This window comes from Macrosteles quadrilineatus, unplaced genomic scaffold, assembly GCF_028750875.1.
Source record: "Macrosteles quadrilineatus isolate MER2022 unplaced genomic scaffold, UCM_ALF_1.0 Scaffold_32__1_contigs__length_1466915, whole genome shotgun sequence".
NCBI lineage: Eukaryota > Metazoa > Arthropoda > Insecta > Hemiptera > Cicadellidae > Macrosteles > Macrosteles quadrilineatus.
In genome coordinates, this window is record NW_026542625.1 from 671217 (window position 1) to 743305 (window position 72089).

The 72089-nt window shown below is 35.3% G+C and overlaps 4 protein-coding genes across 4 annotated transcripts in view; 3 read left to right on the forward strand and 1 right to left on the reverse strand.

The window, feature by feature from the left end:
* Positions 1–8098: 8098 nt before the first annotated feature.
* On the forward strand, positions 8099–16254 carry LOC129005772 (uncharacterized). Its single transcript, XM_054434781.1, has 3 exons — positions 8099–8536; positions 10303–10629; positions 16067–16254. Exons 1-3 carry the CDS (start codon positions 8179–8181, stop codon positions 16252–16254), a joined length of 873 nt encoding a protein of 290 aa, XP_054290756.1. The 5' UTR covers positions 8099–8178.
* Positions 13698–27024, forward strand: LOC129005761 (uncharacterized). Its single transcript, XM_054434761.1, has 6 exons — positions 13698–13791; positions 16427–16641; positions 18342–18445; positions 21692–21855; positions 24925–25060; positions 26803–27024. Exons 2-6 carry the CDS (start codon positions 16452–16454, stop codon positions 27013–27015), a joined length of 807 nt encoding a protein of 268 aa, XP_054290736.1. The 5' UTR covers positions 13698–13791; positions 16427–16451; the 3' UTR covers positions 27016–27024.
* A 4219-nt stretch (positions 27025–31243) lies between these two features.
* Positions 31244–59905, reverse strand: LOC129005756 (GILT-like protein 1). Its single transcript, XM_054434752.1, has 5 exons — positions 59772–59905; positions 34839–34979; positions 33844–34029; positions 32656–32802; positions 31244–31567 (listed from the first exon to the last, which is right to left on the reverse strand). Exons 1-5 carry the CDS (start codon positions 59832–59834, stop codon positions 31400–31402), a joined length of 705 nt encoding a protein of 234 aa, XP_054290727.1. The 5' UTR covers positions 59835–59905; the 3' UTR covers positions 31244–31399.
* A 7787-nt stretch (positions 59906–67692) lies between these two features.
* Positions 67693–72089, forward strand: part of LOC129005755 (uncharacterized) — an 8172-nt gene continuing 3775 nt past the window's right edge. The window contains exons 1-5 of the mRNA XM_054434751.1: positions 67693–67810; positions 68722–68836; positions 69715–69882; positions 70630–70704; positions 71663–71885. Coding sequence (XP_054290726.1) covers positions 67772–67810; positions 68722–68836; positions 69715–69882; positions 70630–70704; positions 71663–71885 — 620 coding nt within the window. The 5' untranslated portion in view covers positions 67693–67771. The remainder of the gene's footprint in view (positions 67811–68721; positions 68837–69714; positions 69883–70629; positions 70705–71662; positions 71886–72089) is intronic.

The window sequence follows — 72089 nt, forward strand, 5'->3', positions numbered from 1 at the left end:
TTACATTATAGCAAGCAATACAAGCTTATGTAGGAATACATATTGATTTCGTTAAATGCTAAAATTCAGACTTGCAAATAATTTCATTGCAACATAATCATATAATACACCTTTGTAACGTTATTTATATATTACGTCTGTAGCAGCAAACATAACTACTCGTTAAACTAAGTTTTTATTAAATAAGGAATACATATGACAATTTGATGAGATACTTCAGTGAAAATCCAACCAGACAAATGGAAATTCGCTTGGTCTGCAGGTTTGCTGCGGTGGAGGTATTATTTATCTTAACCTTGCAGGCAACTCAATATTACAAAGTTCATACGAAAACAATATAAAAACAATAAATTAAACTCATATGAAACATCTGAACAGTAAAGCATTTTCTTACAATAACTTATCAGCTAAAATTTTTATGAAAGGTGTCACTAACACGTTGATACTTAAAACAAACTCAGTGATGATTTCAATGTTAATGTTCTAATACATTATACAATTCAGAATTCCAAAAAGTATTGTAGATATTAGGGGACTATTTTTACACAAGTTTTATTATAGATATTTCGTTATAATGTATCGACTAAGACAAAAATGTGGGTATTTACGTTTATTACGTTTTTTTACTTCTGTAGTAGGCTTAATATTGTGACAATCAAATTTTAACTGCTCCACATTCATTATTTACGTATTTAAATACAAATTAAATATAAAACGGATCTTTTAATAACTTTTAATTGATAATTGAGACTCTACGTTTATAGGATAGGAATAAATTAAATCGTCATATATTGATTTAATATTACCATCGACGTTCAAAGTCGAAATATATACATTAGACTATATACATCGATAAACAGTTAGAGAGAAACGACGTTTTTCCGGTTATGAAAAAAAATTGGAAAGTAGCAAATAGAAAGGCAAAAACTCCATGACGAAAGCAGTTCCATATCCGATATAAATTATGTATTTCTATCGGAATACTGTATTTAGAGTGGGTAGGGATGAATATCAAAACGTCTGACAGTTTGTAAATATTATTTACAGGTCCTATCTATATAAACTAGGTCTAGCCAGTTATTTTAAATTCGAAAAATAACATAGATAGTTTCTTATAACGTGTATTACTACTGAACTTATGTTTTCTTAATTATTATGAAAACTATCTTCTTGTTTAACGGACACATGTAAATAGTATAGCGCTTACTACAAAAGGTTCAAAAATTGCATAAAGTTAATTTACAATAGCATACACTGTCGGTACCAATTTAACTATGCATTTATTTTAACTGGCTTCAACTTAAACATGGAAATTTACTGTTTACTTCAGTGTACATAGAATATACATTTTCATTTCAAATAATTATCAGTTAGTTAAGATGGGGACGACACCTAGGTGCGTATTTTAACCCAAATATGAGTGAAGAATGAGTGCAAAAATGGTGTGAGATGATCTGTGTAGTATTGTTACTGACTAAACCAGCTGTTTCATTAGCTAGAATCGTATATTTAAAGCCCAATAATCAACGACAGCTGGGTCCAGTTTCAAACTACCAAAAACAAAAAGTTACGAAATTTACTCAGGATCGAGCTGGCGACCTTTGATAGGTGAGCACTGTAACCACTCAGCTACCTAACCAGTTTAAAGTGTTTAGTCACTTAACCTAACCTATGGTGTGATCGGTAAAACAGAATACCACCAACAAATCAGAATGTATCCGGTAATGTCCGCTGATCTGACAATTTCGCTCCTTTTGTGCTATAATTTCGCTTACTAACTGTCCTGCCAAGCTGCAAAGGTTAGCTCAAATTTCACACGTCGCAGAAATGCTGTCTCGGTATTTCTTTCTCTTTGCGTGTGACATTTCTATGACTTCGCAGCGTAAATGATTCTCTTACTGCTGACATTACTTTCCTTGATAACGGCGCAGTTGATATTTTCATGTAAGCAAAAATTCCTTTTGTATGTATACACAGTCGTGAATAAATACAGAGAGAAATGAGATATATATCTCTGTAAGTAAGTGTTTAGTCTCGACAGTAGACTAAACAACAAATCAAAGAGTAGGCATACTCTTTAATCTATATGTCTACTTGTATAGATGTAGGCCTATCATCCTTATGGAAAAGCCGAATACAATTAATTGTAAGGTTAAATCTGCACCGGTTATGCAAAGGAAACATTCATACACAACTTTTAAAAATATGTTCATAAAATAACAATTTATTCGTAAACAATTTCTTGTTTTCTGGTATTATAACCTAATAGTAAAACACAATTTTTAAATCAACCTGCAAATAAGAAAAACATAGTCGAAATCAGTGCACTCAAACGTTACCAACACAAATCAAAACAGGCTTCAGACTTTTTAATGGGATGAGAAGTGTAGCCTACTTCCACCATTGAAAACTCAATGACTCTAACCACAATTCCGATGTTTTCTATGACACTCTAAAATACGTTGTTTTGACGGATGTCATTAGTATGACTGCTGTATAATGAATCTCTAGGGCATTCGCAATGTTATCAAACTATAGAAATATGGTTCTATGCATAGTTCTGACATGTTCTATGTGACACTAATAATGTTCCTTGTTTCACCTAATTGTAATTGATTTTTTCCTTGCATTCTGCTACGTTTGTATAACTAACTTAGGAAAATAAAAACTATAAGAAAATCGGAAATATACAGGGCCGGATTTAGCATTTTGGCGCCCCTAGGCCCAAATAATTTTCCGCCCCCTAGTCTGGTCACAGTCACTTTCCTTCAAACCTTTAAACTATATCATCATGCCCATAGGCCTAAGTTAATTGCTTGAATACCACTCGTTGGAATCATTTTTTTATTTTAAGAATTAATTACCTACTTGTTTAGGCTTAACAAAATGCCGTATTAAACACTTGAGCAATTTTATGCTTTCAGTAAATGCTCACGTTTTTGGAAACAAAACAACTCAACCCACTGTCACTGTCACTGAGCATTTCTGAAAAAAAAAAAACATGGCCATTGATTCCGATTTCAGGCCAAAAAACATGAACTCCATACAGTTCGTGATAACATTGATTACTTAAACATAGGTACTCCTTTAGTAGATTTGTCATCATTATGGAAGCTGAAAACAATTATCGTTATTTAAACCTAGTTTATCCAAAATAAAACGATCTAATCATAAACAATAGGTCCTAACTCCTGGTTATATTACAAGATATTAAAACACACATCATAGAACTAACGCTAAAATAATAGAAACAAAATTACGTCAAAACTAACGCCCAGTGTCACAAACATGTACTAGACAACATGAAAAAGAAATTTAATTATAACTGTGTGATAAGAAGTTGACTTGAGTTATATTTAATCTGTGGTGATACTGCATCTAGGTTATATTTCCAAAGCAAAACAGAGCAATATTCCGGCCAACCATACCGATCCTAATGGTATGAGAATAAAATGACAGCATTAATGGTGCTTTGGAGGGTATTGAATTTTTCCAAAACCTATTGCAAACTGAAATTAATATTTTTTCGTTAATTTTTAAAGATAAATTCATCTTTTTTTTATATTCAACACAACGTATTATATATTTTAACTTATTCCTGCAGATTGTTAAACTAATCAAAATATTAGTTGATTACTTTTGTGAGGTGAGGTGAGGCTGGTGACAGTGTCTATAATATAATCTATAATTATAGCACGTATGCGCCCCTAATTACTCCGATCAGTAGGCCTAGCGCCGGCCACCGAGCCAGCTAGTGGCAGTGCAGTGGCAATACGATGCGTACCGCTCGGGCGCTCGTCAACATCCCTACAGCCTACTCCCGTATAACCAATGTTCGTTAACAATAAAACGAAATTGATGCGTTACTGAAAAATATTAAAAACATTTCTTCCTATGAACTTCAGAATCAGAATACTTTATTAGCCAATTTTTTTTTCAACTATGACTATTGGTTTTTATTTTTAGATAAGCTATTAAAAAATTTCCTCTCGGCCGTGCCGCCCTCTGGGAGCTCGCGCCCATAGGCCCGGGCCTACCGGGCCTATTGGGAAATCCGGCCCTGGAAATATACTCTGGAAATTTGAGTAAAATTTCAAATTATCAGTAGAATTATCCGTAGATTTATTTGTATGTTGTACTTAAGATTGTGGAATTTACTCTGCAAAATCATGTACAAATAGTACTTGATGAAATGTTGCAATATTTTTTAGAATGTTTCTATTTTTTTAATAAATACCGTTTGGGTTTATCGTAGTACATTATATATTTATGCATAAACGGGGTCTGGGTACCTGTATAACTGTGCGATATGCCTCACGAGTAAAAGAGTTGTATAGCAAAATGATAAAATTGAAAGAAAGGTTTCGTTTTGTAAAAGATCCGATCTGAAAACAGAACGAGACATTGATAAAGGAAATGTATTATATAAGTTCATGTATGATGTAGAACGACAACCAACATAACTAACCAATTAAAAATTGAGTACATCAGATACAACATTATAAATATGTAAAACTAGGAACTATGACACAACATCTACACAAAACTTTTTAACTTTCTATTGGGACTAAATAATTAATCGAAGGTAAGATTCTCACATATTCAAACTACGGTTTAGAATCTGAATACAACTTTTTAGTCCGATTAGACTTAGATTGCCATTTCCAGTTCGGGTTTTGCATGTATTGCACAATACGCACGTGGACCCACTCCCCTATTTTGAGGGGGTGGCCTTCACTGATTCATTATATTGAAGGGAGATTCCCCTCACCCCATAGTGCAAGGGGTTGTTTAGCAATTGCACGAAAGTGCGCGGCTACTGCCCACTGCGTGTATTAATTGATGCTTTATTGATCTCTATTCATTTGTGGTACCGGTAGCCTAAATTTACAGGTATGTATCATCCAAGGAGGTTCATATTTTTTAAGCAATAGCCTATAAATACCATGTGGAATCCAAGCAACGAAAGGGATTATAAGTCAATTTTGAAAAAAAATATTCTTTTGTACAGAACATTTTAAATGTAAAACAAAGAACAGAGGATAAATAGTCTTAAGATTGAACTTTCGATTTTTTGTTAACTTGGGTTATGCATTCAAGCACTAATGGGGAAATATGTCTCATTCGTTTTGTTTTAGTCTAGTGTAGTGTGGTGTAGTCTTCATTTAGTTTCCATTTGTCTGTGTTTCAAGAGATGAGGGAGCCTTAAAATGGAGAGTATGTGAAAAATACGTTTAAAAAAAATATAATATTCAGAGTATCACCAATAAATCGGGATTAAATTAGGGAATCGTATACAATAACAGAACACGAAAATAATATTACAGTATTATACTCTCACTTTATTCTTAGACAAAGAAGGTAAACGAGTTCGGATTTTACTTGGGAACATTCATCATTGATTTTTTTCAACAATACCATACTTAATACTATGCAGATTTAAACCGAGTAATATTTATTTACTCTTTAATTTAAGGTAAAGGTTTAGTCAATGGTAATACAAAAATTACAACTATCACTACAACAACCATTTTCTTGGGTCTTGGTGGCCAAACAGCGAAAAGCAAAACCTATCTTCAACCCCTATGTAGTTATTCAGAATATAACAGAGTTTTTTTGAAATTCGAACTAGGTTTATTATAAAACTTCAAAGTCATCTGTGAATCAGCTGTTTGGCGGGAGACGAGAGGTCGCTAACAGCTGACGGTTTCCGCTTCCTGTCGGACACGTGCGAGCTGCAAATTGTAAACGAAACAATGGTAATTGTATAAATTTATCTCATGGAATGATTATTTTCAGTTGGTGTTACAAAGTAATAACATTGCTAAAAGTAGTTTTTATGTAAATAAAACTATTATTGAGCTTGTGCTTTGCAACTGATGAAAATTTTACAAGTGTTAAAGTGTAGTAAAACCAATAATAGTGCAACAATTGCTTATTATCAATGAAATTCCCAGCAATAGGAACATAGTATGATTGTATTTTATTCTACCTACACCAAAAGTTTGCGATCTTGGCTTCAAATTATGCGGGCACACAAAATTTACGATTTCTTACTTACAACTTGTTCACTAGAATCTGTGCTCGGCATCTAATGAAGAATCTACAATTCAATATGTGGCAATATCGAAATAAACAATCTGTGGGAAGAATCTATAACCTATTGTTGTGAATTTGCACAATCTAAGGTAAATGACGATGTAAGGCGGTCCAGGGCCCAGGAAGTCTCTAAGTGGCTGCGGTGGAGTTTAGTTATGTTTTTTGTTGGGCGGTTTTTGAAAAGCGGGGATAATGACTAGGGGCGGATATGGCGGGACGAGAATTGTGGATCCATTGAGGGTTGTTAGAAGCCCCCATGTGGTTTTGGAGGAACAACTCAAGTTACAATTGGAAGACGTATTGTGTTAAACAATACAAGATGTTTATAATCTTGGATTTTGTAGTTTAAAAACTCGGCGTCTTTCAACAATTTGCAATTTGCTACAAAGAATATGCATTTTGCACATTATTAGAAACGTAATAAACGACGTATAAATCGCAAAAAATAACATCTGTCGGCGCATTTACGGTTGAGTGGTTAGATGAGGTTTGTACGACTTAATTGGTTTCCCCAAAATAGCAAGTAACTATGACAAGTGGTCATAACGTTATAAAGTTATCTGTAAGGATCGGTGATTGGTGTAAAAAATACTATCGAATCAAGAATCAAGAATCAAGAAGTTTATTCACCATTAAGTAACACATGATTACAATAGGCTTCATCAGTTATTCATTGAAAGACAGTACCAAGATAATAATAATAACAATAAAATAAAATCAATATACGTTACAGTAAAATGTACGTGTGCAGTAAATATGTGTGTATGTATGTTATTATTTTTATATAAAAATAGTAACAAAAAAATAAATAAACAAGACAATAAAACGTTTACAACAACAACAACAACGAGACATTCGAATACTCATAGTAAATAAAGGACCCAACACTTAGTTTACACTGTACTTATATCACATTCTAAAAATTCCTTTATAGAAAAAAAATCTTGACTAATAAGCCAATCATGAATCTTATTTTTAAATAATTTTAAATCTAACAACTTAAATGATTCTGGAATTTTGTTAAACAAATTTATTTGTTGATATTTGTGACTCTTTGCATACTTTTCTAGTCTTGGGATTGGTAAAACTAATTTGTTTAAATTTCTTGTTTGATGAATGTCACTAAAACAATAAAAGTCTGTAATATTTTTCTTGACATAAATTAAATTCTGAAAAATAAAAATGCATGGTACAGTCATAATATTATGTGCAGAGAAATAACTCCTACCGCTATCCTTAAACTCTAAACCAAACATGATTCTTATTGCTCTCTTTTGCCACAAAACAAACTCTATCTGCTCCAGCACTACCTCCCCACAACGTATTAGCAAATAACAAATGTGAATGGAAGAAACTGAAATACGAAGTTTTCATTAGCTCCTGACTTACACAAGTCTTAAGTTTTCTCAATAAAAAACAAACCCTAGTTAATCGATTAGCTAAGTTGTTGGTATGTTCCTCCCAAAACTCACAACACAACATATGCACGGATAGAGCAATATCCCATATTAGTTTCTGGTCAAGAGTAATACCAAGAAGCTTTACAGACGGCAGATGGAACGACGTTAGAACTCTCTGTATGTCCTCAACACCGATGAGATACCTATGTCTAATTTATACCTTACTTCAGTTGGCAACAATGGCACTGAGTACTCAGTTGATCACACTGAAGAGGGAGTTCTTCCATAGCCACCTCTAATGTATTAGAGGTAGCTGTGGTTCTTCTCTCCCTTTTACTTCAGTTGGCCAAAATGGTTCGGAGCTCTTAATTCCTCTAATAAGATGGCAACACTGTCGAGCACTCTTTCTCTACTAGTTAACAATGCAAAGGAAGGGAGCTCTCTGTCTCTCTCTGTTAGGTTGGCAACACGACGGGTGGGCGAGGAGGGAGCTCTCCCTCTCTCTCACTCCAGTTATTGACTCCGAGAGTGAACACTCCGCTCCGCCTCCTAGCAACATGTTGACGTGTCATACTAGTATTTCTGTGAAGTAAATTTATTTCTCATTCGAAGATTCGATTAGATTCTTGTGTTGTGGAACTCAGTTAGATTTTGTCTATTCGGTAGTAAATATAAAAATATGACAGATTGTGCAAGTCTAGAAGCGGATGAAGCTCAGAGAAGATTCGTGTCTATTTTAAAAGAATACCCTATTATGTTGAACGTATCTATGCTCCCGGAAATACGAAAAAAGAGGACCGCCGCGTTGACGGAAATCACAAAACGTGTTGAACTTGAAATGAACGTTCCGATCACCGAGTGTCAAATAGCGAAGAAGATTCAGAACCTGAAGAGTAGGATCAAGAAGAGAAATGAACTCATGAAGGCTGGGAAGAAAACGTTTTATCTTAAAGACTGGCAAAAAGACTTCTCAGATTTTATGGAAGAGGAATCTAAGTTGGCAGCGCTGAGGGGAAACAACTTCTGGGTTGAGCAAGGTATGTATCTTGCTTTGCTTTACACAAGCATAACTTTGACTGGCGAAAGGAATAATTGTTATAGCCTAATATTTTTTATTGGGATATAGAAATGAAATGGAATCGTTTGATAACACAAACTATTTATTTATACAGGGTGGGGCAATGAGAACGCCACAATTTGTTTTAGCTGTCACATGTTAATTGTTGCAACAACGAATGATCAGCTGTGCTTAAAACATCAATTAAACTATGCCATTTTAGTAAATATTATGCCCGAGGCTATTAACACTGAGATTTTGATGTGAAAACCTATTTTTAAAATAGTGGTTCTTGTGCAAAAACCCAGAGATTGTGTGGACCACATTCCATCCTTGGTCAACATGGCACTGTTCCAGATTGGAAAACAATGGTGAACTGGGTAAAATTATTTAGGATAAACGCTTAAACCTTAAAAATAATCGGTGGGTGCCGCAAAACTCTTTGTACACCAGCAAATGTTGAAAGAGTCGCAGTATGTTGACCAAGGATGGAATGTGGTCCACACAATCTCTGGGTTTTTGCACAAGAACCACTGTTTTAAAAATAGGTTTGCACATCAATATCTCAGAGTTAATAGCCTCGGGCATAATATTTACTAAAATGGCATAGTTTAATTGATGTTTTAAGCAGAGCTGATCATTCGTTGTTGCAACAATTAACACGTGACAGCCAAAACAAATTGTGGCGTTCTCATTTCCCCACCCTGTATTTAGACCTTCATTTATATTTTTTTATCCTTTTAATGAAGGCAACTACAACACTTTTAAAATATCCAAATCCTTAACTTATATTTAGAACAAAAAAAATTAAACTAACTGTAAAGTTATCTGGGAATATTAATGGACTGGTTGTAAATGAAAAATATTACATTCCAGAAATTTATCATAAGAGTAAAAAATTGTATTAGGGCCTATTTAATTTTTACCTAGATTTTGCGAGGCGCTGCTAAATCTAGTCTATGATATGTTTGCCTTTCTCCTCATATTATAATTTTGTGAATGTCTGCCAGTACTAATACAAGACAAATATTTAAATTTATATAATATTATCATTTGATAAATATGTTGATTCAGTAGAGTCAATATATTTAACGGTAAAAAGCGGGGAGACGTTCTTCACCTATTATTTACACAGATTTTTTTCCCAATAGCTCTTTTTTGAATCTTGAAAACCTGTGATTTTGATTTTAGTGACTCAGATGCAGAGCCCCAAAGTACGATGCTATATGAAAGCCAAATTTCAGAAATCAAATCAAGAAATTAAAAAACTCATTATTTGAGGGAAAAAATGTTCAATAAAATCTATTATTGACGTAAAAAAACATACTTACATACTTTGCCTCAGGTAAAAAAGTTACATATTTAACAAAAGTGATTTTCATCATATTGCTCAGTAAATTACAGTAAAATACAGTCAGTAAATCTAATCCACTATGTTTATTTTTGTTCTAAAACTGACTTTAACTTTTAACTGTACCATGGGAATTTAATGGAGTTGTAATTCTGGTCAAAGAGGGAACAAATAACAAGGAATGAGCCAGTATGTTAAATTAATGATAAGTGCAATGGCCATCTAAAGTTCACTGATAATGATTGGTGGCAGTATGTTTATCCCGTGCTACCATTGTTTTACAGTTTGTTTCCAATATCGATTGATCCGAAGGACCTAGCTGGAAACTATCGATTGAACCATCATTTAACTAACTTTATTGACAGAAGGAGAAGGCTATAACACTATGTTTCCAGGTGCTGTATCAGCAGAACTTCTGCGAAATGATTCTGAAGGTGGAGAATTTCTTACTTTAAATGCAGAAAACTCTGAGGTGGATGTAAACAGCTATTCAGATGAAGATGAAATGTGCAAACCTCTTCCCCAAGAAATATTGATGAATCATTCTGCTGGAGAATCAACATCTCACACAGAAAAGAGACACAGACTTCCTGAAACCGAAGAAACAAAAAGGTTGTCAACTGCGGAATTGAAAAGGCTTGTCTTACTAGAACAATTAAACTTCTACAGAGATGCAAATAAATTAGTTCAGTTTAAACTAGATGAGCAGTGTAAAAAGAGCAGTAATGTCTTATAAATATGTATTATATCTATATTTAAAAGTGTCCTTTCTTTACAAAATCCTTTTTAGGACAAGGAAACAAACTTATACCCCCCCAGATTTGGTAATTAAGTTGTAAAAACCGCTCTCAAAAAGTAAGTCAGCAGCATCTCAAAAAGGTGAGACATGGAAAATTAGATGAAGATGGTACAAAGTGAGGTAAAAGATTAATACAATGGAAATTTTACAAAAAAGAGTACAGTACAATCAGAATTCAGCAATTATACTTCATAACAAAAATTGGAATCCCAGTTCCATTTTCAACTTTTCTAGCTGACCGAAATGTCTTTCTTGTTCGTCTCAGACACATACTTGTTGCCCTCATAACTGCACAAAGTGTTCTTGATCTGATCCAATTAATTACCAAACTGTATAGGTTTTTTTTCAATTTTTCTGATAGTTTTTCAGCCATAACCCTTAAAAACATTTGGAATTCATTCCCAAAAATTCCATCAACACTTTGTTACCAGAGGAGTAAAAGATGCATGTAATATTAATTTTGTATCTTTAAAAACTTGATTGGCTTGGAGTCATAGGTCTAAATAAAATTTCCATAGGGGGTTCAGTAACAAGAGTAGGCCTAACATAATGTACTGACTTTCAAGAAGGAATAGGTGAAGAATATTGAGAAAAACATTGATAGATCCAAGTACAGCACCAACAAGTTTCTCCCACAGAAACCTTAACAAAATGTTGGAACTCCTTTTATAATAGAAATTTTGGGAGTTCAATCAATCAATTCATTGAATAGTTCATAAATTGTATTATTTTCCCAGGGAAGCTATATAATTTGTATTTACAAACTGTATTCAAGTTATGTATTGCCTGAAATGGGTAAACTTCTGAAATCACACAGACCTTTATCATCTGTATAGAACCGATATTACTTTTTCTACAGTTATAAATTTAATTAGCTTTATCACCTTTGCTTAAAAACCCGCTATTATACTGTACTGATTCAGCCCATCATGGTCACGGGGGGGGGGGGGGGTACATCTCATTGTCTTATCTCCTTTCGTTATCATTGATATTACCTTATATTTTGTCAGCTGGTTTTAAATGTAGAATTGTTTTGAAAGGCAAATGAGGACGGGATTGTGATTTTTTGTTGATGACGTAGTCTTCTGAAAGATTCTCCATGCATATGAAACCCATAATAAGAAACATATACAACTCCAAGGATGACAAAATTGCACATACAAAATGCCACATTCAAAATGCTATACTTCTACGATTATAAGCTAAGCGATTATGAGTTTTATGGAACGAATTCGCAATTATAAGCTGTATCATTATAAGGTATGACACCCTACCCCTTGGAGTTTAGCACCTCACCTCAGAGACTTCAGTAAGAGAGGGACGGACTCGATCCCAGGCGTATCCAGGCATCCACTAATCGATGAGTTTGGACTGATTTCTCTTTACACTGTTTTCTTTACCTTCTACATTAGTGCCACTAGGGCCACTAGGGTGAGTGAGTTAGTAGCATTGAGATAAATAGATTATAACTTGAGTCACTACTCTTCTCTGGTTAAACATTAGAGAAAAGCGTGCCACTGTTTTTGCTAGTTTGTTTTCGGTGTTTCGTGTTGTTAGGTTGGCCGTGTCCGGTTGGTGGGATCATGCTGTCAAATTCCAATTCATTCTAACATAACCACGGGCCTACTATTTATTTGGGGTTATCCGTTATTTCAAGGATTTGTATCAAAAAGTTATTTAAGTTGTTGCACGTTAAAAACTTTGTATTTCAAGTTATTTTGAAACATTAAGTTATAAATTGTTTACTTTGTATGGTTGCCATTTCATCGAAAAGTATTAAAAGTATTTAAGTTTTTGGTTATAGTAAATAAATACTAACTTACCTCTTTTGAAGCTATGATTAATGGTGAAAATAGTCAAGTTTCCTGGTTTGGGGTTGGAGATTTTGGTTTAGTCTTAGGTTTAGCCCACGATTACTAGAAAAATACCGGTGTGGATCATAAACATAAACAAATGATGTTGTTGGCCCGAATCCTATACTAATAAGGGACTATGTTTTATCTATGCTAATAGCATGGAACATACGTTTTGGCAGTTCCATTTATTTAATCAATGTTAAATAATGTTTATTTTCGGGCCAAAAACGTCATTTTGTTGATGTTTATGATCCATACCGGTATTTTTATAGTAATCTTGGTTAGCCCTATGGCATTTTAATTAAAGAACGGCCATCGGTTTGTTATGATCTTGTTACTGTTAAAATGGGTTGCTCGTAAAATAAATAAATAAATTTATATTGCAATCATAATGTTTACATATCTTTTTTTACTATCAACAAAACAACAGGATGACGCCATCTTCATCTAGCCTCTAATTTGACAAGTCCCACCAACCGATCACATGGCCAACCTAACAACACGAAACTCTGAAACGAAACCAGCAAAAACAGTGGCTACGTTTTTTAAACACAGTAACACTGTTTTTTCCTTCCACCATGGTAACACAGTGGTTACTCCAGCTATTAATATAGTTTACTTAAGCTCAGTGGTTAGTAGTATCATAGATAAAACATACTTGAGGAGTATGTTTATCTATGTTAGTATGTTTAAATCTATGATTAGGTGGATAAAAAATAGTTGTAAAAATCACTAAAATCAGTGCTCTCTGAACGTTATCAACATTATACGCATGGAAAAAGTCTTCACGTTTGATAGTAGGATGATAAATTCAATTTACAAAAGCAAAATACAAGTCAATTATTGATTTTGTTTTCAGCAATTATTTGCTAGGTTGCTATTATATGCACTCAATATCCCTTTTTAAATGCGAGAGTATAGTATCATTGACTATTGGATGTCAAAGATAGTATACTCTGTGCATAATCTTAGCTACTGTAACTGTACTCCGTGTTTATTGTTTCCCACCATCTTTTCTAACCTTTAAAATCTTGAATCTTCCGTTCGAAGTTAGGCAATTTATTTATTTATCCTAATGAAAGGTATAGTTCCTATTTCTCAGTAGCTTGTGTATTTGTGAAGTTATAATTTTAAATAGCCCTAATTTACTGTAACTTAATCTAATCTGAAGCTGCACTTCGAAATTAGAGAAACAAAATAATTAGCCACCTAGGTGTAGGCTAGTTCTGGTGAGTAAATACATTGTAAATATTATGTTCTTTAAAAATACTGATTTTAAACATACAACCAGGCCAATGAATTTTACTGTAAGCCAGCCGATAGGTTTAAATTATGACTGTAGGCCTATCTAAGACTAAGTTTTAAAGCGATTGCTTTTGGTTTTCCTAATCCACCACTGTAAGTTGCACTAAGGTCACCTCTAGTATCAAATCAACATTTTAAAATTCCATTCTATAGGTGTACTTACTTACTTGATACTTGTGTGCTACGTCGTTGACCGACAATGTCGGATAGACTGCAAAAAAACACTAGGTACCGTACTATTAAGTATTTTACATACATACAAAACTTAACGAGGCTGTGGCGGTAAATAAGACGAGTTACACATTTTTAGGGAAGGGCTTCTAAGTACTATTAGGGGCTCTTCACTCAGCTCCTTCAGCGAGTATACTGGCCTATTTACTAAGCTGTTTCTGATTGCTGCTTTGAAAGAGGTGATGTTCATATCCCGCACCTTATCCGGCAAGGTGTTAAAAAGCCTTATGACATAGCGGGGATAGCTCTTGAAGGTGCGGGTGAGACGACATCGCGGCATGTCAAGGTGTAGTGCTTGCCGGGTGTCATAGCGGTGATGAACTTCTCTTTGGTCGAACAGATGGACATTCTCTTTCGGAAGTATTAGGATGTTCAATACGTATTGATTAGATACTGTAAGAATGCCCAGGTCTTTAAAAAGGGGTCTTGTCTACAATGCCCGTTGTAGTCGGCTGACATTATGATTCTTACAGCTTTTTTCTGAAGCAATAATATGTCCTGTGGTGCTGGTGAATGGCCCCAAGTACCAAGCCGTACATAAGATGGCTATGAAACAGAGCATGGTACACAGTTATCAAGAATTGCTTCGGGATGACGTTCCAAAGTTTCCTTAGGAGGCAAATTACCCTAGATAGCCGTGCGCATACCCTATCAATGTGTGAGCTCCAGCTGAGTTTGGGATCCAACCAGAACCCTAGAAGTTTAACCGCCTCAACCCCTTTCGGTTAGTGGGTTCAGTGTGCAGAGCAAGGACTCAGTTTTGGCTGCATTTAATTTTAGGCGGTTTGCTGTAAACCAGTTCTTGGCCAGCTCCAAAAGATGGTCAGCTTCAATATGCAGTTGCTCAATATCGCTTCCTCTAGATATCAGGGTGGTGTCGTCAGCGAAGAGGAGGGTGGAGCCATTTAGCCTCAAGTCATTCACCGCCACACTAAAAAGGAGAGGGCCGAGCACCGAGCCCTGTGGCACTCCATGTGAGATACTCCTGATGCAGAAGAAGGCCCCATTTATTGAGACTACTTGTCTGCGATTAGCCAGATAACAGTACCAGGGACTTCAGCACAATTCCGCCCACACCATCCTTTGCTAGTTTGCCTATCAGTAGCTTATGGGACACCACATCAAAAGCCTTGCTCAGATTGCAGAGTCTGAGGAGGATTGACTCGTTATGTTCGAAGGTGTCAATCCACTATATGTTATTTTTGCCTAAACAAGATCAGTTGTCAGTTTGTAATTTAAATACGTTTGAAGATATTAAAACAGAAGGAATATGGATCGTAAACGAAAACAAAAATATCGATATATCGAAAAAGTCATCCATAATAATGAATGTTCCCTTAAACAGGAAAGTAGGCTACCTTCAATTGTTCTGAAAGACTTGGCCCAAAACTTGGATGGATGAATTAGGCCTATGTTTTAGTCTAATACTCTAATAGGCCCCTATTAGCCATGAGCAACATGTGGGGCAGCTAGTGGAGCCGCCGGTGTCGGACGTGTAGAGGGGCATGAAGTCAAATGGCGCCTATTAGCCGCGAGGAGACCGGTGGCGACGCCGAAAAAGCTGCCCGAGATGTTACCGGGAGTGATTTTGCCCGGCAACATGTGTCGCGGCCATTTTAGTGTCTAGGCAGTCGGGGGGCATTGCAGTCTCCACTGACTGCGCGCGCATGCTGTAATAACTTGAAAACGAAGCCTGTCACACAGTCTACATCGTGGTTTGAGTTGATTGAGACGTGCCTTGCCATATTGCTGTTCTATTCATTAGTGACTCTCTGTTCACTTTGTTTACCAGTGCCTTTTTAACAGTGTATTCTTTCCTTCCAGTGATGGGCAGAAGTAGTTGAAAAACTTACTGGGGTGAGCACAAAGATCGTCGAACAGAGTGTAATAAATGCCTTCGCTGAGCCTAGGAACTAGAATGGGATGTCTCCTAAACTGCCTGACTCTTCGCCTCCTTTTTTTTAACAGGAGAAGAAGAAGAAGGAGCTCCGAACTGCTCAATGTCATGTTTGACACTAGAGTGTTGTGGTGAATTCCGCTGTTTGAGCGAGCTACGAATGTGTCGCGTGACTAGTGTCCAGGTTCCAAAACGCTGTGGATCACCGGTATCACCACCGGCGGCTCCACTAGCTGTGCCACATGTTGCTCACGGCTAATAGGGGTCCGAAACTGTAGTAACTTAGGCCTATTGATACAGTACCACTAACCAAGAATCATTTGACAGAGAAAGATAACATTAACCTGTAAGCATATCATATATAATTGTTTCTTGTTATTTGTATTCTCTAGGGCTATAGCCCTACTTAATGATGATTGATTTTCTTTTAGGTGGATGAATGCAGTATAGTTTAATATGTCATCTCCTTTTACATTTGATGAAGACAATAGCTCTCTTAAAGCTAGTGAAGATGACTTAAATAAATTCTCCACGTCGGTATCATATGAGTTTAACAGTTCTTTTGCGGACAAAGAGAAAAATGAAGTAGCCATTGATCAAGCGATTGCTGGACTGAAAACATGTTTGCAGCAATACGAGGATAAAGGTGAGTTTACCATTTGTAAATTTAAAAACAATACTCCTCTCTTAACCGACTCTTATGGAACCCAGATCAGGTTGTATGAAAAAAAAGAGTTAAAACAGGAAACTACATATAAACTTGTAAAATACTGTAGAAAAAAATTTATTTTTCATACAGTCACCCGACAAAGTTGGCTTCCTTGTACTGTTTATAGTACAGGAAGCTGCTAATTGCTGCATATTTATACTTTGTCGTACGGTTTATACTTTGGCGCACATCAGGATTCCATCGAAACAACACAAAACAGCGTGGTTCTATTATGCACGTAATCCGTGTACCCTTGGAAATAGGTTGGCAACACTTAAAGATAGTAATACTATGAGCAGCTGATTGACTATTATAACTACGATTTAACCTGTCATTTTGTGTTTATAGTTTTGGTATTTCTGAACATTCTGGACTTTTTTTAAAAACGTTTTAAAAACATTCCTATGATTTTAATAAACAAGAAAATACTTTTAAAGCATTTTTTTAGGGGCGGAAATACGGAACTATTTTCTCAAGTCGCAAGGAGCACATTGCTTGCCGAGGAAAAAATAGCGTAGTGACTACTTTCTCTAGGGCACCTATTTGTGTTGCCAGCTGAACCTGAAAACGTGTTGTATAGTGTTTGAAAGACTAATTATATTTATATGCTTTATAGTGACTGTAGGAAAAATATCATGTGTAACTCGAGTGCAAAAGGCCTTTGCTGCACTCGAGATCATTCCCCACTGCTCTCGTGTGCAGCAAAGTGCCACTTTGCTCACTAGTTACACAAATAACTATTTGACATTGTATGAATGAAAAACTCAAAAAATGAAGCTTAAAGTGTAGTTTTGTGATGTTTTCTTACAAAATGAACTGTTTCTTTCTTTAAAAAGTTAATCCATCACTATTTTTAATTAGGTCAAAATAGGATATGCACATGCATTGTAACATCTTCATAACAATTAGTTATTTTTGGCACAGATCTTAGTTATACCGGTACCGTAAGTATAAACGTGTTTATATGTGCCTATTCCCAGATCGAAGTAACAAATATTCAAACTTTACTCATATTATATATAGGATTGTTAATCAATAATTTATTGAAGTTCATTTCACTTGTAAAATGTTCCATGAACATTTGGTAGGAGCATCCTGGAGATTTGGAGATTTGGCATCTTGCTAGGAGGATGTTAGAAGTTGTCAGTTTACTATATACAGCTAGTGTAATAATTTGAATCAGCTGTTAAATATTTTATACTCTTTAGTCTTTGCAGTTGTTGTTTCATTGCTAAGATTCAGCTATGATAAAAAATGTTCATTGTTGTGTTGTTGTGAATTCAAATTGGAAATAAAAAAAGTGCGTTGAAAGTAACAGCTCTCTGATTTAAAGTTTTTTAAAGCTTTTACTATCTTATAGAATTTAAATCTAAAATGTTGATGTGATTCCAACACTGCTCGTCACAAGTATTTCTGGAACAACATACCAGAGTAGTAGAGCTGAAAGCGCACGACTGTCCCATAAGCGAGTTTCCTCTGTACCTCTCAGTTTCTTTTTTCTCTGTGGTTTTTAATGGTTTATTTAAGACCCTCATATCTTACAGTGCTTCAATATTGTTGACCATAAATTTTTTTGTCTGTAGGCCTAATTATGCTGATGATATCAGCTGTTGTTTAATGAGATTCTTGAATTTCAGCAAAATATTGTGAGAATCAACTAGACAAGTTGGGATTCAACATCAGTGATTTACCAGAGAAATTAAGACAAGATTTAAAAGAGGTCTTTAAAGATGATGATGGGGTGAGTTTTGGTCTCTTTAAAGAAACTCAAATCATTAAATTGAATTTATTTACAGGTATATTGGATGGAATGCTTTAAGGTGTTACACAATAAAACATCCACTTATCTACCTATAAGTCTTTGACTCAACATGGAATTAGACTTTTCACAACTGCCCAATACAAGCAGCAACTACATTTAATGATAATGAAAATGTACTTCACATTAGGATTTTCTTATTTGTGGTAGATCCTCTCATATCCGACCTTGTTGTAACCGACTCCTAGGGATATCTGACCTACAGGGTCGCCACAATGGAACAGCGCGCACTGGTCGACTGGTCGGACCCTGGTCGCACGACCAAAGTCCTTGCAGTTTGGTCGGGTCCGACTCGCTGGCTGTTGCAGCCAAAAATAGCACACAATGTAATGGGACAACGCGCACTACCCCCCGACTTGTGTCCAACCTGACCAGTACACCACTCAACCTCCAGTATTCCTAGATCAATCAAAACATTGAGCATTTGTTTTTGTGTGGTTTGTGAAGTGAATTATTGAAGTATATTGAAGTGACTTATTTGTGAAGTCAGACATATTTTCATTCAGTTCCTTTTTAGTTACACATTCAAAAACTCTAACACAATCCTTGCAGCAGTCACACATCACCACTACACAAGATATTCACACAATGTTGGAATATCTGTCCCTCAGCTACATAAGTCAGTTCTAACTACCAACTGTTTTTATGTTTCTCAGATTCTATATCGAAATCTAATTTAATAATATAATATCCAACACCTTTTTAGTTTACCCTCAATACAGAAATTAAAAAAAACAGATGCATGTTACTCCACACAATTACCAATGAAGAGGCCTAAACTTAGATCAGAGACCTAACCATACTTGACCCTGACTAAACAATCCTTGACCCTTCGACCCCCTCGCCCTCAGAATGTCTTCTGTCTTAGATCGCACTAGCTTTGGTTGTCATCGCCGACATTCTCTCATCCACTAAACAATTTGGTATAAAAGGCTTAAAAATCTTCCCAAAATCAGTTTGTACCCTTTATTTTTTAGACTGATAACAGCCAGGCATACGCACAGACATCTGTCCATGAAGGCCTATCTCATAAGTAAGGCAAATTTTAACTTACAAATGTTGTATTGTATTGTTGTATAACTACTCTCTGTTTTAGTTTAAATTTCTTGAGATGAGTAAATGTTTTTCATTTCATTTCAAAGACTTATTTTTGTAAAGTGTCGCAGGATTTTTACACTGAGAGTTTTATTTTAGCTATTAAAGAAAGGTCCTGTTTATGGGATCTATCAGCAGTAGGCCTAGATTATAGCAACAGAGGGATGAAGATGGAAGCTAGGGAGGAGATCACGCTGATGTTTGGTGGACGTGATGACGTTACTCAGGAGGAAAAGTCTCAGTTACCATTGGATGTACCCAGTATCGTTTCTTCTTCCGCTTAAACTAGGCCTACCTACGATACAAATGCACAATAGCAGATACTTCTTCAACATTCATCTTGACACTGAAGTTGGTAAAACATTCGTTGCCTTGGTTGGGTCTTGGTCGGGTCGTGCTCTGGTCGCATGGTGAATGACAACTACCGGTCGGGCGTTTGGTCGTGGTCGGGAGAGTGTGCGCTGGCCCTTATGGGTAAATCTGCTGGAGAATAAAGGGAATTGTGTGGGGAAAGATTACAGCAAATACGTTAACATCTTCTCCCGTCACAGCAACATCATCGTCTCCCATGATCTTGATGAGATTGTCTACTTGGAATGCACACTTTGGCAAACACTTTCCACGGTCGCGGAAATATGCATTCAATTCAACCCTATTGTTGATATGTTTTTCTTTTTGTGAAATAAATTAAAAAATCAGATCGGTGGCTGCTATCACTAGTCAAGCCTAATAGCTGACATAATATATTCTCCGAATGAATGAATAGAGCTGTTTTGCAATTTACTCTGAAAGTTACAGTCGGTCATAGAAGGAATCATGATTGAGCAGAAATCGGAGCTTCCTGCCTTAGCTACACAAATTCAACACTTTTGTTTGACCTTGAATTGTTTGGAAGCTCAGAACAAATCCCTCTTCAACTTGTTCAATTGAACTACTTTTAAGTACCTTTTGAGATATTTAATTCAGATCAGCTGTTTCATTTGTCAGGATCCCAATGATAAAGGACAACTGAGCCCGGTTTTGAACGATCAAAAACCTACTGACTTGTCTCAAGGTCAAACTGGTGTTCTGGTAACTTAGCGGGCACTCTAAATACTCGGCTGCTATATCCATACTATGTAACTTTTCACAAATAGGCAACGTTAACAAATACCAGAGAACTTAATAATCTGGGTTCCACTTATGTTTCTTAAACACCATTACTCCTACTCTATCCGAATAAGGATGTAAATATGTATTTCATGGTATCAACTTGTAATTAGCTTGGTTTCCTTGGAATCATACAAGCAAACGATACGCCAGTAAACTCCCGCTGATGACTAGGACTATGATTAACTAGCAGTATTAAACTTGTTCAATGTCACTAGCAAACAAGCATTTACAAGCAGTGCTAATTTTACTTCCAGCTAATGTTTGGTTTACGCTGCACTAATTTACTAATAGCTTGAGAATTAGCACTAACACTAGCGATAGCTGATTGAAGCATGATATTTTTTCCCTTCTAGAAATAATCTGGTATTTTGGAAGTTACTGTTAGTATCCTTTGCTTGCACTTTTCACAAATAGGCAACGTTAACAAATACCAGAGAACTTAATAATCTGGGTTCCACTTATGTTTCTTAAACACCATTATTCCTACTCTATCCGAATAAGGATGTAAATATGTATTTCATGGTATCAACTTGTAATTAGCTTGGTTTCCTTGGAATCATACAAGCAAACGATACGCCAGTAAACTCCCGCTGATGACTAGGACTATGATTAACTAGCAGTATTAAACTTGTTCAATGTCACTAGCAAACAAGCATTTACAAGCAGTGCTAATTTTACTTCCAGCTAATGTTTGGTTTACGCTGCACTAATTTACTAATAGCTTGAGAATTAGCACTAACACTAGCGATAGCTGATTGAAGCATGATATTTTTTCCCTTCTAGAAATAATCTGGTATTTTGGAAGTTACTGTTAGTATCCTTTGCAAATCTGTTGTTTGATAACAAAAGACTATAACTAAAAATGCTGTGACTAAGTTTTTATACAATTTTCTCTTTGTAAAATATTTACTCCCATTACAGGTGTTCAACTTTTCACAAACAAGTAACGAGTTGGTGACGATCAACGCAGATCATGTGTTGGACAGCCTCCGAGAAAACTATGAGTTGGCACAACTGCGTATGCTTCAGAGTCAGATGGAGACGTTAGTGGAGGAACACAGTCGGCTGAACAACAATCTTCAACGGTCAGTGTTTAAAGGCCTATCTTGACAGAAGAAGTAAATATACCATTTCTGTGTCAACCCATTGGCTCCGAGTTACGAGCGTTACTCGTACGGCAGCTGCAGGCCCGGCGGCTGACTTACGAGTGCCGCTCGTGATACCGCTATGCAACGCCACTAGTTGTTATTAATTTTTTTTTATTTTATACTTTGATTATCCAATTACCACTTTTTTTAGATAATTTTACTGTGAACAAACTGGTGAAACAATTAATAATTTATTACCCATTGGGTTAAAGTTGTAGGCAGTTTTAAAATGAAAATGAATGTAGTTGAATAGAACCAACAATAGCTGATAACGCAATGAACATTTTTTCAAACTACAAATTTTCCTATGGTGATTCCTATATATTGTTTTGCAGCACTTATTCCCAGGCCTGTCATCTATATATTTAATACACAGTTGTAACACTGTTTTCTCAGTAATTACTGGACCGATCTACAAGATTTATGTCTCAAATTAAAGGGGATAGTGTGTAGATTTGCCGAACTTCCTTAGAATTTACGTTTTGTCTAAGGGCTACGACCTACAGCCCTTTAAAGGTCGAGTCAATACAATTCTTATTGAAGAATATAATACACAGTTTATAAATTATTCGTCAGCTGTTTAATGTTTGTCAGACATTTGTTATTATTTTTATAACCTCACTTTCAGTATGCAATTTCTGTTTATAAACACACGATTTTGATCAAGGAAAGTGTATTTGCTAACTTATTTTTGAACTGTTTTAGTTTTCCTGCAAAGTGATCTGAAGGAAAGTAATAATTGAGTTTAAGTTTGAGTACGGAATGTGAAATAATGTCCATAGTAGGGAACGGAAACTTATTGTTTTGATCAATATAATTTATTCTCTACGGCCACCAGAATAATCATGGGGAAATCCGCTTGCAAGTTGTACATATAATTGCTAATGAGGTGGGAAACATACAAACATTTTATAGTAGGTGACGAATCTTACTCAAGATCAGTGTTAGACGTTTAGTGGTACCAAACTTTACCTTCCTGAGATGGCGAGTACGCTGGGATACGTGGAACTACAATATATCAGTGTTTTTTTTTTCAAGTACACAGGGAAGTTGCTTGAGAAACTGTGACTTACCATTCGGTTCTGGCGAAGAAGTATGTGACTTGATGTTTAATGGCAATGTTGACTCGGGTCATTACAGCGTTATAAAACTTTATCATTAACCCCAGGGTGTGAAAAGTACAAAAAGAAAAAGAAAAGGTAATCATTAACCGGGCGTAAAGAGACATACCGAACGAAAAAAATGTAGAGAACCGTTGAACTAAAAAGGTAAAGAGCAGTGTTGGTGTTAAATGTGCTCTGGAAGTCAAAAAATACCAACTCTTTTGAATTGGGGTCGTTAGATTGGATTTGTCACTACTTCAAATCTATGAATTTCGAGTTAGAACAGACTAACTGGGACACAAAAATGTTTTAGTTTTCCTGCAAAGTGATCTGAAGGAAAGTGGTAGTTGAGTTTAAGTGAGTATGGAATGTGAAATAATACCCATAGTAGGGGACGGAAACTTATTGTTTTGATCAATATAATTTATTCTCTATAGCCACCAGAACAATCATAGGGTAATCCGCTTGCAAGTTGTACAGATAATTGCTAATGATTGGTAAACATACAAACATTTTATCGTAAGTGATTAATCTTACTCAAGATCAGTGTTCGACGTCCAAATTTTACCTTCTCGAGATGGCGAGTACGCTGGGATATTTGGAACTACAATTTATCAGTGAACTATACCCTAACTATATTTTTTCGAGTAGGCCTACACAGGGAAGTTGCTTGAGAAACTGACTTACGATTTCGGTTCTGGCGAAGAAGTATCTGACTTGATGTTTAATGGCAATGTTGACTCGGGTCATTACAGCGTTATAAAACTTTATCATTAACCCCAGGGTGTGAAAAGTACAAAAAGAAAAAGAAAAGGTAATCATTAACCGGGCGTAAAGAGACATACAGAGTGAAAAAAAAAAACATGTAGAGAACCATTGAACTAAAAAGGTAAAGAGCAGTGATGGTGTTAAATGTGAGTTTATGGAAAATCTTATCAACAGCGACTATAAAAAAAGTATTAGGGGTCAAAAGAGACAAAAAACTATTTGAGTAAAATATAATACAAATCTGCATTTGAAATGGCCAGTTCTAAGTTTCACTTGAATCAACATCTTTCTGGTAATGGTAGCCTACATAGTTTTAAAATCCACGACTCCTTTTCCATCAAATTGGACCGTTAATACACTCTAACATTGAACAAAGTATGCCCAACTTTATATATACGACGTAAACACAGCTTTTACTCACAGTATGGGTCAAAGATTCGTGAAATGCGACCAACTGCTGATGCGTGATTTACATGTAGGCTAAGTGAAAAGTGACTATCTTTATTCCATACAACAAATGTAATGAAAAAAAAACGACGAATATAGGAATTTACTTGAGCAAAGTATCTAAATAGCATAAATAGCTGCTTATTAGGTTATCAGCATTATTATTTATTTTTCAAATTAAACTCGAATTAATATAAAACATTTATCTGGTTAAAATAATATATCGGTTTGATTAACATAAAATAGTTTATACAGGCAAACTATCAGTTCTATTTCATGTAAAAATTTTACAACCCCTAAATAAAATAAAAAGATAAACAGTAGGCCTATTTGTTAATTATTATTTCTTTTATTGCTGACAATATTCCCGTGGCGGAGCACGGGCGGTTTGGTTAACTAGTTTATATTACTATGTAGTAGAACATTATTAGTGATGGCAGGGACAGATACAACTTCCTACTTGGACAATATTATCTTGTCTGAGTTACATTAAATCCTTTTATGTTAAAGCACCTCGTGTAAATTTACTTTCTTTAAGTAACAGTAAGTTATTGCTCGGTTCTCTTTAAAATTGTGCTTTTAAATTCTACTAGTAAATAAAACTAAGGTGCTATTGTTTACACCTTAGAGAAATGACTACGAAAAAGAGTGAAATTTATGCATGTCATGGAACTTGTGTGTTTTACAGAAAATTAATTACTGAAAAAGAAGAATCGGAAAAGTTAGAAAATAAACGATTTGAGAAAGAAGCAAACATAATGATGTTTAACCAGAGGTTGGAAGCTGCCAAATGGGAACTAAATAACCTGCAACAACTGTCCAGGGTAGGTTGAAACCTTGTCATTGATTTTTAATTTCCCCCCTATTGGAAAAATTATACGGAGAAACTATTTTTTTGTTAAAACTTTTGAGTTTTGGAGATATTCATATTTGGCTCCCCTTAGGCCTCAACTCAAAAAAGTGGTTTTTGTAGCGAGATCTGTGTGTGGGTATAATGTGGATCACAAGATGTTTTATCAAATGTTTTGAAATTTTGATTTTTAATGGTAAATATTTTGTGAAATCCATAAAATAAAAGAAAAATCAGACTCACAAAAACAGCTTAAACAATTTTGAGTGATATGATCCTTTTAACTCTAAACAAAATGGTACCACCCCCAATTCTGTAAAAATTACGGTTCAAAGTAATTGCAATGTTTGTGATTTTACCCATTAAATATTATACTTACTCCCACCACATTTTAAGGATTGTTGACAAGCTAATGGGAGAAAGTCTTTGTTGGTTTGTTGATACCATTATTTATTTTAACTTTAACTTTTGATTATCCATTAATTTTAACTTTAACTCTTGATTATCAGTAGCCTCTCAACTCTTGGACGTAAAGCAGACATTTCTACCACTTTTGTAGACCGACTGGTTAGCTGGTTCGCAGTACTATGGGACTACAATACGTGGTATTCCACCCTTCCTAGGCTCAACTCTTGCAAGTTTTAATTGGACAACTTTTGGAACTTTTATCTTTTTAAAGTCTTTCATTATGTTTTTTTTCTTCAAATAAAGTCCCATAAAAATTCAAACAATTCCTTTTTGAGTTGAAATAAATTAAAAATTGCTAGAAATTAAAATTATATTTGAATTTGTTTAATTGTTTGCTCACTGTAGGTGCACAATCCCTCTGAAAGGTTAATTGTACTTAGTGAATTAAGATTGTTAAAACCAATAAAAGTTAACTAGTGTCCCTGTTGCTCGAATTCGAGCAATTGCTAAGTATTACAGGCGTTATTTTAAAACGAACTTCAACCAAGTCAGCAAATCGTCTCCTCCTCCCGTTTTCAACATTTCTTCTTTGAACTTTTCTGTTCTTCCAACAAAACTGATTCTGTTTAACTTGGTCTTAACCTACTGAATATTACAAACATTAATATTTACTCCCAAAAAGCTAATGAGTTTCTTTTTATAAACAGCTGTTTTTTGTTTTTAAATTTGTTCTGTGTATTTCTTATGGGGAAACCCCGACCTTTGAGAGGGTCTCACGCCCTTAAGAGTAGAAATTTTTAAATTCTAAAACCTTATTGCAAAACTACATATTGAGACAACTCTTTTGACACCTTAAACTTTGAAATTGGTCCACAAATAAGGGAGGAGTTGCGTTAACAAAAAACGGCTTCACGTATTATATATATAGATTTTATAATTTATGAATTTCTATACTGTCATTCACCTTAATTGTGTTTGCAAATAATTCTTTTGAAATCCATTTATCCTTTTGAATTGGTTTTGATGAACATTGATTTTTATTTTTGTTTATCTTAATGCCTTGAGCATTTTTTTGCAAATTTAGTTCTAAACCGCCCAAGCCTAGGGTCGTGTTGATAAAATCTAATATTGTAAATATTTTTAGAATGCACCATTAATTAATAGCCCCATAAAGTTTGTCTACATACAAAAATATCAAGCTCAGGAACTGAAACTTTGCTACCCAACAGTGGTTATTGTTTACGGTTTTCACAGAATTTAGATGTGTAACGTACAATCAAAACTAATTAAACATGTGATATTCTTTAGGGTAACCAAAAACCGAAGTATAGTATGGAAGAGCTTGATAATTTGAGACAAGAAGTACAAAAACTGAAGATAGAGATAGCCCATACAGAGGCAAAACTGAAGAAATACAACAAACTCCCATTGAGTGAGAAGGATGCACTAAAGTTGTTAACCAGGATGAAAGACGACATCAAGATTGTAGACAAAGAAATTGAAAATAAAGTTTTGGTCTAGGAAGGCTTATATTGTTTCCTTTAATCTAAAAGATCGGTCTTCTGTGACTGTGGCAAAATTGTGAATACTTCCCCCAATTATGGAATCATTATCATCGTCTACTGTGATTGCAGCAAAAACCCAGGACATATCTTGTGGTCGTGTAGACAAGATCATCGGCTCCTGCGATCGAGGCCAAATCCCTAATATAAAACGTGATGACGGAAACATCATATTATGTTACCGGTTACCGTAATCATAGCAGAATCCAAAATGTATCCCGCTGAAAAATAAATGTCATTGTCTTCTGTGATAGTGTCAAAATCTTTATCATCTCGCTCGGTCACAGAAATATTAATATCGTCTCCCCCGATCGTGTGGACATCATTTCTTTAAAAAGTGCTTTACTTAAAAAGTAACTACCAATCGTATGACAACAATCAATTCATCCATCAATATCCTACTCGTTTTAAAAAAAATTTGAAATATCCAAGACATCGCCTCTGTCTGTATGAAAGATCACCATTTTATAGGAGTCTCAGGCTAACAGTCTACCTACCAAATTCAGACAAATTAACAATATTTCAAAATTCAAAAGCGAGTTTAAAATGAATCTCTTCCGAATACAGTTTGAATCTGTTTCTGAATATTTAAATAACAGTTAAACATTTTTCTATTACATTTATTTAGTTTGTAGGAATGAATTGTAAATCTAGTTTTACTAATGGACAAAGTCACCTGTTTCATCAGCATTGCTGAAAACTTGAAATGTATTGTGACAATAATTTATTTTTGTAAAAAAATACAACCGACTTCAAACGCTCTAAAAAGAATGAAATAATTTCAATAAAGTAAACTTTTGTATTAGGCAAGCTTACGTATTTTAAGTCAGCGCGGCTCTATGATGATTTTTGATACAAAATTGAAAGAGGGTGTCCATATTGCAGGTGACTATCTATAACTAAAGGTGTTAATCTGCATGTCTTTTTCATAGTTATGCGTTAAGTGTTATTTTATTACCGTAATCAGAGATCGGCATTATAGTGGTATTAACGAGTATCTTTAAAAAGATTATAACGCATTTAAATGTTTCTAACTTGGAAAAGTAACGTTTTAATACTAAACTAGCTTCTTTTCCCTATCATAATATCAAACTAAATTATTTTCCTATTTATATAGAACACTAGCTGGCCCGACAGACGTCGTCCTGTCCTATTGTGGTTTTATGTCACATGCTCGTTCATTTTCAAGATGAGCTCGTTCGCATGGCTCAATCACGTCCTGGTTGAAGTTCGTTCGCTACGCTCACTCACCTTTAGGTTGGAGCTCGTTCGCTGCGCTCTCTTGCCTTCAGGTTAGCTCGTTCACTACGCTAACTCGCCTCCATGTTGAAGTTCGTTCGTTACGCTCACTCACCTTTTGGTTGCAAATTAGCTGTTCTCATAAATTAAAAATATATATAGTGCTGCGCCCTGTTGGTAAACCTATTAACTTTTTAATGCTATTGAACATCACAGAATCAAATTGTTTAGTTGCACCAGCTGTTAAGATTCTTTAATTCCATTTAAATATGAGTACTCATAAGGTTAACATGGGAAACTCCAGAGCCACTGGGGCGGAGCCCTATTGACGGATCTGCACCAAACTTCACACAAACCATCCTTGAATAATACTTAATAATGCCTGAAAGTTTCATTACAATCTGTCGAGCGGTTTTGGAGTCCATAAAGGACAAACATACAAATATACAAACATACAAATATACAAACATACATTGGATTTTATATATATAGATTTGTGTGTGTTATTTTCATAATGCATTTATTCTGAAGTAAACATAAAATACAAGAAAATATTTCCTTTAATATTATATAAACAAAACAGTTCAGTATGTTTTTTATATATTTAAGTTATCCAGCTACAATTTATTGATTTTCAAAATACACACAGTATTTAATTTCAATCATATTTGCAGTTTGAGCCGCGCCGACTTGAAATACGTGAGCTTGCCTAATACAAAAGTTTACTTTATTGAAATTATTTCATTCTTTTTAGAGCGTTTGAAGTCGGTTGTATTTTTTTACAAAAATAAATTATTTCATGATTTTTAGTGACTGAACGTCACAAGCCTTTTGGAACAATATGAAAGTTATTCCTCAGCTACCAGCACTAAAAAACCTCTCAAAAGTGGAAAATTGGTCGTTAACACGTATAGTACCTTTGGAAAATATTATATGAAAGATTGGTTCAGCTAAAAGTGGTGTAAGTAAGTCATGTAGGGAGTTTTGTTTGCTCAAGATATAGCCTAGTTGCAATTGCAAATCATCTTCCTCTAGGACTTTCCGAAGCAGGCATAATAGTATTGATATGATATAGTAACTGGGTAGAGAATATCAATAAACATTCCTCATCTGCAAATGCATGTTTAGTAATTAAAATATTTAACACTTTTAAGACAATTGACGATTATGCACTGTCACACGTCTTAGGTCGTGTAAGGAATAATTGCATTTAATTTATATTTAGACCTGTTTTACGAATGCTTTGGTTTTCACAATACACCTTTATTTGTCAATATCATACAGCTATTCACTGAAACATATATGTTTTTGTAAGTCAGAATATTCAATACTAAAAACAGAATTACTGTATACACAAATCAGGTCAAACGTTAAAATACATTTGTTATAGTAACCAAAACAAAATGCATTTTTCTCAATGTAATTCATTTAGGCTCCATGGCAAGAAATAGTTTATTAATCAATATGAAGCAACTGTTTCATGAAGAATTGTCTGTAGCTTCATTTAAATGGTTTCAACTAACAGCTGTGGGAATGTTATTATTATTTATTGCCTTCTCTGCACAAATGTAAACAAAATAAATGTTGAGTATTTAAGGTTTTCAGAATTTTTCACCGAAACAAATATTATACTTAAACTTAATATATAAGGTACCAAATAGAAACTCTCCTGGTTATTTTGGTGGTGGAACCACACTGATCGGTAAAAGAATCACAGAGAAATTGGTGAACATACATAGAAAAAAAAAACATCGCCACAAACGAATTGAGAACCTCCTCCTTTTGTTGGTAGTCGGGAAGTCGGTTAATAAAGTAATATTTCATTTCATCATTATCGTCTCCCGCAGTAGCGGCAAAAAATGAAAATTTCCCGCAGCCGCAGGGACATCAGCATCGTTACCCACTGAGGAATGTTCTCGTCAACATCCGCTATCGCTTAGATCTTTCTATCGCATGGGCGTAAGAGTTTATTGTGTTGAATCAATATAGAGGGGCCTCTCTAGTGTGAACCGCCGTGATTCATTACATTGATTCTTAATACGGCCCAATTTTAGCGACTTCATGCAGGCCACGAGGACAGTTGATGCAACCCACATGACTGCAGAAAATTTAAAATTTAGACTGGTAAAAAATTTCTATCGATCGGTCAAGTAGTAAAAGTTTAGCTGTTGTAAACTACTTGCCATAGCGCTCTTAGTCTTACTGATTTTAATCAATTTGCTTCATAAATAACGTGTATTAATATTCATATAAATATCGGGCCTGTGTCGCAGGACCCGTTGCAGGTTTTGGGTCCCAGTAAAATTTCCCGAAATCTTGTTCTAGGCTCACAGGCCCTAGGCCTGGTGTGTCAGCATCGGAAATCTCTCTAAACCTTTAAAAGTATATGCGCTGGTGGGGGGGTGCGATATAATGATGCTCTGTCAAGTCCCTGGACACTCAGAAATAGAAGGGGACAAGGTAACAAACTTGGCCTCAGACCTTGTTGAACCAGTAAAGCCTTTTTTGGAATCTCCTGTGGGTCTGCAGGTAGGTTCACGAGGAGCACAAGAGGATATGGCAATGCTTCACAGGGTTAGCAAGGTCCCTCTATTGCTCCTCTACTCAGATAGTCGCGCAAACATTCTACGATTATAAACGAGGCAAGTAACACTGTAACAGCAATTATCAAGGACAATGGCTTCCTAAGGATGCACCTACTAGAGAAAATAACTCTTGGAACCATGACTAGGGGTAGATAACTTCCTCAGGAAGGGCTCGTAGATAGGATGCTGCAGTTCAGGTTCAGGTACCAAACGGGGAGTGCTACAAGTGGCTAACATGCCTAAGGACATGGTCCACCTCGACTCAGTCATTTAATCAGGTATAAAGTGGTCGCGCATTTGTGTAGGTCTAAATTTCCTTCAGAGAAACTAGCCCATTCTGCCTTGGTAAAAAGCAACTCCAAATCACTTACATATAAAAATCTTTATTAAATAATTTATGCACAGGCTACGTACAGTCTGAAACGTCACACTCTAAAACAACATTCAACTTAAGTACACGTAAACTAAGCGCAGACCACTACTGCAGGTCTGGGAAATGTTACAATATTTTGATTATGTTCACACTCGTGACACGACGTAGACGGCGAAGAGGAGTGGCAGGATGGCAGCTTGTAGACCCGACGCACCATTCTTGGAACACTCTGCGGGCTTGGTGCCGGGGATCTTGCTGCATAGGGCCTTGCGGAAGTCACTCACTGCGGCATCATGGTCAGCCTTGACGAATTTCTGAAAATTAGAGGTATTGTCAGATTTAAACATTTCCAGAGGTGTGCACAAATTTGCTAGTACTAAAGTTGTCAAGTATTTTTGAGTGAGTATTTCAGTTCTGTCCTCAGCTTGACTTGAACTTTTCAAGAAAACACAATGAGCCACTTGGTTTAGCAAGGTTTTTTGGAACCATTTATTTACATTAGTATGGCATAATCTTAACAAGTTATTATAACTCTTACAGTCAACTGAAATTAAAACATGTTAAAAATAAAGTTGTTAAAGCTATAAAGAGAAGTATAAATTGCTTGGTTGTAGCAAGACATATGCTCTCATTCGGATATCTCAGGCCCAGACCTTATTTGATAAGAAATAGTGGTAACAGTAAAAAAGATACTTCAAAACTAAATGGTCATTGTATTAAATGCAAATAAGATGTGGAAAATCTGTAACCTTAGTAGTTATACTTTTAGAATAAAAGTGAATGGTAGTTGAATGAAAAACTGAGGGGTTGTAGCAATTTGGTGAGGATAACAGGGTTACCTGAATGAGAAAAAGTCCTAACTGGCACAAGAAACACAAAACTTTACATTGTACACAAAACATTAGAATATTTCACTGTGATTGACAGCATATTCAAATTAATAAGAAAGAGGTTTTTCTTCAGGTCTGAGACTCTCTCTCTTCCTTAGTTGAAAATGGTGTCTGTGACAGTAAAATATTCTAATGTTTTGTGTATATTGTGTAAAGTTTGGTGTTTCTTGTGTCAGTTTGGACTCTTTCCCATCCAGGTAAGCCTGCTATCCCGAAAAAAAAACCCTATAAAACCTTGGCCCTTGTGTTCTACAGTTTGTTATATCCTTAAGCGAGACATTCAAATGTTAACATTAACACACAATGTAAGAGGCTCATGTTCTCTTTGAATCAAATGATTGGATACAGCTAGTCCGTACAGATGGGATGTCTACTGTGGTCTCCAAAAAACAATGTTTTTTTGGACACGCCCAAGGCCCATGAGAACGGGCAAAACTGATCTAAACAAGAGTACGTTGCTCTAATTTTGAATTTGAAACTATACTGAATTTGTCTATCAGACTAATACTTACGTCACCAAAGACGATGGTAGGGACATTCTGGAGGTTGTTGGGGAACATTGCTGTGGTCATGTTGCCGTACATGTCCAATAACTTCGAGCCTTCTTGGCCGGCCGCACATCCGCTCACCTTCTCAACAGTAAGACTGCCGCTGACGCACTGCAAACGTTGTGAATTATTTACCAATACTTGCTCCATGGAATTTCCACAATTAGGTACCTAGTTTGAGTCATTTCTACTAGAGAATCGGCGACGTTATCACTAGCTTTTAACTAACTATGTTGTAAAATAACAAAGTTTACTTACAGTAGCAAGTGAACAAGGGATAATAAGGCTTGATCCTCAGGACCCTTTCTGTTGATACTGTTCAATGAAATGGCGACCATACATAGTAGGTATTTTAAGCCAAGTATAAATGGAGATGATTCATTCACCGTGGCAGGCCGCAGTGGTTTTGTAAGTGCTTTGCCGTAAATGGATCCTTTTATTAAAAAAGGAGTAGTAACAGATGTTGTGTTTGTGAACCCTTATTTATATGAAAACATTTTTACCATAAAATTTATGAAATTAGAAAATGTATATTATTATTTATTACTACTCTTTGACTTACAAAAATTACAGCTATACATGTATAGTAATCCCTGTAGTACATTTCTGGTAAGAAAAATAGTTATGTTAAATATTCACATTCTTTGGTTAAATGAACTGTAGAGAAACTACTTCATAGGTTACATAGCTAAAGATGCTATCACCACTAATCACCAATTTTAAAATTGGGTTCATTTGTTCATGTGAAATTAAACAATAAAAGTTAATGTGAATATGAATAGCCTAAATATCAATCAGAAGATGTATGTTAGTAGAGTTATTGCCTATATTTGACATTATTAGAACTATAGTCCGTTCAAAAAATTTACGCCGCTTGAGGGTAAGTTCCCCCACCACTTATTTTCTGCTTAATATGTTGCAGCTGATGATTAACATTTGACAAATCTCGGTTATGTTTTAATGGTAGGAACAAGACGTGGAGGCCGGAGGGTATAGATTTCTTCTGCTAAAATCGTCTAAATTTTGTGAACGGAGCATAGTTTTGGAGGCAACATAACTATGAACTTTACCATGCAAATCCTCAACAGAATATGTTTATTATTTTTAGTACTTTTACTGAAGTTAACGATGAACTCAAATCCAGCAACTCACCTCATTCACAGGGTAGTCTTCTTTCTTGGGGTTGCTTGCAATGATTGAACTGGTACAGTTGATAAACTTGAACTGGTCGGCAAAGCTGATGCTCTCATCCAAGACGCAAGCAATCACCTTGTTGCCCTTACATTCCTTCTCCCCGTGATGGCATACGAACGTCACATTCGAGTCCTCTCGTGTTGTCTGCAACAAATTAAAAGATAATTACATGAATTGGATACAATTTCAACTTGTAAACCTTAAACAGAAATTAATTTGGGTTAAAATTTGAGGATTTTATAGGAGTTGTTGTGGATGTGAACTATTTTTGACTAAGCTTCTGTCAAGTATGTCCAAACATAAAAACTGCATGTCTCCAATATTTTTGCAATGCTAATTAACTTAAAGGCTGCACCCAACAACTCAAATTCATTATTTTGTTTTCTGCATCAGTGGCATCTTTTGTTTGATTTTGATGTTTAAAAGATACACATACCTATAATATCTCAATTCCACAAACATTTTTATAAAATCGATAGTAAGTACCTATGCTTTATGTACTATTTTAACAAATCACACATTTGAAACGGCAATTACAACTAAAATCTTAATAAATAACTCGAGGAGACCTTGTGTGCGCAAATTGTACATTTTAATAGTGCTCAAAACTTGTTTCCAAGCAAAACAAATCCGCCTTATACCCTTTTACCTTTCAAAGATTATGTTTTAAGACAGCTATTAGGTCAATAAAAATACTTATTTACAATTAATTAAAATTTTTGATTTTATAGACTGCAAGTCCTTCCACATCACTGGCTTTTAAAAGTGAATTCAAAAAAATAAATAAAACACAAGAAGGGTGAAGCCCTAAAGCAAAATTACCATTCGTCCCTCTCCTAGATCAGTTTTATAATGACACCTCAATTATTTTATAGATCGGTTAAGTCGGACGGCTAAAACTGGCATGTTAGCCTATATAGAAAACCCTTAGATAGAAGATTCAAGATACTTACAGTTGCTTTGCCGTAGGGCACCAACGTCAGGTTGAGGTATTGGCCCAGTGGTCCGGCAAAGACAGGGTACAGCTGCTTGGTGAGGAACTTTACGCTGTCAGGACAGTAGGACTCAAAGTATACAGAGACTTTCACCTTCTCCTGCAAACATTACATTCCAATAAATCAAACTGGAAAACAGATCAACTTGTTAAGTTAAATGACATTGAAACACGTGCATTATACAGAAACTTTCTGCAGGGAAAACGAACAGTTGAAGGACAGGAAACAGTTAAACAGGAGGAGAGGAAAATTGATAATTGCTTTAAAAAGGTAGTTTTTTATGATAAATGTCTAGATACAAAACGGTATCTATGTTCGTTAAAAAAATATTAAGCCGTCCCAGGACTTTTTTAACACACTGTATGTGTAAAAACTTGTTTTGGGACTTGAATTATGGAAATACAGTATGCTCAGTTCTACTTTCACTTGCAGTATATGTATTTTGGGAATGTGAGATTGATTAAAATGAGTAGGAACGTCATGTTTATTGCCATACTGTTCTCGCAACAATTGTTAAATCTTCAGTACATTCTACTTATTTCTGTAAAATTCAGAGAAAACTCAATTACCGGTATGTGGGAGTGTGGAGTCCAAATAGATGATTTTTATACGAATGATAGAAAATAAAAGTTTGAGTTAAAATCTACGACACCATGGAGTAGGTATCATCACTTCGGACAGTAATTTTCCACAGTGGATTACTGAGGAATTCCCCACTAGGAGCTCCTAGTGAATTAAAGGTTCCAGGGATCTACTGTAGGACCAGAAGAGTCATTGACCCCCCCCCCCCCCACACACACACACACACAGAACACCTGTAGTGTGGGAGAGAGACAGAAAGTGAGGTTTCAGGTTGTAGTTGTAAAAGGTTTGTCTCTGGAAGCCTACAAACTACAATCTACATTACTTTAGTTTTCTGAGCATCCCACTTGTATTGCTCCTGAAAATATTCCAAGGTTCTAAAAAACAATTAATTATGGAACTTGTTGTGTCTTTACATCACAGAAAACGTACTACTATGTTTTCTGTGCTTTACATCGAATATTGAAACGTCAAAATGTAATATAGGATATGCTAATACATAGTCAAGAATAACAATTGATTTTACATGCATCAAATCAAATTGTTATCATTTTTCGATTGACCTTTTAAGGGAACTGGAAAAATGATCAATAATTGTAAATTTTATTTACCCTTTTTGAGCGATTTTTTAATTATGTCTTGTTATTGCTGTCAACAGATATGTAGGCCTATTGAAACTGACATAGTATAACTTATACAAACTGTAGTTGATTTATTAGGTAAGCCTACTGCAATCCCACCTAAAACTTAATTTACCGATCAGCACAAAACGCATTAAAGGAAATACTCTTTGAGGTTGTAGAAATACCATTTTGAGTTTTACTGAAAACAAATTACCAAAACCACAAACAAAATATGCTAAAATGCAATGAAGTAAAGGAAGCAAGGGTGTCAACATGCGATCTTGTTTTGTCCCTAAACAGTAAATATCTGTACTTTAATTTGGGTTGTGTTAAAGTACATAAATTCTGCTTAAATTATAGCAGCGATATTTTATGCCCAAAACGATAGCAGTGATTAAGTGTTTTAGGACCGTATGTATAAACACAAAAAACAGTTAGGTACATAACATTTTGTTTTAGGAAATACATTGTTAGCAATCTTAGGTAAACAATGAAACACAATGTATGATATATTGGAGATATCAACGTTTGGTTTGACAGTGCTCGCGTATGCAGAGGTGCAATAGTATAGTGATAAAACTAAATCAGCATCATTATCGGTGCTTTAGTTTATTCCTAAAAGAAGCCTAGTTGAGTCACTCAACAAAATCCAATCTTATTTATTGTTATAGAATGTGCCAACAGTTATAGTTATTAGTTATTAAATCCAGTGCTATTTTATTAGTCGATGATAAATGATTTACATTTTAAACAGTCTGTTTCATTCTATCCGTCTGAACATGTTTCATAATTACAATCGTTTATTTATAATATTCAACAATATTTAGCTCAGGTGGGATTCTCATCGTTCAAAGATAATGGAAATCCTTCACAAACGAGGCAACAGCTATACCCCTGTGGTTCTGCCTCACTCTAGCCTGCAACTCAGTATAGTCACAGAAAACATACTACTATAACCGTATGTTTTCTGTGGTATAGTAGACGAATAAACATTGAAGTTAGTGGAAAATACAGCAAAATCTGCAAATCCACTGCAAGTGTTCGAAATCAGCTGTTTGTAACAATGCTTACTCTTCTTATGCTGCGAGGGCTCAAGACGTTCAATGGTAGCATTTCCATATGAACCATCTCAGTAACGAGGCCATTATGGCAAGATCGTGCTCGACTCCCAGTGTGTACTACGGCCACAACAGAGAGCGCCACCAGAGGTGAATGACCGCGCGGTATGCATTACAGTACATTTTGTTCAAATTTAACGGAATCGGGTATTTTTTATTTATGGATAAGGAATATAGAATGTTTGCCTTATTGGTTTTCGTCGTCTTATGTGGTTTACTTTGTATACTGACGTTTTTACCCTGTTGTAAAATTCGAAGTTTAAAAAACTAGTGTGAGCTGTTTTGAGTGAGCTGATTCAGATTTAGGTTTTCATTTTATTCAGGGATTTTACGGTTCATGCTACCTATGTTTAACACCATTGCATTAGATACCATTTGATGTAACTATTGGCACAGTGGATCCCACTGAGTGATGTTCACCAATGATCCACAAGACAATAGGACGTGCTCTGTTTTAATCCTTCACTTGCATAACTTATATTGAGACAGACTTCCTTCTTTTCATCACTAAAACATACAATACTTCTTTTACGCTTGACGTGTTTTTTTTAAGTTTCAGGAGAAATTGCATGAGTTATCCTAGTATCTATTATTTATTAGCTTGGTGACGAAACCATTCGATTTGTGTAATATAATACTAATTGTTACAGTTTTGGAACTGATAAAGGTATTGTAAAACCAAATATTTTTACTCTGTCCGTTCTAGTGAGGTTGAGTAAAAACAATCCATAAAATCCAAACTTTAAAATGTACTGGATTAGCCATGGCTGTGCTAGTGTTAGCTCCTTATAGAATATCGACCCTACAACTCTGTGTTAGTTCGTTTGCCATTTGTCCATTACTCCCATTGTTCCTACCGCCATTATCGATCGAGTTGCAACCACTCTGTTAGTTTTACCTGACATTGAGTCTAATTAAATTCATCTTTAATCAATAACGGCAAGTGGCGTTTCAATTTACTGTGGATGTACTTAGCTTATTAACGCCAATCAAAAATGAGTATCAGTTGATAATTAAAATTCAAGCATGTTGATTGTTAGCTACATTTGAGAAAGCACATTACATTACAAGTACATTTGAGAAGCTACATTTGGTCCTTTCCTATTGGAGTAACTATTGTTTCAATGGCTCGACGCATGCGAAACGCAGCTTTATTTTCACCCAACACAAAGACCTGATCTCACAATGTTAATTAACTAATTACGTTAGAAAAGTGAAATGTTTCTCATTCAATACGAAATAGAAGTTTATATAACACAAGGATACAATAGGTGCCAACAGAAATATCGTTGGTGATATGGCATCGTGTTTATGTTAGGGAGTTAATTTCGTCAAAGATTAATATGCACAACATCCGTATCGGTCAGCTAAAATTATATAAGATTTGTTTATGCTCGATAACGCTTTATGTCTTATATTTAGAGTATTTTACTATCTATAAGTAGTACAGAATACTGTTTCTCCATTGAGTTTTCTAGGTGAACACTTATTGTTTTAAATTGTGGAAGATATATATTGGGTTTATTTGTACAAGGATCGCTAAAATAAATTTGCCCTTGATGCTTCCTTAACGAAAAAATTGATTTTTTTCAGTCCTCTTCCCAGTCCCTCTTGATCACTATAAGTTCAGTTCCAATAACTCCACACTCCCCAGTTATTTCAACAACTTAAATATTACTATGACAAACTAACAGAGACACGTCTTGCGAACTACTACTGTATTAGTCCTCTAGTATCATGAGCAAAGATTCAAAGTATGGACAAAAGTTGAGATCGACATACTTATAGTCTGTAAGATGGTACCTGTATAATGACCCTCCGGGCCAATCCTACGTAAACGGTGGGTCAGGAGACAGGTTCCATCATACAGACTATAACCGTGACAAGACATGAAACTGCCACCAAAGCTCCAGTTTGTAAAACAGGATGAGAATATCTTAGAAAGTTCTCAAACGGAGCAAGTATTCTCGTCGCTCAACGGTTTTAATGTATTACCATAGATAAAAGGAGTATCCTTTTATCTATGGTATTACTTAGCACGGATTTAGACAGTAGACATTTTTGGAAGAAACCTCAACAAACAAACACAATATCTGGAAACTGATCCCGGTCCGGTACGGGATCCAAAGATAATTTGGCTGTCCTAGGTTGTAGTGTAGTGCTGCGGCAAAATCCGGTTTTCAGAAACTTGAGGCGAATCATCTCGACTCCGCGCCGAGGCCTCAAAACTGACTAAAACGCCTTCAGACCTCCATCGAGAACAATCCTTAATCGTGTAACGGGAGGAATGCGATGCAGCAAACCTGCAGACTCATGAAATTTAAAACATGACCGTGCATGATTATTTATGAATATTCTTAGGCAAAGGGATTATTTACCGCTACAAGTAACGACTGGAAACGTTTTACCTCGATAGTTAAAGAATCAAATCTCCCTGCTTACTATACCGGTGAAATTTATTGATTTTGCACAAAAAATTATCCATCATTTAAGAAGTTTAGTATGTATAAAACAATTTAAGGTTTGATAAGTTTTGAAGCTACGGAGAAGAGGAAATGCAGGGTGATCTGAAAGCAAATTTCTGGAAGGATATTACCAAAGAAGGCGAAACCCGAAAACACTCGTACACATCAGGATATTCTCTTACACTTCACTCCAATGCTCGTGCTCAGATAAGTATGCCCTTCTTTTACGTAACTTTAAAAAAGTCAATTCCTTTTCCAAAATATCCCTCCTAATTTATGAATGTTTAAGATCTTCCCAATGACTCCTATGCTATCTGTGTCCATCTCGAATCTAAGTACGTCTTCCAAAGCTAAAGTCAATTTTTTCATAGAATAAAATCAAGACATTATTGAAAGATCAAGGTAAAGGATTGCCCATAGTTATAGACCCAAGTTGTATTTTTCATCACCCCTGGAAAGGACACGAATCATAAAGTTCTAATAGTATTAATAAATCGATGCCGTTAAAGTTTTATTACGGTTTTACAAGACCTCACTCCCATCAAGAGAACTTATAATCGACGGCCACGCAAGTAGTGACGCAAGATAGCCCGGTGGAAAGCAGAAGCGGAATTACAAATGTGGTTTTTAATTTCCCAAGCAGTTGACGCAATACTGTTGTTTCCTTTACTGCCCAAGCGAGACTTACAAAGTATCACTGTCCTTGTGTGAGGTGTGTTGAGCACCTAATTATGAGCAGTTAGTTAGCCACTGTACACAACTTATCACACACAACTTATCACAGGAAAACAGTGCATTTATATACTGTAGGAGCATAGATAAAAGGAGTATGTAGGAGGCGCACTTGTGTTGATTACTGATCAAGTTGCATCAATTCTTTTTAACAAGTAAAACTGAAAGATCTGCAACATCTTTTATGTCAAAAATTGTCATTTTTGAACTAAGGGAGAGTAATCTTTACTGTATGTTCATGAGTGGCTCATTTGAGTACGTTCAATTGAAATAACACATTAGCTACAGCTATCGGCTCCACTCGACTAAGTCCATTCTTATTCCTGGCTACAACTCTACGTGGGATGTATATAGTCAAAGCTAACGTGTTAATCTTCTGAACATTCTGAACTCTCTACATCACCTGGAGAGTTGTCTGCTTGTCCTTCGTCAGCTGAGCGAGTAACATCATCATCGTACACAAACAGATGTCTGTCTCGGTATTTCCGTCGTCGAAGGCTTTCTGATAGGTAAACAAGGAAGCTGAGGTAAACAATAGCTTTCGTGATCCCATCCCTCCCATCACTAGCTCGGCGCGGCGTGATCTCGGGAAACAGAGCGGGGAAAGGTTTACGGCCAGAAATCTTCGGGAAGTAACGATGAGTCAATGATATTGATATTGGGTGAGTCAGATGATATTACAAACTGGTTCGATATCTGTTCAAGCAGATTTAATGATTTTCTCGGGAAATGACGCAGAATAGATAGTAGATATGCATCATAGTGTTTTTCCTAAGATTTCTTGGTGACCATGTGGACATGGTTTTAACAATTAACTCTAAGAATCTGTTCGTTTAGCTTCCAGTTTAACTACAGGTCGTAATAGGAGGTAGCAATCGCCATAAAAAAAAATAAATGACAACAATGCAACAATGGATTAGCTGATGTCTTGAGCTGTGACACAAAATCCGAATAACATAGTATTTTGCAGTGTTGAGATTTTGCAATGTCAATAGAAGTTATGCAAGTTATCAAAACTGTAACCTCTTCGAATGCCTGTACAGCAGCTTGATGGCAGAGTTTGAAAATAATTATCAGTTGATCAGCATAAATTACACGCCTCTACACCCAAACAACCAAAAGCAGAATTGACAAGAATGTCTTTAGTGTCAAACAAAATCGTCATTTGGTCGTCATCGTGTTTTGTCCATTACATAACGCAATATACTCAATGTTTTCACTTCCATTTCATTTAGTCTGCAGTTTCAACGTTACTAAATTTGATGGGTTTAGCTATCTCCCATGATGGTCTGTCGTTAAAATAGCTAAAAACTAAGCAAACAAAACGTTGGAGGTGGTTGCATCATCAAAAGTAAACAATATTTCCCTTAGGTAAAGTCAAATACAATAATGACAATGGTATCAAGTATTAAACAACCAAAAGTAGGACAACCGTACGACGATCAAACACAATTTAGGTCAAATGGACGTCATTTAGGACACATGCAACATTGATTCACCCCTACCAGCTGACGACAGTAACACAACAGCTGATTTTTAATGCAGTCAGCTGATTTATTTATTCCGTAGTTGCTACTTTCAGTGTAGCATTGTTTATGCATTCAATGTTTTATTTTGCTTGTAGCAAGAAGAGACAGCTGTTATTGCTGGTTTAATATTTGATGTTGTTTAGGGTTCGGGTTTATTTAATGTTGTATTAGCTTGATACATAAAACATGCAAGTGATGTTAATTTTTAACGCTTTTTTAAGTGTGTCGAAATTAAGTTTAAAACACAATATAGGTGTATTTTTATTATTTATAATGAAGAATTTTACTATATTATGACCATAAGATACTGTTGGTTGATTTCCATTGCAAAAATTAACATAAATATTTACATTCGATGTATTTTTCCTGATTTACTTTTCAAATAGTTAGATTTAAATGAAGCAAAGAGAATATTTTATATTAAAAATGAGAATATTTTATAAGACACCACAATCAATTGGTGGTCTTAATTTTGTCCTACAATAAACTTTGTTTGTCTTCAGTTCTCATACCGTTGCTTATCAGATAGTAATCTAGAAACTTGAATTTATAAATTTAGGAAACAATATTTCCACAATTTAATTGCTGTCGAAGTAACCTCAATCAAAATAATTTGAACTCAATTCGTTGGATAAATACGAAGAAAATGTTTAATCTTCCATATGTTCAAAATGTCGTATTTAAAAACCTCTTTTAGTAAAAACTGTTAAACTAAAATATAATTTTTACTATGAGAAGATAAATACATTTTCTGTTTTACGTAATTCATTTTATAAACTACCCCGTAAAAGCATCGATGTAAACAATTTTACGTTTTATTTAATTCCTTAAGTGGCTTTCTTTCGTTAATACATTTATAACACACAATTAAGAAATGTATACAATTAAATAGCTACATAATCCGTGATAATAGTTTGTTGATGAGGAGCGTGCAATTAAAACCATTAAGTTGACGATTTAAATAATTAATTCCATGAGTAAATCTGTCGACGATCGTACCACGTATGAAACCTGGGACGAGTGGTTTATTAATGCATCACACACAATAAAGTATTCGAACGATTTAAATTAATTAACTAACTAAACACTTTTACAAGCTGTAGTTTTATTATATATTAAATGCAATTAAAACGTAAGTAATTAAATGAATTAATTAAATAATAATGAGCAATAGTGTGTGAATGCATTGCATGCAATTCAAAGTAGTAACTTACCCTCAAGAAATATTTTGCAAGTGGCACGCCATATTGATTTTATGTGACTCAGGCAAGTACGAAGGCGTTCGTGAAGGGTGTAACATAACCGCCCTGAGCGAACGGGGCACACTGAGTCATACCTGCTTAAGTGTGTGTTTGTATGCGCCACTTTACAGGGGGGTTGGCACGAATTACAAGGCCTGTGACTGTGTGCAGGCGCCACAAATTGCAACCTAATCTGCCAAGTTTATCACGGACACGCAGTCTTGGGTACAATGCACTCACCCCGTGCGGCGTTGCAACGGTTGTATTTCTGTGTCACCGTTGGATTGGTACGTGATATTTTGGCAAGATGTTATTTTAAAAACAATCATTGTTTCCTTCATCGCAATTAAGTTTACTAAACTGGTTTAGAACCTGAGATTTTTTGTCACCCAATAACTGACGGACGGAAACTAATTTAACCTGATAAGTGGTAAGTATAGAATGCAATCTACAACTTGGAAACTACAAAAATTAAAATTTAAGGCTATGGAGTTTGAGCGATAAAAACGTATACTAACAAATCTTTTGTAGACGAAGGTGTGAGTCAAAGTACTATACAAATACAAGCACAAGCCAATGTTAACCGATGTTCGACCCACCGAGATCAAAAGGATAGCTGATCGGAAGGCAAATTTCGTTCAAGTTTTTGTAAAAGAGATTCTTATGCTGAATCACAAAAAAGACATTAACATAAGCAATTGATTGTAATGGGTGCGTATTTAAACCCAGATATGAGTGTAGAATGGAGTGAGATGATCTGTGTAGCTTTGTTTGGTACTGAGCTGTTTCATTAGTCAGGATAATTGAAAGTCCAATGATCAGGTACAGCTGGGTCCCCAGTTTCTTACCATCAAAAATCAACTAACAGTGACATACACTCTTTGTTCTAAGGTTTACCTATTTAGCTGTGAGCTCCTTCAAATAAATTGTGTTCAATATTTAACTACTCATGCATGCAGTTGAACATTCTATATATGTTTATCCAATTAGAGAAACCGCCTAGTATTTTCTCTAAATATAAATTAAACAGTATTTAATTGTATGAACAAATTAGATTCTGCAGTATTGACGACCAACATGTAACGTTTAAGGGAATTAGTGTTATTCAATTCACAAGATCCTATATGATACATAGATTTCAGGAGCAAAACCCTCGAGTGTGTAGGTTTGTGCAGTATGTGTTCAGGTGGATACGACTGATTAGTTTGTAGTATGCAAACAAGAAACAATGTGAGTCTGTGAGACTAGAGCTACCTTCTGTTGGAACTGCACTCTTTAAGAACAAGAAAAACTATATATCGCCACAGCAATTGTTGTCTATTGGAATGTGCGGTATGTAATATGCTAATATGGTCATCAAAACCAAATCAAATCTACAAGAACCTCAAAACATTTACATAACAGCGAGAAGAAAATGCAAATATAGTAAAAACCCACATCCAAATTGATAAAAAATAAAATCCCGTAAGTATGGTATATAAATTAAATAAAAAATAAAAAGTACATCTAAAATAAACATCTAATCTTAGTCAGTAACACGTCTAACATATACGGTTTGACCCACTATTCTGCACTCACCCCTAAATGTATGCTCTTAAAATGGTACAAAACTATATCATGTCAAAAAGTGCTGGGATGAACTACCTTACCACGTCTTGACAACGCTAAAATCCACATTTGATGAGCAAGACTTGAACCCGGGGCCTCTAGGACGAAAGTCCAACATTCTAACTAATATACAAGCCCCGCCCAATTTAGATCAAGTAATTTATAAAGGTTACACCATGTAGTGCATTTCCTGATCCTACCGGGTTACTTTCGCTAGGCTTCCTGTGAGAACCTGTTGCTGTTGGAAGTGTCACCGCCGGTAGCCAATCGCACTTACGTAATAATCACAGTACTTGATATTCTCACACTGTTGGTAAGAACGGGTATTGAATTTATTTAGGTTGGCAAGCCTTCAATAATCGACTTCAAATTACACTAGTTCCCGGTGTCTATAAAACATTTGCTTTGTTATTGACCAAGATCAGCTGTTTAGTCGATACAATGATTAGGACAACTACGTACAGCTTCGAACAATCATAAAGCTTCAGTATTAAAATAATACTGAGTGTTTTGGCGTTGTACTGAAAAAAAAATATCATTCCACTGTAATTTCAATTTTCAAACAATCCACAAAAATACAACAATGATTCATAAAGCATCAACAACCAAAGTAAATCTATTTAAATTATTCCAACGATAAACATATCAATATTATCATCGGCCTTTGATACTGTGAGTATTCATCCTTTGGAAAAATCCAAAGCCTATTTTATTTTATGATTCATGCTTGATTAAGAATAGTGATTACTACGCAATAATTCGTCATGCGTTTACAAATAAAACCATGCCGTTGGTTTGTTGGTTTTTTTTCAAAATTGTATCTAGTAATCTGTTAAGGTTTTTAAACATTCAGCAAATAAAATAACAATTAATACAAAGTTAGTTAATCTCTATCCATCGACAGATCTAACTTAAAAATATCTAGGAACATTATTTAGAACTATTTATTTGCCTTTAAACTAATAATTGTGTTCGGCTGATCCATAAGGACGAAAATCTACAATTTATTGCTTATCTGTTTCTGTACCTAATTTTAACACACAAACCAACAATTAAATCCGTTGTGCTTGACCCGATTATTAATTGGGGTTTCAAGGTAGGTACAGAAATAGAAGAAATCGAAGTGCGGCAAACAAAAAGCTGTAGATCTAATACTTTACTTGACATATCGACATTCTGACCTCACTCGCCATAAACTTCACTTTCACCGCCAACCTTCTATTGACGGGAATTAGCTTCCCAAGTCAATATGTTGACTGTAGTTTATCTAATTCGTCGACCTAAGCAAAGTTAATGTCATTGAAAACATTATTATCATATTTTTACATTATGGAGCTATACATATATGAAAAGAGTTGTTTTTGTCAAAATTTTAGAATTTGAGTTTTGAGTAACTGTCGATTTTGGGCCCCTCTGAAATCGAAAAAGGGGGGTTTCAAGGTGACATCTGTGTCTGTGTGTGTATAATATATGTGAATGTATGTGAGTGTAGATAGATAGCTTCAGACTACACCTGAGGTCCAATGTTAATAAAATTTGGTATGTGGGCCTATGTGGATACTGGTGGATGCAAATCCATGGTACCTAACGGCTTTCATTTAAATATTTTTTAAATTTATATATTTCATGGCCATTTTCAGCAACGACCCCAACGTACTTAGTGGAAATAAGTAAGAAAATTCGTGTACCTTTTTTGTTACTGACTAAAATCAGCTGTTTCTTTAGAGAGGACCATATAAAAGATAAATCAAGGACAATATATAATTGGTCCCAGTAACTACCAATAAGCTACTGAATCTTTTCCTTCCAAAACAGTAGTTGTCGTTCGTTACAAAACTGTGGTTATACTTAAGAATGTGTTATTTCCTGTTGTAAAAATTTTACAGCAAACAGCTGATTAGCAATCACAGAAATATGCGAAAGCACGCGAAAGAATAGTGTAGCCTTAGCTCACAATATTAATCTCGCTTTAAAATGTAACCGATAGCATAGGCTCAAATAACAAGTAAACATTTGAATTGTTTTAGATTCTTTGACATCCAAACGCCCCAACGAACTTCTCATATGAAGAACGTTGTGGGAATCAACTCTTGACATGGGTCTGTTGTCTGTCGAATGATAACAGCAACTGAAGAGATAAGCTAACTGCCTGGAACGATCTGTCGTTACATGACACATGCTCATGTCCAGACGAGAGAGTTGTTTAATTTGAAACTGAGTGGAAACAGAAACGATCCTTCTACTGTTACGAACTCGAGTCCAGAAAGTCTACGTCCGTGATACAGATACAAGCGACTTTGGACAGAAAAATCAAAGGCTCAAAAACCTTGCGGATATTTTTAGCATATTTTCCCCCTAGGGCACCATACTCTAGCCCGGGATTGTTGTTCATATTACTTCACGCTAGGGGTTGCGGTATTATCGCTTACAGTGCGTTCAAAAAGCCGTGGCACCTGACGGATTAGGAGACCAGGTGCCATGGCTGTTTGAACGCACTGTAGACAAAATCCATTGGTGGTTGGTGGGATTTGAACCCCGGACCTCAGAGACGAAGTTCCGTGCTTTACCAGACCAGCTCCCCTGAAATGTTTTTATCACCTGTCAATAGCAACCCCTAATGGCGTTCTATTTGAATCAATCTCGATTCTTGAAAGCTGATTAGTTTGCAAACAACGTTGGTTAATTACAGTATTCTTTTTCTCTCCAAAAGATCACATTTTTGTAAGTTGATAACGCAAGGTAAAGAATTTGGCCTTATTGCAAACTAAGTTGTAGTTCCCTAATGTCTAAATTCGCATTTAAGTTTGGTTGGAAAGTTTAAGAAAATCAGTACACAGCCTTCATATGATAAACTTGCTACGACAAAACAAAAATCATTGAAACCTTTAAGAATCTCAAACACGATAAATTACTCATAAATTGCGTAATAGATAGGTAATTAAATGCAATATTCATACATAGAGTCTCTTTAAAAAAAAAACCTCTGTTGATGGAATTCAGTGAGTAATTAACATGATTGTGTGAAACATAAAACAAAACAACAATACAAGTTGACAGAGAGACTTCAGTACTTCCTGTACAGAGAACAACAATGAGCTATTGGTGTACAACTGGTTGATAAAATAGTGTGGTTTGATACTGATAGAAAACCTAAACAAAAATCAAATAATTTACGAGGTGTTACAATTCAGTTGAGTTATTCTACACAAATACAATTTAAATTACTCTAAAAAAACTGACCTTATAGTATAATCAAAGTGGTATACACTGATTACTACAAAGGAATAATTATCACAATTTCATCCATAGTTCTTTATCATTCGTACTGTGTATAATTAAAATTTACAATTAGGCCTAAGCTAATTCAGTCACATAGTAATAGTTTTCTGATTTCCCCACGCTGGACCCCGTGACTCATGTTAGCTCGGTATAACTGTGTTAAACGTGTTAAATGTGCTAACCCTTTCTTGAGTCACGAATTAGTGACGTGCCTTAGTTAACACTTCCCCGAGTTATTTTATCGACAAACAACAATATAATATCAAGTGAGTCCTGTAATACTTAGCAATTGCTCGAATTCGAGCAACAGGGACACTAGTTCTATTTAAATCAAGAATAAATGTTATATTTTTAAGTAGACATTTCAGTGTAAATCCAATCAGTCAAATGGAAATTCGCTTAGTCTGCAGGTTGGCTGCGGCGGGGGTATTATTGTTTAGGGGCAGTTGTAGATGCGCTATATTATAGCGTACCGTAAATTAAAGAACCAAATTAGTATAACTGCTATACAAAAATTATACTTATATACGCCAATCCCGTACGAAGGACGGGTACTCTGCTAGTAGTTAAATTTGTCACACACAATTAAGAAATTAATATAATTAAATAGCTACATAATCCGTGATATTAGTTTGTTGATGAGGAGCGTGCAATTAAAACCATTAAGTTGACGATTTAAATAATTAATTCCATGAGTAATAATCTGTCGACGGTCGTACCACGTATAAAACCTGGGACGAGTGGTTTATCAATGCATCACACACAATAAAGTATTCGAACGATTTAAATTAATTAACTAACTAAACACTTTTACAAGCTGTAGTTTTATTATATATTAAATGCAATTAAAACGTAAGTAATTGAATGAATTAGTTAAATAATAATGAGCAATAGTGCGTGAATGCATTGCATGCAAATATTTTGCAAGTGGCACCATATTGATTTTATGTGACTCAGGCAAAGTACGAAGGCGTTCGTGAAGGGTGTATCATAACCGCCCTGAGCGAACGGGGCACACTGAGTCATACCTGCTTAAGTGTGTGTTTGTATGCGCCACTTTACAGGGGGGTTGGCACGAATTACAAGGCCTGTGACTGTGTGCAGGCGCCACAAATTGCAACCTAATCTGCCAAGTTTATCACGGACACGCAGTCTTGGGTACAATGCACTCACCCCGTGCGGCGTTGCAACGGTTGTATTTCTGTGTCACCGTTGGATTGGTACGTGATATTTTGACAAGACAGGTCGACAGATGTTATTTAAAATACCCCCGCCGCAGCAAACCTGCAGACTAAGCGAATTTCCATATGTCTGATTGGATTTACATTAAAATGTCTACTTAAAAATTTAAAATTTATTTCCTATTTAAATAGAATTATTTTAACAGGTACTTAGGTTTGCTGCATCAGGGAGGGTAAAACTTTTTTTTGTAAAATGTTAATAGTTAGTAAGAAATAAAAACATTTTCCAAATTTGATCAAAATATGTTCATAAACAAGTAAACTACAACAGTTTACTCATTCTCCATAAGAATAACATGGGAATTTAAAATTTACATTTTTTTGGAATTTTCTCCGTAACCATTAGGCGCATAGTAACACTTCAATATACTAAATTATTTGTTTTTTTAAGCTCTACAAAATGGTTTGAAAAGATTTTGCAAAATTTTATTTTTTTTGGGTCAAAAATGGGAAAAACCTATTTTTACCCCATAAAACCCCCCGTAAACCCCCGTTCCCATAGTCCGATCATGCTGGTTCGCGAACTCGTTCGAGTTTATCCCGCCTTACACCTTCAAACCAAATTTTATCAAAATCGGACAAAAATTACTCAAGTTATCGTGCGGATGGACACATATATATATATATATATCTCTATATATAGATATATAAAAATTTGAACGAATGGTGTTTTTGGCCTCTGGGGACATCAAAATGAAAAAGTAAATCGGTCCCGGGCCTAGGTCTTACCATGAGACCTACGGTAATAGCTACTTCCCTATAGGGAAATTCGCTAAAAACAACCATTGTTTCCTTTATCGCAATTAAGTTTACTAAACTGGTTTAGAAGTCGAAATTTTCTGTCACACCATCCGGAAACTAATTTCACCCTGATAAGTATAGAATGCAATCTACAATTCGGAAACTACAAAAATTAAAATTTAAGGCTATGGAGTTTGAGCGATAAAAAACGTACACTGTAATCAAATTTTTAGTTGATGAAGGTGTGGGTCAAAGTACAATACAATACAAGCACAAGCCATTATAACAGAGAAAAAGTTAAGCTAAGAAAAGTTAAGTTAAGTAAAGTTAAGTTAAGAGAAAAAGTTATACAAGGTTCGATTCATCGAGATCAATAGCTTAGCTGATCGGAAGGCAAATTTCGTTCAAATTTTTGTAAAAGAGATTCTTATGTTGAATCACAAAAAAGACATTAACATAAGCAATTGATTGTAATGGGTGCGTATTTAAACCCAGATATGAGTGTAGAATGGAGTGAGATGATCTGTGTAGCTTTGTTTGGTACTGAGCTGTTTCATTAGCTGTCATCATTACGGCTGCAAAGCCCCGTGGATGGAAGATTTAATGAAAATTTAACCCGTGGGTTAGGTTAGGTTAGGTTAGGACGGAAAGTCTTAACGTATGTAGTAACCGAGGATTATAGGGGTCACTCTGAAATTCGGAGGTGGTGGGACACGGAGGTGGTGGGACACGGAGATGGCGGGACGCGGAGATAGCGGGAGGTAACCCAATGATCAGGGACAGCTGGGTCCCCAGTTTCTTACCATCAAAAATCTACTGACAGTGACATACACTCTTTGTTCTAAGGTTTACCTATTTAGCTGTGAGCTCCTTCAAATAAATTGTGTACAATATTTAACTACTCATGCATGCAGTTGAACATTCTATATATGTTTATCCAATCAGAGAAACTGCCTAGTATTTTCTCTAAATATAAATGAAACAGTATTTAATCGTATGAACAAATTAGATTCTGCAGTATTGACGACCAAAATGTAACGTTTTAAGGGAATTAGTGTTATTCAATTCACAAGATCCTAAATGATACATAGGTTTACAGGAGCAAAGTCCTCGAGTGTGTAGGTTTGTGCAGTATGTGTTCAGGTGGATCCAACTGATTAGTTTGTAGTATGCAAACAAGAAACAATGTGAGTCTGTGAGACTAGAGCTACCTTCTGTTGGAACTGCACTCTTTAAGAACAAGAAAAACTATGTATCGCCATAGCAATTTGTTGTCTATTGGAATGTGCGGTATGTAATATGGTCATCAAAACTAAATCAAATCTACAAGAACCTCAAAATATTTACATAACAGCGAGAAGAAAATGCAAATATAATAAAAACCCACATCCAAATTGATAAAAAATAAAATCCCGTAAGTATGGTATATAAATTATATAAAAAATAAAAAAGTACATCTAAAATAAACATCTAATCTTAGTCAGTAACACGTCTAACATACACGGTTCGTCCCACTATTCTGCACTCACCCCTAAATTTATGCTCTTAAAATGGTACAAAACTATATCATGTCAAAAAGTGCTGGGATAAACTACCTTACCACGTCTTGACAACGCTAAAATCTACATTTGATTAGCAAGACTTGAACCCGGGGCCTCTAGGACGAAAGTCCAACATTCTAACTAATATACAAGCCCCGCCCAATTTAGATCAAGTAATTTATAAATGTTACACCATGTAGTGCATTTCCTGATCCTACCAGGATTACTTTCGCTCAGCTTCCTATGAGAACCTGTTGCTGTTGGAAGTGTCCCCGCACTTACGTAATAATCTCAGTACTTGATATTCTCACACTGTTGGTAAGAACGGGTATTGAATTTATTTAGGTTGGCAAACCTTCAATCATCGACTTCAAATTACACTAGTTTCCGGTGTCTATAAAACATATGCTTTGTTATTGACCAAGATCAGCTGTTTAGTCGATACAATGATTAAACTACGTACAGCTTCGAACAATCATAAAAGCTTCAGTATTAAAATAATACTGAGTGTTTTGGCGTTGTACTGATTAATTATAAACAATGTAAACAATATCATTCCACTGTAATTTCAAACAATCCACAAAAAGACAACAATGATTCATAAAGCATCAACAACCAAAGTAAATCTGTTTAAATTATTCCAACGATAAACATATCAATATTATCATCGGCCTTTGATACTGTGAGATACTGTACATCCTTTGGAAAAATCCAAAGCCTATTTTATTTTATGATTCATGCTTGATTGAGAATAGTGATTACTACGCAATAATTCGTCATGCGTTTACAAATAAAGCCATGCCGTTGGTTTGTTGTTTTTTTTTCAAAATTGTATCTATAGTTCGGCCGCTTAGAAAACGACCTGCGCGCTAATGCTAAACCAATGCTGGAGGAGGTCGCTTTCTAAGCGGCCGAACTATAGTAATCGTTTAAGGTTTTTCAGCAAATAAAATAACAATTAATACAAAGTTAGTTAATCTCTATCCATCGACAGATCTAACTTAAAAATATTTAGGAACATTATCCTTACATAGAACTATTTATTTGCCTTAAAACTAATTGTGTTCGGCTGATCCATAAGGACGAAAATCTACAATTTATTGCTTATCTGTTTCTGTACCTAATTTTAACACACAAACCAACAGTTAAATCCGTTGTGCTCGACCCGATTATTAATTGGGGTTTCAAGGTAGGTACAGAAATAGAAGAAATCGAAGTGCGGCAAACAAAAAGCTGTAGATCTAATACTTTACTTGACATATCGACATTCTGACTTCACTCGCCATAAACTTCACTTTCACCGCTAACCTTCCATTGACGGGAATTAGCTTCCCAAGTCAATATGTTGACTGTAGTTTATCTAATTCGTTGACCTAAGCAAAGTTAATGTCATTGAAAACATTATTATCATATTTTTTACCTTATGGAGCTATACATATATGGCAAGAGTTGTTTTTGTCAAAATTTTAGAATTTGAGTTTTGAGTAACTGTCGATTTTGGGCCCCTCTGAAATCGAAAAAGGGGGGTTTCAAGGTTATGTCTGTGTGTGTATAATATATGTGTATGTATGTGAGTGTAGATAGATAGCTTCATACTACACCTGAGGTCCAATGTTAATAAAATTTGGTATGTGGGCCTATGTGGATACAAATCCATGGTGCCTAACGGCTTTCATTTAAATATTTTTGAAAAATCTAAATGGCCATTTTCAGCAACGACCCCAACGTACTTAGTGGAAATAAGAATGATAATTCGTGTACCTTTTTTGGGTACTTTCCTGTTAAAGGGAACATTCATTATTATCGATGATTTTTTCGATTTATCGATATTTTTGTTTTCCGATCCATTACAAATTGACAACTGATCTTGTTTAGGCTAAAATAGTCTATTCTATGGATTAAGAAATGAAACTGTTCTAAGCTAACCTAACATAACCAACCAAACTTGCTGTACTATTTAAAAATTCCTTTTGATAACAGAAAAACAAGTTAAACACGGAATTTTTAAATGTTACACAGCAAGTTTGGTTAGTTATGTTAGGTTATTTTTTTAGAACAGTTTCATTTTATTATTTTTTGTTGATACTGAACAAAATTTATCGTAGCTGTCAGCTGATATGTTTCAATTGGTTAATATCGATATATCGAGAGAAAAATCATCGATAATTATGAATGTTCCCTTTAACAGGAAAGTACCCTTTTGTGTTACTGATTAAAATCAGCTGTTTCTTTAGAGAGGACCATATTTAACAAAAGCTAAATCAAGGACAATATATAATTGGTCCCAGTAACTATCAATAAGCTACCTACTGAATCTTTTCCTTCCAAAACAGTAGTTGTCGTTCGTTACAAAACTGTGGTTATACTTAAGAACGTGTTATTTCCTGTTGTTAAAATTTTTACAGCAAACAGCTGATTAGCAATCACAGAAATATGCGAAAGCACGCGAAACGAAAGAATAGTGTAGCCTTAGCTCACAATATTAATCTCGCTTTAAAATGTAAGCGATAGCATAGGCTCAAATAACAAGTAAACATTTGAATTGTTTTAGATTCTTTGACATCCAAACGCCTCAACGAACTTCTCATATGAAGAACGTTGTGGGAATCAACTCCCAACATGGGTCTGTTGTCTGTCGAATGATAACAGCAACTGAAGAGATAAGCTAACTGCCTGGAACGATCTGTCGTTACATGACACATGCTCATGTCCAGACGAGAGAGTTGTTTAATTTGAAACTGAGTGGAAACAGAAACGACCCTACTACTGTTACAAACTGAAGTTCAGAAAGTCTACGTCCGTGTTACAGATACAAGCGACTTTGGACAGAAAAATCAAAGGCTCAAAAACCTTGCGGATATTTTTAGCATATGTTCCCCCTAGGACACGCCATACTCTAGCCCGGGATTGTTGTTCATATTACTTCACGCTAGGGGTTGCGGTATTATCGCTTACAGTGCGTTCAAACAGCCGTGGCACCTGACGGATTAGGAGACCCAATGGAAACCCTTGAGGTCTCCTAATCCCTCAGGTGCCATGGCTGTTTGAACGCACTGTGGACAAAATCCATTGGTGGTTGGTGGGATTTGAACCCCGGACCTCAGAGACGAAGTTCCTTGCTTTACCAGATCAACTCCCCTGAAATTTTTTTATCACCCGTCAATAGTAACCCCTAATGGCGTTCTATTTGAATCAATCTCGATTCTTGAAAGCTGATTAGTTTGCAAACAACGTTGGTTAATTATTCATGTTCTCTCCAAAAGATCACATTTTTATAAGTTGATAACGCAAGGTAAAGAATTTGGCCTTCTTGCAAACTAAGTTGTAGTTCCTTAATGTCTAAATTCACATTTAAGTTCGGTTGGAAAGTTTAAGAAAATCAGTACACATCCTTCATATGATAAACTTGCTACGACAAAACAAAAATCATTGAAACCTTTAAGAACCTCAAAACACGATAAATTACTTATAAGTGCGTAATAGATAAGTAATTAAATGCAATATTTCTAGAGTCTCTGCAAAAAACCCCCTCTGTTGATGGAATTCAGTGAGTAATTAACATGATTGTGTGAAACATAAAACAAAACAACAATACAAGTTGACAGAGAGACTTCAGTACTTCCTGTACAGAGAACAACAATGAGCTATTGGTGTACAACTGGTTGAAAATACTGTGGTTTTATACTGATAGAAAACCTAAACAAAAATCAAATAATTTACGAGGTGTTACAATTCAGTTGAGTTATTCTACACAAATACAATTTAAATTACTCTAAAAAACTGACCTTATGGTATAATCAAAGTGGTATAAACTGATTACAAAGGAATAATTATGACAATTTCATCCATAGTTCTTTATCATTCGTACTGTGTATAGTTAAAATTTACAATTAAGCTATTTCAGTCACATAGTAATAGTTTTCTGATTTCACCACGCTGGACCCTGTGACTCATGTTAGCTCGGTATAACTGTGTTAAACGTGTTAAATGTGCTAAACCTTTCTTGAGTCACGAATTAGTGACGTGCCTTAATTAACACTTCCTCGGTTTTATCGACAAACAACAATATAATATCAAGGGAGTCGTTCCCTTAAAACAAACGAAAAACAGCGTATGAACACACTAAACAAAATAATCGAAGAGGTATTGGAATTCGAAGCTTTGTCCCTATACTATGTATGTTGGCTATACTAATTTAATCCCTGACCAAAAACTATGAATCGGCCATAAAAGTCCAATTTTTGTATTAAGAATTTGAGTCTTTTGCTATCGAAGCAATGTTAGGCGTCTCAAGCATAAGTTACCCCCAAAAGGGTTACAGTATCATTAAATAAATGACGTTTTGGGAGAAGAAAAAGTATGATCCTTAAATTCATTTTTACTATCTATAGTCTGTATGATCGTACCTGTCTCATGAACTTCCTAGGACATGAGATAGGTTCAATCGTACAGACTATAGGATCCGGAACAATTAAACGTGAATACAGTACTCTAAAACCAAGTAGTCCCCTACATTGTTAACCTGACAACCACACCCGTTAAATTCCACACATTCCATGACGCCCGTCGCCTATTCAGTCTGTAAGACTATTGTCATTGTCACTAACTGTGAGTACGAAGTACAAAAGAAGTCCATCAGTTTAGTGCCTAATCGACCAATCTATCTTGAAAGCTTGGCTGGAATACTTAGTGAAATTTCTCTGCACTTGCAGAGACGTGGATTCTTCGAATGAGCCTACTCACTTGAAGGAATTTTTAAATCTCCAAAATAGAATTTAATATTTCATCTACAGTAAACTATAGTAAACTTTATAGCACGGCTTCAAACGGGAGGAGTTCACCAAAGCAAATTTGAGAGCGAGACCTTCACTTGTTATGTTTTCTATAAAGATAAATCAACATGGTTTGAACTGTGAAACACCTCACGTTGAAATACATAAATTGAACAGTTGGCGATCGCCGGGATTTGGTCCCTGGTCTCCAAGAAAAAAATCATAGGAAACTCCATTACTCATTACTGTGGTGTTTTTATGTTGCCAAACCATCTTACTACCGTTGCCTTATTTCTTTATTGTCAACGGCAAAAGCCAATTTTTACCGCTTCTTAGAAAGTGATGCAATATCAACAATAATAATTAATTTAGGTATCAAAAATAGTAAAAATACTACAAACCAAGTGAACGCTATTGCAATTGAACGATTAAATTTCCCTAATCCTTATGGAAAATAACAAGAAGATAGATGCGCTGGGAAGAAAACACACCACTTATGTAAGAGGTTTTGGGGGTAGCGAGAGTGGTCTAGTGGTAGAGCGCGGGACTTCGATCCCCGAGGTCTCGGGCTCAAAACCCGCCAATCACTAATGTATGTTATCTAAGTGATTATGCCATGATCCACTAGGCTACACCTAGTCTGAAGTAATGTAAAACCATTCTGGGGTAGCATAGCGTCCTAGTATTATACCGTGGGACATAACGAATGAATAATTACAGCAAAACATAAGATTTTTGACGAAACGAACGCTGAAACGCAATTAGGTAGTTAGATAAGAAAAACAACTATATTTTGAAAATTCTAGTCGTCAAACTCATCGAAATTGAAACATTGTCCACTTTTTAATACATTTCAGTATATCTGTTCCACTAATTACAACACAACAAGATCCATGAACAATCAACAGTAATCTAGGTCTATAGTACTCAAATCAACGCCCAGTGTCGGCTTCTGCATGTTGAGTTTCGTCATGCAAAGTGGAGCGCAAACGATACCTATTCTCATACTCAGCACTATTCAAAGGGCAAACAAACAAATCCATGGAACTTGGCTAGTCGGCAAAACCAGTTTCTCCTTAACTTAACCGGTTTGCGTCACTGAGACAAGTTTTGTTTTGACAAATCATTTCACAGGTTTTGCACGATTGCAAATTAGTCACGTATTTGTTTGACAGTAAACTAAATTTCTTGTTTTCTCCGATTTTATGCTTTGGCGATTGAAAGAAAGATAGCCATATGTTTGTTGGTAGTAAACTAAAAGATAAGCTATATATTATTTCAATTTTTGAATACGTTATGTGTAAGAGCAGTGGTTGAAAGAGATCCATGTAAATATACGTTGTATTTACCACATTTCAATTAATACGTTATTATTGGAATGACTGTATTTAGTTAGTTGTGAAGTTCAATGACAGTAAACCAACAATTAGTCTAAGTTTTGATTTCAATGTTTGTGATTGAAATACATTATATTTACTTACACCAGAAGATAAGTTATGGTATATTTTCAATGTGTAAATAATTTAAAGATATCCATTCATTTATTTACCAAGGAAACTGTTAACTAACTACTCTCACTTCCAACGATGTGTTTAGTTTTAATGATCAAATAAAAGATCAACTATACAGTACAAATAATGTACTTTATATTCTTCTACAACAATGCTAAACAGTGCAATGAATGCTTCACAAATCGTTATCACAAAATAGTCTTTCCACTGCAAAATGCAATCCAAGAACTTGTAACACATTAAGCCAAATGTTGATGTTATCGCCGGGTTTGGACAAACATTTCATAACCTACTTCCTCATCAATTGAACAGTTTATTATTTATGTACGCGCACTAAATTATTTTTGGGTTTAGCTCTATGTAATATTTTAGACAGAAAATTTAATTTTTTGGAGGACTAAAATGAGGAAAATCAATGTTTACCCCATAGATCCCTGTTCCCACAGTCCGACCATGCTGGTTCACGAACATGTTCGAATAAACATCGGTTTTACACGTTTATAAATGTTATCAAAATCGGCCGCAAGTGATCCTGCTAACGGACATACACACATACGAATTTTAAACAGATGGAACCTCTGAGGACATAAGAACGAAAAATTAAAGTCCCGGGACTAGATTTTAACTTTAGACCTACGGTAATAGCTTATTCCCCTTGGGAAATCCGCCAAAAATATATAAACCGTTTGATCGATGTGGATTTCCAGCGGATCCACCGAAGTAGTTTCCCCTTCAACAAGCAAACTGATATTTCATCCGCCGATTCTTCAGAGTTTCAGAAGGCTGAGCAGAGTGTGAACTTCGTGGCAAAGCCTGGAGAAAGTTGCACGACCGGTAGATAAACTCTGTAGGCTACGAGGTCCAACTTTCACACGGACTTGCAATGATCCTCAACCTCTGAGAAATCCTAAGGTAAACCTCGAGAAATCTTCAAGACTTCGAAGTACTTTGTATAAAGCCTACGTTAAATACCCTTTCGCAACCGGCTATAAATGATGCTGGAGGATTAAGTGTGGATTAGTTAAAGTTGCTAAGTACTGTATTCAGGATTGACTTGGTAGGGAAACGTGTTTTACTTTGTTTCAAGAGTGTTGACGAAAATATTTTTCAATTTTCAATTAAATATTGTATTGGTTTAAAAGTATTTCACATATAATATGAGGGTAATAATTTAAAAAATTCAGGATACAGTAACGGTGTATTTTGTGCTAAAGAATTAAAACATTTACAAATCAAATTATGTAAAACCCGCATATAACCAGTCTATTCTACAATTTGGTTTACAGGCTAACATCAAACGTTGATGAAATACGGAAATTTCAAACATTGAAACTTTATATTTAGAGATGTAGCCTAATAAATCATACCATTGACTATTGAGTCAAAGATCATACTAACAATTTATCTTATTATTCGTAAGAAATTAGACGCGCAAATCCGTATAACCGAGAACTAAGTACTACAATGCTCCCGATATTTCTAAAGGACAACGCCCACTTTACGCGTCGAATAAATACCAATGCATTGCAGTTTTATCGATACCGGTACTTTAAAATAAAATTCACGAAGCTTTAGATATAAAATTTTAAATGTACACTATCTCATAAATTTTGATCCGCTAAAAAGTTTCTTTAACCAAATCACTACATAAACCACTTGATAAAATTCAAAATCGCATCGAATAAAACGAACGCCTCCATCAAAAGTGAACCCCCCCCCCAACCCAAAACGGGTGTAAATCACCCCTTGCAACCCAAACCCACCGCTCTAAACAAAAGAGTTCCCTGTGACCTACCCTAATGCAAAATTTGGCGCGCTCAAAATAATTGTATTGAATTTCATTTTCACATTTATCTATTTATGCATAACAATTAATTTGATTATAATTGTTAAATATATATGTTTTACCTGTGCTGTAGCGATTGTAGCCCAGACTGCGAGAAGTACGATATAACTAACTACAGACGCCATGGTAGAAGTGGTAGATGGTAGTTTAGTTGTTGAACCCACGGAGTTTAAACGCTTACTGACCGGACCCGGCACAGACACTGAGGTACAGTCTGGTCACGACACAAGCGACGGTTTACACTCTCGTCCGACTCATATAGACCTCCACATGAATCACGGTGAGTCAGATGGTTACTTTATGATCTGTATAAAGTTATCTATGAAATTCGAATTTAAATAATTTTTATGACTCCTCGAACCATATTTACTTTTTGAGTAATCTCAGTTGGGCTTGAAAACTATTTGCAATCGACATCCTTATGACCTTTATATTTTGGGAAAATATGGATTGTAAAAAAATATGATTCAAGTAGTCATACAAATATTACGCTATAAAATGGAATAGAAAAACAGTGTTATGTTGTGTTTTGTTTGTAGGTACATATTGAATAAAACTTGTTAATAAAGAGAATATTGGGATTATTTAAAAATATTGATAAAATATCCTTTAATAAAATAATTCCAAATAATATTATCCAAGAAAGGGCACAAAATGATGTTAATAATGCTTATAGTATGGTCAATGCTGGTTTTAGATCATGGGTTCATACTATAAATTTTCCATAAGGGGGGCTGGGGCCCGGTCTGAGGATACAGAATGACCACCATCAGTAAAATAGCCGGCAAGGTTACCGGCGTAACGAAATTTAAAATTTCGGTACAGTACAGAATGGTTGATATGGCATATTTTCATATGTAAATGTTCTTATTGTTACTCTCTATTTGAATCAGAACCCCAAAACAATCGTTGAAATGAAAAGCTTTATCAACCTGAAAGCCTGCATTCAAAAGTTCCAAACTGAAAATTTAAACACGAACCACAGTAATGGTGGATGACAAGTCTTTAGAGGGGGTTGAATCCATCAAGTTCTTGAGGATGCACCTGGATAAGGTGTTGAACTGGCAAGAACTCATAGATATGATAAGAATAAGAATATTTTATTTCCATTGATCTGTTTGTAAAGAAATAGGACAAGTCAATTTGTTATACAAATGTAACATAGATAGCCTCTGTTCCAAAATCACAAAAGGTATTTTTACCTCAAGGAATCTCAAACAGACCTGCACAACACAAGTTCTGATCATGGTCTCGTTCACCCCCACCTTTCTTATGGTTTTATGTTATAGGGTGGTTGTGCCAAGCGTGATTTTGAAAGGTTCATATTGATTATCTTGTATCTTAAAGTTTGCTATACAATGTAAAATTGTCACAAAGCAATAAAAGCGTTATAAGTGTTATTATTCTCTTAATCAGAAACACCTAGAACAATAATGGTTTCTTCAATTAGATTTTACAGGGTGGAAAATACGTCCTGGGACCGTTATAAACATTAAAAAAATAATCAAGAAAAAGCTACAAAAACTTGTACCAAGTTACCGGTACTGTGCATTAAAATAATTTTTACTCATCATTCAATATGACACGCTACCCCCTTAGGGTAGGGGGATGGCTTAGATTCTGGTAGTAGTCAGAAAGAAATCTTAAGTATATGTTGATATGCACATTTAAGTCATTTACCAGTAGAATAAAATGCCGCAAATTTGAACTCAAATGGAAGTTAAAAATGGCAGCCGTTCAAAGATTTCTTGAATCTACTATTTTGAGTCTTTAAACGTCTGCCATTTTTTACTCAGTAGTTCTTTTGAGTTAAAATTTGTGGTATTGTATTCTACTAAAAAGACCTTAATTCAATATTCACCTTTCCTTACATTTATGATTTTCTTCCCACTTCTGGCTACCTCCCTGAGGAGATGCATGTAAAATGAGCGTATAAATGAGGAGGTGCATTGCAAATTCGAGGAATCTTTGAACAGCTGTTATTTTTTACTCGGTTATCCGTTTTTGCGTTTGCGGCTCTTTTTGTCTATGATTTTATTAACAAAGATTTTAATTTTACACACATATCAACCTATGCTTACATTTAAGATTTTCTTCTGACTCCTACCAGGCCGTCCCCCTGGAGGAGATGGCGTATCACTGAATAACTCCACCGAATAACTGAATAACTGGGCCGGTATTAATGCCCAGTAACTTTTTGTACCAAGTTTTGTAGCTCTATCTTGAATATTTTTTTTGAATGTTTAACTGTCCCAGGACTTTTTTCCACCCTCTATATAGTACAGGCATTGTTAGCTAATTTCCCTTTGGGGAAGTAGCCGTTACCATAGGTGTATTACCGTAGAGGGAGACTTACACCCTGGTCCGATTTACTTTTATACTTACGTTTCATTATATAATTAAATAATTACCCTCTGAGCGAATAAGGCTTGAGCTGAACATCCCTACAGAGGGGATTGAGGATAATTGGATCAAAGACTAATTTTAAATTTAGGTACTACCAACCAAAAATTGGGAGTTTGTTGTCCTGGAATGGTTAAGTCTTGCGTAAGGCAATCTGTAAACACCAGTGGCCAGCGCTGATGGCTGCTTAGATATCTTTTGTTATGGCCACATTGATATAGTGCTATATTTATAGTATATCTGATATCGTTTGATGACAAAAGAGGCTGTGATAACTGTGATATCGACGATGATAGCACAGCGATATTCTTATATTGTGTGATATTGACGATAGCACAGCAATAACCTTATATCCTGTGATATCGTTGACAACGGGGTGTCATGACGACTGGTTTATTTGTGAATAGGTTCAACTGAAGCTGTTAGAAATTCAAGTGAGTACAAGCACTCCTTTTATCTATGGTACAAGTCTCAAGTTTCAGATTAGTCATGTGACACTGAGGTCGAAACTCAAACAATGAGTCTTAGAGAACCAACGAAGCTGCCTTCCTTTTTGAAAACAGAGTTTTGAGAAAAAGATTTAGACCTGTTAGAGAGGGAAAAGGATGGAGAATTAGGTACAACCAAAAAATGTACCATTCCCCAGACATAGTAAGAGAAGCAAAGAGTAGAAGACTAGGTGGGCTGGCCGTGTAATTAGGAGGGAAGATGGCAAACTAATTAAAGAAGTTTGGAGACAAAACCCAGCAGGAAGAAGATCCAAGATTCAATGGAACTGGAAGGACCAGGTGGAGTAAGATTTGCAAAGAGCAAGGAAAGAACATTCAGAGAATAGGGAGATATGGAGGCAACTTGTTGGCGATGCCAAATACCACCTAGGGTATCCATGGCCATCGGAGTAAGTAAGTAAGTAAGAATATTTATAAAGTGAGGATGCCGTAAGCAGAATTAAAGGTTATTTGTCAGTGGAGGTGGGAGTGGATTCTTGAATTTTCTGCTGTGAGCTTTCTGGTGGTCAGGGATGCACAAAATATGCATAAACCAGTGTCTAATAAACACTGTATAAATCACTAATAAACCAGTATCTCAGTGTCAGGAATAATAAATGGGCCCAGGGGTGCAGAGGTGTAGGTTTGTAGGGGGCACAACTATATCTCAGGCCCATAAAGAGCATCACTTGTAAACTGCAGGCCTTAAAACGCAAGTTTCAACCATTGTTTCCATAAATCTTTCATGTTTATAGCTAAAGTCTTACTCTATTTTCTTATATTTTGGCAAGTTTATAAACAATTTTATACAATTTCTAATGAACAATAAAGAGAATACTTAGTCATTTGGAGCAGGTAAGAAAGTATCTAAGTAGTAGTAAATAAAGTCAAAATAAAGAAAGTAGGGAAACAATCAAAAATTGTTTTTATTATCTTGGAATTAATTATTTTTGGTAAACAAAACATCATAAAATGAGATTAAACATTTTCAGGGTGGATTCAATTTACAAAATCCCATTTCTTTGAAAGCACCAAAACATCTGATGAAACCTAACTACAATCATTGAATAAATTAACAAAGTTTAGACCTACCTATCCTTTTTTGTACTCCAATACAAACATAAAAAAATAAAGCAATGAAGACAGACAAAGGTAGTGACCGCATGACGGACCAACAATCAGGAAACATCGATAGCAACTACAGTGTGTATGCTATCATTGGCCAGACGGTGCTGTATTCCCGCGACAACTTGGATTCACAAAGTAAAAAATCATCTAAGGAACAGTTAAGTGAACAAGTAAAATACTAGGAATCTTTGTGGTCTCTCCTCGTAACTCCACTCTATCACCCAGGAGAGAAGCGCTGTTCAAATCCTCAACAAGCTGATTTTAATATTAAAAGGACACTGACAGATGTTAAAGTTATTTTCAGATGTGAATAAACTTGAATATCATCACTTAAACATTTTATTAAGACAGCAATACACATTGAGTATTCAATGCCACTTTAGTAAAGGGGCTAGGTGGGCCTTAGTGCCAGGGGAAAGGAAGAAAACAATTCCCCGGAAAGGATGGGGGTAGCCGGGTAGGGAGCACAAATACCTCTTTGGCCCAAAGCACGTCACATACAATCCCCGGACCTGTGAGTATATTAAACTGAATATTAATGGAGGATGAGTATTAATGGAATAAGATAATCGATAACTCGAGAAGGAGTTGAAGCTCTTCAAGTAGCCCCCCCCATACAGTCACAAAGGTTTGTATTGTAAGATAAACTAGATATACTAAATCAGCTGTTTGATTTAGCCAGGACCATTGTCTCGAATGTCAAAGTCATCTGTGTCCAACCAGTCTTCTGATATTTGGCAGAGAAGATTATTAGATTTAAGGTTTAAACCTTCAGTACAATAGATTATCAGGCCTAAACGCAAGGTTAGATAAGTAGAAAGGTTGGAGAAGGCAGAAAATAATAATGTTACAAGTCAGGAGCCCCGCGCAACAATAGCCAGGCGCCGTATCAAAAGGGTTGTTTGTTTACACGGGTTTCGCCGTACGTGCCAGTGAAAGACAATAGACCCATGTCAACGGACTACGTCAATAGGGTCTTTGACATCCACTAGAAGCTTCCACGGTGATCTGTAAACAGCTTTGTTTGGGCCACTAGGTGCCTCCAGAATGTTCCACGGCAAAATTATATAAGGGACCGTCTTCCGGCACACGACAGTTGAGTTGAGTTGAGCCTTCCGAGAATCTTCGCAGCAAGCGCGTGTCGGTGTTAGTGACCAGTGCTAGTGCTAGTGGCAGTGACAGTGTAGTGACGGTGTAGAGACAGTGTAGTGACACTAGTGACAGTGTAGTGACAGTGTTGTAACAGAAGTAGTGATAAATCCTGTAAAGGTTAGCTGTAAGTAGAATCATAGTAAATTAGAGTAGGCTTTAGCTAGGTTTAGATAGGATTAGTTAGGTGTTAGGTAATTGTAATATCTGTAAATATAGAATAATTAGTGTAAATAAATAGTTATTATAAAATCGCCAAGCTTTATTTGTAAAGAACCTGCTAAGCCCGCAACAATAAAAATAAAGGCACTGAACATCTGGTCATCACTTAAAGTTTCCAATACACACATTATTACACAGTCGAGTATCTTCATCTGGGAGGCTAGAAGAGATGGAGCCGTTGCTAGTTGCTACCAAGAAGCAACTCCCATCCTCTCTACACAGAGCCCTATCTGAATGCACAGATTAAAAGTAATCATTGCTTTAGTCCGTGGGGATTTATATAAGATCCAACACAATACTTTTGAAAATAGAGTTAGAGAAGCTTAATGCATGCTCGGGAATTAAAGGTGTTTGAGGGACTAGTCTTAGTATTTTTCTAAATGGAAACCTGTGAGAATTGCCACAGAAAAGCCAACGGAAAACACTCAAAGATCAAATTCTTCTTTCTCCTTGCCAAAAATGATGAGCAACTACAATCAATTTTTGGATGGTATAAAGAAATTTCATCACTGAAGTAAAGTACCACTTTAATCAAGTTTTGAAAACAAAACTCTGCATTTTTTCATATTCTATCGAACTACATTCTAGTATTCTATCACAGAGAACTCTGTGATTCTATACAGTGGTGGTAAATTTGTAAGCTCATGTAGATATTACTCTATTATATCACATAAGGCAAATTTATAAAAACACAAGCTGTAGTAAAAAAACATTAAATATTTCAAACGTTCAAACAATAATAAATCATAATAAGTTAACAGTTGGTCAAACCAAGAGTGCCTGATCTAGTGGGATAGGCCTGACACATATCACAGAAGTAAAACACTTGGCCTACTTCACACAGACACAGGCAAACTTTACAGAACAATATTCATGTAAATTACTGCATGCATTTATTAATTGTATCCCAAATGTAATTTTTCTTTGGTAACAGTCTTAAAATAAACAGTATCAGCAATCTCACACAAACTTTCCCCTATTTGCTTGTCAACAACCCTTATCATAGGCAAGCAGTAGGTGGGAGGGTCTTTGCATATTTCATGGGGAAAATTCGATAAGTTAAAATAACTTTTGAACCAAAATTTTTACAGCATTAAGGTTGTACCATTTTGTTAAGAGTTAAACGAACCATAACATACTAAATTTTAATCAAAAACACGTTTGAGTGCAAATCATTTTTCTGTTTTTTTTTTTTATGGGAAAATTACCACTAAAAATAAAAACACCAGGAGATTGTTACATTTCAAATTTTCATCAAAATCAGGCCACAGGTGGAGTCTGTTAGATCTGTACAAATCCACACACACATCCACATATACATACACAGTAAACACATATTACTTCAAAAACCACTTTTTTTGTTTTCAGGGGGACCTAAAACGAATGTTTACACCCAAAACTCGAACTCAATAAATTTGCCCAAAAAATAACTTTCTTCTGGGGGAGAAAGTAAAAAAAAATGTATAATTGTATTGTGGATAACATGATAATGCATGGAAAGAGCAGATATCTTAAAGTTACAAGTATAAAGAAGTAAGTAAAGTTAGAAGTCTTAAAGTACAGAAGAGATAGTAAGCATAAGTGTTCCGAGAGGTTGATTCAGCTGTTGTCACAGAAGTTTCTGTTAACAGACGTCTGTAAAATCTGGGACTCTGATAACAGAATAAAATAGTCACGTTCCTTTTTTTAATCACAAACTAGCAATATTTACCTTGGGCAATCCTATGAAAAAAAAATAAAAATTGTATGGAATCACTGGGTATTTGATTTAGCTTGTTTTGTATTAGGAAATAAAATACACCAATGGGTAGTGTAGCAACTTCCTATTTTGTAGCCTGCTATGGTCAGGGGATTTGCTAATAATGCAATAAATAGTTTCTTAGATCTTCCAACACTTTTCCAAATGAACACAGAACCTACTAGATGATCTTCAACTTTTTTCGTGAACGAATTCAGTAGACTGTAGTTGTTTAATCCTTTTCCTAAACCAATTTAAATACTCTTTAACATGATATTTTCTAAACTCTAGGAGAGGACTCGAGATGTTTTGGTGAAACCAATCTAGCACACCATGGGTCTTAATATTTTCCTGAACCAATCCTATCTTACTTAACTGCCCCTTTTAAAACAAGTCCAGAATTACTGGGGACATCCAAGTACAAATTATGACTGACTAGAAACAACTTTTTTATCGCAAAAATAGTTTTAAAAATTTGGCAATTCTGCACGTTTTGAACATTACAATCTTAAATCTAAATTTAGTTCATGAGTGCTATGGTGCAGTAAATTCAATTTGTTGCTGATAGGCCTACAATTTTAGAGTTTGAATATAACCAAACAAAAATCCAACCAAAATCTATATTTTAAGTATCACTAATCTTTAACCTTAAAATAGCAATTGTCTGGTAAAAATAATCAGCAAGAACTATACACATGACAAAACTATCGACAAGGCAGAAAATAAGTCAAAAGTCAAAGGATAAGCTACTAGAAACCACATGAGACTAAATTGAACCCGATTAAAAATGATAAGATTAATAAGTGGGATTATCAGAAAGAAATGTTAATTATTGTCTCTTTGATAAGCAGTACCAACAGCTGTTCAATCAGTACCAATTGGTTAGTGTGGAGTCTGTAGGTGTTGGTGTGGAGGTAAAACTCAATCTGTGATAATGGATAACAGGGTACTGGCGGATTTACACTTTGATGGGGTACGTGTGGCTCATTAAAATAACTTGGTCATGTATTGATTAGTTCAAATAGATAAATAACCAATTTGATAATGCTTTACAATAATCTCTTGTAATAAATTTCAGGTAATAATTTTGACTCACTCGGTAAGGTTTTGTTAATTTTTCTAGAAGGTTTAATTCATAGTTATTCATGTACCAGTAATAAAATACAGGTATATTAAAATAGCGTATTATAAAGGTGTGTGCTGAAGCTTTTCAAGGTGTCAAGTATTTATCAACATCTGGATGAACGAGATTATTTAAATTAACTTCCGTAGGGACACGAAAACTAAATATCTACTTCCATACAGTATTATTAAAGTGATACAGTAAAATTTGTGGTAATTGTTTAAGAAAAAAAAAATAAAACATTGTGTCCCTTATCTTTGAAATAAAAGTAGCACAGTAATCACAATTAATTTCTTTAGCTTATTTTAAAAATGTATTATATTTTTTTATAAAAAATACATTCAGTTTAAAGAAGTATGAACATTTACACATAAACCCTGTTTAGATATGGTAAGAATTTTAGCGCTGAAGTCACCAATGGATTTTATCCAAGTGATAATGCCGCAACCCCTAGGTCTAGTCTGAAGTAATGTGAAAAACAATCCCAGGCTCGTGCCCAGCGTCCTAGGACAAGAAAAAGAAAAAAAATTATTTTTGAGCTATCCATTATGATTTCTAAACAAATATGAATTATGTATTAATAATACTGTATTTGAAATCTATAGTTAAAAACATAAAAGATCAAAACTGTTTTCTTGAGTTGATGGAATGGGACGGTAAACAAAATAATGTATAAATTATATTTTTAATAACAAATTTTAAATGTAAAAATAATTGGGAGTCTTACATTTTTAACAATGAATAAAAAAAAAATGTTTTAGTTTTGGGACTGGTTTGTGCATTACACCCCGGTTGAGCCATTGCTGAAAAATCAGCCAACATATCTGATAGTTCAAGCTTCGTTTCTTCTGGGCGGCATTCTCACTCTATTACATGGTAAGTATTATTACGTTACAAAGGCAAGAAATGATGTTTATGGTGCGAGAATGATAGTTCCTGCAGGATTTCATACAAGTACAGATTCTGTAAAATATTCCCGCGTGAGTCACAAACAATTCTTTTTGACAAACTACCAGCAAGAAATATACAGGATAAGTAAAACACATCCCACACTTACAATGACGACGCTGTTCAATATTACATTTAATAACACATCTTTTAAATAATAAAAAAAATATTATAACATTGTTACCCCTTTCCGATTTGTTATGTGAAAGTACAAAGGAAATTGATGTTGATATTATAATGACTTGCTGGCCAGCCGACTGTTTTGCTCACCTTACAATCAAAAGGTTGCCAGATCGATCCTGAGAAAAGTCAGTAGTTTTTTTAATGGTTCGAAACTGATGATCCTGGCTGATGAAACATCTGATCTTAGTCAGTAACAATACTACACAGATCATCTCACAACATTCTACTCATCGTTCACTCTTGGGTTAAAAATGGGGGTTTTCAATTTTGATGGTGCTTTCATTGAAATTTAGAACGTTGTAGTCTTTTCACCCCTAAATAAAATGGTTCAATTCCCCACGCTGTTAAAATTATGGTTCAAAAGTTGTTGCAATTTTTATTGCAATCCCCATAAACTCATAAATTTTCATAAAAGTGTACAGCTATCAGACTACACCTGTGATGTATTCGGTGTGTTGGCCCTAACCAGCTTCTTAGCACTTTTTGCATTTTATATACCTACGCAGTTGTCAGTTTTTTAAGAGAACAACGTCCTTAAGTATTTAAGACGCTAATGAGGAAGTATGTTAGTTTGCTGATACTATTTATTTATACTCCTCACTTTACCTGATGTCTGCACACAGCCCTGCGGGGGAGAGGGAGACTACCATATCTGTGGCTAGCGACTTTACTGCACGGGTTGGTGGTAGAGTCACTCTGCTATGTACTGCCCGATGTTGACAACTTCTGGCACTCTCAGTCTCCACTTATTTTTCTTGGACGCAGACTTCCTATACATATAATATTCCTCTGTAAGTACACAGATTACTTAAATTAGTACGTTTTTCCTCAAATATTGAACTGTTTTATAAAATACCGCCTCAGAACAAAGGCATATCTTATACTGAGATGTGAACTATGACACTTTAAGTTGATTCTGTGCAAACGACAATGAACATTTTGAAAAATATTAGACCAGTAGTCAAAATAAAGTGTTTGGTCCTCGCCATTTCCACAATAATGTGTTTAACATTGTTTTGTAATATTAAAAAATAGAAATAGAATATTGCACTGTGAAAAAATAGACCTGAATTAGGTCAAATTTAGCAAATTTTATTTTAAGCCAAGTTAAAGTGGAAAATGGGAGTAACGCCTTTTCTATAGCTTTGTTACTGACTTGCTAGTTCTTTAACCAGATTATTACTTACCCAAGAGGATCAATGTCCTGCTTGGTCTATTTTTAAGTGAAAAAAAAAAACTATTCCAAAGCCGTTTGAGGATTTATCAAACTAGCCGATGGAAACAGCTAAAACAATGGAATATTAATATACCTGTACGGTTTTTTGTCCACGCTTGTGGAAATGTACAGTGTAATAAAATAACGTATTGTGGAAATGTACAGTGTAATAAAATAACTTATTTAGGGAAAGTGGTCCAACCCATATGCGTGCCAGTAATCGAAACCATCCTCCCACACCTAAGGCCAAGAAGCTTACCACTATGGTAGGTTAAAAAAAAATAACCAAAATAATTTGTTATTAATGATCATGTTTGTTTAGATCCGTGCTTCATCTATCAGGCATCCATAGCCGCTGCTCAGTTGAAACTTCCGAGGTGGGCAGAGCCCTTTGCAGGTATGATAACATACAATCTCAGTCGATGATGGTAACTGAATAAATAAAACACAAATTCATTGTCAATCACCACTAGATTCTCACCCAATAGTGTGATTTGATTTGGTGTGCCCTCGGTCGGAGCCTCTAATGCATCTATAGAGCTCAGGATTTTGCTATTAACTCTAAATAAAAGACAGCCAGCTATATGGGACGGTATGTGAAAAACATACTGTTTGGCATGGCCAAGAATAGAACCTAGCAGTCACCTCTTTAAGTTATATAATTATTAATTTTAATGTGGTAAAGAGGGCCACTTATAATGAAGGATCAACCAACCTTTTAGTATTTTACCTAACCCGCCATGTTAAACTTCCCTATCCCAAGCGTGATGTATATAACTTCGTTACTTCTCGAGTGATGTAAAGTTGAAAAAAACTCACTCGGTGATGTAATGAAACCCATTTAAATAACATTGAGTGCTTAACTTTAAAAATATACCTCTATGGAGGCAACGACGTTCTACGCTAGAAATCAGCTGTGCGCTTGAATTTTATTGTTATGTTTTGAAGAATTTTCCTAACCTAGCTTTTGTTTGTAAATGAACGTTACTGTTAGAAGATGAGTGAAATGGATAATGGAAAATATTGTTCGTAACCTCCTGTATATTGTCGGGTCAGGTAAAATCTTGTACGTTACACGTTACGCAAGAGCGTGTTTACATCACTTCGGTAAATTATGCAACTCGCTTTCGCTCGTTGCACAACATTCACCTGCGTGATGTAAAAACGCTCATACTACACTTGTAAGGTAAATAGCTATTACACTCTCCTTTCATTTTCATTCTTCTGACTTGGTAATTAATTCAAATGTCTGCTTTCACAATAAATGTACTTTTTGCTCTTTTACTTTTTTCATCCATGAGATATTTCTTCAATCTACTTTCGCAGTAACAGCACACATGTTTATACTTTTCCAGTTGGTCTGCTGGTAGTGTTGATAGACATACCGTACGACATTGTCAGTGTCAAGTTTGTTCACTGGTCCTGGCATGACACTGACCCCAACATTGCGGACCGTCACTACTGGGTGCCTTGGAACTCTTACTACTTCCATCTCACATTCGCAGCTAGCTTCACATTCTGGTTCCACACTGTTCGCAAATGGCTTGATCGCAAAACTGCTAAATGGCAATCCTCCAGGTGAACTGTCATTCTCTTTACAAAAATTGATATTGCTCCCCTAACAATGTATTGCAGAAGTAAGTAGTGAGTGAATATCATATACCTCTTTTGAGCATATAAATATCGATTTTTGGTAAATTTAAAATGTAGAAGACTTGAGTGAGATTTAAAGAAAACTAGCAGCCAGCGTCACTTTGTAACTTCAAAATCTGTGATATATTT

Bases quoted from the DNA above. Each gene is read 5' to 3' on its own strand.
- LOC129005756 (XM_054434752.1), bottom strand. From the start codon at position 59,834: ATGGCGTCTGTAGTTAGTTATATCGTACTTCTCGCAGTCTGGGCTACA. The intron at 34,030-34,838 runs GTAAGTATCTTG...AATTTGTTGCAG, and splicing joins TGCCCTACGGCAAAGCAACT to ACAACACGAGAGGACTCGAA. The intron at 32,803-33,843 runs GTGAGTTGCTGG...CAACGTTTGCAG, and splicing joins AAGACTACCCTGTGAATGAG to TGCGTCAGCGGCAGTCTTAC.
- LOC129005772 (XM_054434781.1), top strand. From the start codon at position 8,179: ATGACAGATTGTGCAAGTCTAGAAGCGGATGAAGCTCAGAGAAGATTC. The intron at 8,537-10,302 runs GTATGTATCTTG...CTATGTTTCCAG, and splicing joins CAACTTCTGGGTTGAGCAAG to GTGCTGTATCAGCAGAACTT. The intron at 10,630-16,066 runs GTAATGTCTTAT...TTTTTTTAACAG, and splicing joins TGAGCAGTGTAAAAAGAGCA to GAGAAGAAGAAGAAGGAGCT.
- LOC129005761 (XM_054434761.1), top strand. From the start codon at position 16,452: ATGTCATCTCCTTTTACATTTGATGAAGACAATAGCTCTCTTAAAGCT. The intron at 21,856-24,924 runs GTCAGTGTTTAA...TGTGTTTTACAG, and splicing joins CTGAACAACAATCTTCAACG to AAAATTAATTACTGAAAAAG. The intron at 25,061-26,802 runs GTAGGTTGAAAC...GATATTCTTTAG, and splicing joins ACCTGCAACAACTGTCCAGG to GGTAACCAAAAACCGAAGTA.